The following is a 72089-nucleotide window of genomic DNA, read 5'->3' on the forward strand; positions in this document are numbered from 1 at the left end:
TTCACAAAGTCTCTCATTGTCTGTCAGAAAATATTTTGAGCTCTCCCTCATATTTGAAGGACAGCTTTGCTGGATACAGGATTCTTGGTTGGTGGTTTTTCTCTTTCAGTATCTTAAATATATCACACCACTTCCTTCTTGACTCCATGGTTTCTGCTGAGAGATCCGCACATAGTCTTATGAAGCTTCCTTTGTATGTAATGGATCGCTTTTCTCTTGCTGCTTTCAGGATTCTCTCTTTGTCTTTGACATTTGATAATCTGATTATTAAGTGTCTTGGCGTAGGTCTATTCGTATCTCTTCTGTTTGGAGTACGCTGCGCTTCTTGGATGTGTAATTTTATGTCTTTCATAAGAGATGGGAAATTTTCATTAATTATTTCCTCTATTATTGCTTCTGCCCCTTTTCCCTTCTCTTCTCCTTCTGGGACACCAGTGATACGTACATTATTGTACTTTGTTTCATCCTTGAGTTTCTGGAGACGTTGCTCATATTTTTTCATTCTTTTCTCCATCTGCTCCTTTGCGTGTAGGCTTTCAGGCGTTTTGTTCTCCAGTTCCTGAGTGTTTTCTTCTGCCTCTTGAGATCTGCTGTTGTATGTTTCCATTGTGTCTTTCATCTCGTGTTGTGCCTTTCATTTCCATAGATTCTACTAGTTGTTTTTTTGAACTTTTGATTTCTGCCATATACATGTCCAGTGCTTCCTTTACAGCCTCTATCTCTTTTGCAATATCTTCTCTAAACTTTTTGAATTGATTTAGCATTAGTTGTTTAAATTCCTGTATCTCAGTTGAAGTGTACGTTTGTTCCTTTGACTGGGCCATAACTTTGTTTTTCTTAGTGTAGGTTGTAATTTTCTGTTGTCTAGGCATGGTTTCCTTGGTTATCCAAATCAGGTTTTCACAGACCAGAACAGGCTCAGGTCCCAGAGGGAAGAAATATTCAGTATCTGGTTTCCCTGAGGGTGTGTCTTAGAAAATTGCTCCACCCTTTGATGCCTCAGGTCACTGTGCTTTTCTGCCCAGCAGGTGACGCCTGTTAGCCTATAATTCTTGACTGGTGTGAGGAGGTATGGCCGTGTTCCCCCAGGCTCTGGGGTCTGGTTCTGAATGGAAAGGGCCCCACCCCTTTCCTCCTAGAGAAGACAGAGCCCCCAGGTGGAGGTCATTAGCATTTCAATGGTCTCGCTCTCTGCTTGTGCTGTCTCCACCCTTCTCTGCTTCACAGCCCTGGAAACTGAAAATGACTGGGGCTTTCTCCACTGAGCCAAAAAAGAAACAGATAGTCCCCTTCAGACCCAGTCCAAGGCGACCCTCCGGCTCTCCCAGGTCAGTCGTCACCCATAGCCTCTGTCTGTTTTTTGGGGATGCGTACCTGTAGTGAGCAGTTCACACTCGCTACTTAAAACCCCAGTTGGAGCTCAGCTGAGCTATATTCGCTTGCTGGGAGAGAGCTTCTCTCTGGCACCATGAGGCTTTGCAGCTTGGGCTATGGGGGAGGGGGTCTCACGACTTGGATCCGCAGGTTTTACTTACAGATTTTATGCTGTGTTCTTGGGCATTCCTCCCAATTCAGGTTGGTGTATGATGAGTGGATGGTCTCGTTTGTCCCCCCACAGTTACAGTTATTCTGGATTATTTACTAGTTGTTTCTGGTTTTTTGTAGTTGTTCCAGGGGGACTACTTAGCTTCCACTCCTCTCTATGCCGCCATCTTGCCCTTCCTCCTCCAGTCCCTTTCAAATCTGCTTATCTTAGGGTGTAAGCTGTCTGGCCAGTACTTGCCCTAGCTCATTTCTTTCTTATAATGCAATATTTCATTTAATCAAAACATCAATTATAAGACACATTCCAGGAGTGATGTCATCAATATGGCAATGTAAACAGCTACTGAAAACTCCTCTCCAGAGATTCAATTAAAAAAAGGACAATTCTGGAGGAGGATATAGACTGGAGAAGGACTCTGCAGATGCTGAACTAAAAAAAGAGAAGAAACATCAGGTAAGAATCTTCTGTCCCATATCAGCCGATCCTCTCCCCTCACCCTCACTCAGGCTTAGTGTGGGAAAGGCACAGAATCAGCAGACAGGACCCCTCCCACCAGGGACACAGATTTTAAAATCTCTCACAGCAGTGAAAAATACCCTCATTGTTTGAAGACCCAGGGACAAGAGAGGACACTTCAAGAGAAACATGGACAGAGACTGTGTTTCCAGCCCTGGGTCTGAAAATCCTTCCCCCTCCCATGAGGGAAGCAGCATCCAGTAGCTGTTTCCTTGCCTTGGGGATGGCTGGAGTACTGGGTCAGCTGAGGGAATACTGCCACACAAAGAGCCAGATTTTGGCCGGCAAAGTGAGGGCATTGGAATCCTGCAGTTTCAGCTCACCTGTGTAGATGCAGCCTGTTCTCAGAGGCAAAGTAGCCTCTGAGGACAATTAAGTTACTGAACAGCGCCATCTGCTGGACAGTCTGGAAAGTGCAAGGGAATAAAACACTTGAAAAGATGCTCCAGACCCTTTATTAGGACTACAGGAGCTGGTCTATAAACCCTGCACAGAAATCCAGCCTGGTTTGGGCTGAGAAATATGGACAACCCAACTGTCAAAGCAGGGGTCTAAAACAAAGCCAGGTCTTACTGACCAGTGGAAAACAGAGCACCACTGGAAGCAAGCATATCTATATTACCACACACAGTGAACTTGCCGGGGTGCCCAGTGCCTACCTCCCATCCCTGTGGCAGGCCACAGTGGGTGCCTGATTTTGGGAGAAGACTGTGGGGGACAGCCAATGTGACAACTGGTCAATGAGAGAAACAAAGAAATATAGAGATCAAATAAAACCAATAAGAAAATCCAAGGCACAAGAGAGAAAACAACCTCCAGAATAAACTAATCAAGAAAATCAGATGCCTAGACAGCAAAAAATCATGCACCACATCAGGAAACACAAAGATATGGCCTAGTCGGTGGAACAAACTAATACCTTAACTGAGATTCAAAAGTTGAAACAACTAATTAAAGATGTTCCAACAAATCTTCTAAATCAAATCAACAAATTGAAAGAAAATGTGTTGAAAGAGATGAAGGATATAAAGAAGACACTGGGTGACCATAAGGAAGAATATGTAAGCTTGAAAAAACAAATGGCAGAACTTATGGGAAGGAAAGACACATTCAAATTTTGAAGATGTTAAAATGTACAAAAAATTACTGATGGCAATTGTAAGACACCATTTAGAGTAAGATGTGCCATTGTCTTGCTATGGCAGAAACTCACCTCTAAATATTAGGTAAGGCAAAAAGCTAAGATGCTGTAAAGAACTAGAGACCAAATGAAACAGTGGCTTGATGAACAAAAAAGTATATTTCTCTCTCACTAACGGTTGTAAGGTGAACATGTAGGTTAATAAAGCAGCTTTCCTACATGCTAAATTCAAGAACTCAGTTCCTTCTGTCCTGTTACTCTGCCATTCACTAAGGTGTAATATTTGGGACATACTAAAAAAGTACTCATTGTTTATCTGAAATTCAAATTTAACTGGGCATCCCATGCTTATCTGGCAATTCTACACTAGGGCATTGTTTATATAGTCTGCAACCATCAGAGCTGGGTTCCTGCAGGTTATGCTGGTGGAAAGGAGAAAGTGAAGTCAAGGAACACAGCTGCTTTCCTAAGGCCTAGGTCCAGAAATGGCATATTCCATTTCTGTTCATTTTACACTTGGAAGAAAGTAGGTCATGTAATTTCACCTAACTGCTAGGGAGGCTAGAAAATGTAGTTTAACTAAGTGCCCAGAAATGGGCAGGTTTTGGAGTACAACTAACAATCTCAATCGTAAGAACCTCCTGTATGCCCTTTATCTCTTCTCTCATATTTTATATCTTTGTATTTTTACTCTGCATTCTGGGGACTTTATTTTTATCTTCCAAATGTCCCTTGAATATCTTATTTTAGTTACCATATGTTTCATTTCCAAAGCTATTTTTTATTCTCTATTTGTTCCTTTCTTTTGGCAACCATTCTTGTTTTATAGATGTATTAATATCTTCCAGGAGATATTTCTGAGGAAACAATCAGATTTTTAAAAGACCCTACTGTTCCATGATAACTTTTTGTTGTTCAGTGTCACTTCTTTTGTTTATTCTAAATTATTCTGTTCATCTTTTCATTCTCTTTCATACTGCTGGCTGCTTTTATAATTCTGGTTCCCTGCTTATGGAATGACAGACCAGGTTGATCAATCTCTGTAATTGAGTTGGTTTCCTCTGTTGCTATGTTATTAAGACTGTTTCCCTGAGAGACCATCCTCCCGAGGAAGAAGGTTGAGTGGGGTCTTTTGTCAGCCTTCACTACAGGGGGAGCAGGTGGGTCATTGCTGAGGAGGGTGGAAATTTATAAAGGTTTTACTCTGGGATATCAACACCACACTAAACACAGACACACTAGTTTTCTCCTGGAGATTTATTGGACTCATATGGAATGAGCCTTTTGAGTTTTTATGTTTTTTCTTTTTTCTTTTGGCCTGGCAGTTTAAGTGCAAGTCACTCTCCATGCCGGGTGTAAGAGGGGTCAACTGGTGCAGCAGCTACACCAACACATCTACAAACCTCCTTGTTTTGGACCCTCTTTTCATGTCTGTCCTGGGTACTTGCCAGTTTTGAACCCAGAGCCTCTTTATTTTAAAATTCATTTTATTGAGATATTTTCATATACCATGCAGTCATACAAAACAAAGCGTACATTCAATTGTTCACAGTACCGCCACATAGTTGTGCGTTCATCACCAAAATCAATCCGACACCTTCATTACCACACACAAAAATAACAATAATAATAATTAAAGTGAAAAAGAGCAATTAAAGTAAAAAAGAACACTAGGTGCCTTTGTTTGTTTATTTGTTTTCCTTCCCCCATTTTTCTACTCATCCATCCATAAATGAGATAAAGGGGAGTGTGGTCCATATGGCTTTCCCAATTACACTGTCACCCCTCATAAGCTGCATTTTTATACAATTGCCTTCAAGATTCATGGGTTCTGGGTTGTAGTTTGATAGTTTCAGGTATTTACTGCTAGCTACTCCAATTCACTAGAACCTAAAAAGGGTTGTCTATATTATGCGTAAGAGTGCCCACCAGAGTGACCTCTTGGCTCCTTTTGGAATCTGCCACTGACCCAGAGCCTCTTGAGGGTTTTGCCAGGAAGAATGGCTCTCATTTCCCCTATGTTCTGAGCTGTGGCTTCCTCCATTCTGCTGAGCCTTCAGTGTGTGCTGCCTACTTCTAGAAATTTGTAGAGGTCTCTGGTCTGCTAATGACAGCCTGCCAGCCCCCTTCTGTGCCATTCTCTTTGCTATTACATGTTTATATTCCTTTTCTGTTATTTTAACAGGGTCTCAGAAGGAAGAAGAAACAATCATTTGTGCTTAGACTGCTATTTTACCTTCAATATCTTACATGATTTGTGAATCTCCAAGGGGGGTGGGTTGCTTGTTTTTGCAATTTACAACCTCAGCTGGACGGATGCTGTTAAAGTGTGAAGTCTTTGTTCTGCTGAGCAACTTGATGGTTTAGAGTATGCAAATTGGCAGCAGGGGCGGAGAAAACCTACAGTTTTTTTAATAATAAAGAAAAACAATCTGGAGTTTCCAGCGGCAATTCAGGAGGAAGGAAGGAAAGGCAGAGACCAGAGACGGGAGAGGAGAGGAAGCTAGTGACAGGCCATGTTGCGACCCTTTCCCAAGACTACCAATCTCTAGAAGGGATTTTAAACTTACAGAATCCTCAGTGTGACAGAATTTCTTGTGGAAACTGATGAAGATGCTAAGTTGTGTGTTAGGGCTAATGGGGACACAGCAGAGAAGGCTTGTACAAACCACAGGAACCTCAGGCAAGAGACCAGGAGGACATAATTCCCAGGAATCTGCAGAAATTGTTTGAGGGTTTGGACTTCCCTGTTCTGTGAAACTGGCAAAGCTCTGAGGCAATCACACATCTCTGTGGGTCAGGAGGGCCCCAACTGATACCTGGCTTATACATGCAACTTACCTGATCCCTTTTTGTTCATCCAACACACTAACCAGTGTCTCCTTTCTAAAGGGTGAACGTGATCATGCCACCCCCTGCTTTAAAATTCTCTATTGTCTCTCTATTTAAAATGTCTATTGCCTCTATAAGTCCAAATTCTGTATCCTGGCATCCAAGACCCTTTATGATCTGGACCATCTATCTTACCAGCCTCATCTCCTTACACAGGACACACTCCAACTACATCAAATGGTTCACTGTTCCCTAAAACACTAAGCCTTCACTTCCATCTGAAATAACTTTCCCCCTTTCTTCACCTAATAAACACCTACTCATTCTTCAAGACCAAATCCAAATGTCATCTCAGCCTTCCCTTGCAACGAGTTAGCCTGTGTTACCCCAGCATCTTGTTCTAGGGGATGCTGTTACCCCACCATCTTGTTCCTCTATAAGCTCTTTGCAGGAAAGACCATATCTCATTCACTGCTGGGCCCCAGTGCCCAGTAGAGGTTAAGGTCCTCCCCTGGGATCCTATAGTACCCTAGGTACAACTGTGATGATGTTTACCATCCTGCTTTGTAACTCTCAGTTTATATGCCAGTCTCCTGCACTCAGAGAACACAGCGGGCACATCTTCTTCACATCGGTATCCCTATTACTAAAGAAAGGAAGGGAGAGAGTAAGGAAGGTAGGAAGAAAGATAGTGAATAAATGGACTAGTCAGGACTCAAAAGCCTGGACCAACACAGAAACCCTAGCTTATGACCTTGGTCAAAAACAGGCAAATAAGGCTGGCTAGGGAGTCATATGCTAAGATTAAAGCAGATGTCTGGTATACTGGTCCTGGGTCTGACTGGCAGCAGAGACCCCCAAGTCACAGCAGTTGTGACTAAGGTTCCAGGCCTGGAGGGATAATGCTATCAAGCTCCCCAGGCTGAGGGGACCAGTAGACCTGGTGTGACAGTGGGGATAATGAAAAGAGCTTGGGTTTGGAATCAGACACACTTAATTTGAATCCCTGCTCTTTCATTTGGTCAGGTCATTTAAACACTCTGAATTTTTTTATCTTAAAAATGGGGTAATACTACCTTGCAGGATAGTTGTTGCGCCAGAGACGTGTTTATAGTAACTGCACTCAATAGGTGTTTGATAGATGGTGACTTCTACTATAAGGAGGGATAGTGTGCCAACCCACATGTGCGGTTTGGGTGACTATATGTTCCAAATATTTTGTGTAGATATTTTCAAGTGACAGGAAAATGTATATGACATAAAGTTCTTTATAAACTGTAATGTGCCATGCAAATGTAGGGGAATCCTATGAGAAGTTCTCTTTTACAGTTGAAAAGGCGCAGGCTTTGGATTTGGACAGAAGTAGGTTCAGTTCCTGGCTCTGTTATTTACTTGCTAGGTAACCTTGGGAAGTCATTTCCTCTGTCAGCCTGTTTCTCCATCTGTCAAACGGGGATAATTCTTACCCCACAGGTTTTATTGTGAGCATTCAAAAGGCTGGTGAGGGTAAAGCTCCTGGCATATCCCTGCCTGGGTAGGGGGTTCTCTCTGACAGGTCAGGTCATGGGTGGTGTCAGTTCCAAGCCTGGTACCAGAATCACAATCTGTCATTTGGCTACAAATGAAGAAGGTCCCTCACTTGGGAAGAGCAGGGTTCCAGGTTGGCAAGAGAGGTAGAGTGGGGTCTTTTGTTATTTCTTGGAGGAGAGCTGGGTAACACTAAACGTCTATGTAGAAAACGTTGAAATAAACTATATGGAGCCAGGCTAGGGCCAAAAGAGCAAGAAGCCAAGCATGACCCTTGCCAAGCTGTCCCAGCCTTGGAAACTGAACTATTCCTACTAAGGGCAGAGATTCCTGTCATGGGTCTTCAGATTTCTGTCATCTTATCCCATCCTTCATCTCCTTACTCCCTGCCACTGCCATTTTTCCTAGGCACTGAGCAAGAGTTCAACCAATAATCTAAAGTTGAATAGATCCTAATGCTTGGCATTGACTTCCCACAGAGCTAATGGTCCAGGGCCCTATCAAGAGGCTCCCCTCTCAGGGAACCACTTGGTCCAAGGCCAGCCCTTGGTGTCTCCTCCTTCTGAAGCAAACAGGGTGAATGTACTGAAAAGAGCATCTGCTTGGAGTCAGGGAAGTCTGAGTTTGAATTCTTGCTCTACCACACACCTGCTGAGTGACTTCACAGCAAGTGACTTCACCTTTCCTCACTTCTGTTTCCTCATCTTATTCTCCAGGGTTGTTGTGAAAACTAAATGGGATGATGAATATGAATGTGACTGGTAGAATCTATACATAGTGGAAGCTCAATTAATGTTAGTTCCTTCCCTTCTTTCTCAAAGGCGCCAGAGACTCAGCCTGCTTTCCTTTGCTTTTCAGAGCAGCCATCCCGTCTTGTCTTTTTTGGAGCTCAATTCCCTCCCAGAGTGGTTGCAGTTGAGACAATCTCCACAGCTCCCCACTTCTTTGATGCCCCCAAAGAAGTACAAAGGACATTTTCATTGACAGGTTTTACTGCTAGTAACACTGGAGAAAAAGATACAGGTTGGGGTGGGGAGTAACAAGTAACAAACATGGGGGAGTAGGAACGTCCCTGGTTCATGGCCCCTGAGAGCTTCCCTTTAATTCCTAAGGCAGGACCTCAGATCTCTTCTCGAGGTCAGGGAAGCCCCTTCCATTGGAAAGGCCCCTCCTCCCAGCCCAGAGACCTAGAGGCAAAGTTGGGGACACAGAGACTGGGAACTAGCAGGCCACTTCAGTCCATATACAATTTGGAGGACCTTCAGACATGAATGCCCATCTCACAGGCATTTTCTCAAAGGCCAGGAGACCGGTGCTTAATGACATGAGCATATTCTCAGCCTGCCCTATTTCTCTTTCCCCCAAGAAGGTAAAACCAAGACTGGGTCCTCTGGCCTTTCCAAGGCAAGAAAGGAGCCTGGAAAGAGGTAAGGACTTTTACTCAGAGTTCCTTTTCAGGTCTTCCTGGAGATTCTGGCTTCACAGACAAAAGGAAACCATTTTCCAAAGTGGGATGAAGGGCTTGAAGTTAAGGGAACAGCAACAGATCCTAAGGATTTTTTCCCTACACTAGGCTGGGGTCTCTTCTGTTCTCTCCCTTACTCTGAATGGGTCTCTCCTTCAGCTGTAATCTTTCCCAGCCTGCTGCCCCACGTGAGTTTTCTGGTGTCGGATAAGATTTGAGCTCCGGGAGAAGTGTTTCCCACATAGAGTGCACCTGTAGGGTTTCTCCCCTCTGTGGGTCCTCTGATGTGCTCCAAAGTTGGAGATATCGCTGAAGGTCCGCCCACACTCAGTGCACTCATAAGGCCTCTCGCCCGTGTGGGTGCGATGGTGCACGCCAAAGCTGGAACTGTTGCTGAAGCTCTTGCCGCACTCACAGCAGATATAGGGTGCTGGCTCAAGGTGGGTCCGGTGATGCACAGCCAGCGTGGCACTCTGGCTGAAGCTCTTGCCACAGATGTCACAGCGGTATGGCCTCTTGCCCAGATGATCTTGCTGGTGTGTGGTGAGGTCTGAGCGGCGCCGAAAGCTCTCCTGACATTTGGGACATTTGTAGTGCTTCTCCTCCAGGTGGATCCGTTCATGCCGGATGCGGTTGGAGCTTCTAGAGAAACTCTTGCCACATTCAGAACACTTGTAAGGTTTCTCGCCAGTGTGGATCCTCTGGTGCGTTCTCAGGTTGGAGGTATTATTGAAGGTTTTGCCACACTGGGCACAAATAAAGGGCTTCTCGTCTGCCTCCAGTCTTGCATGAGCATTGGGGTCTCCTGGCTCTCTAGCTGGGACGGTGACTTTCTCCCATGGCTTTTGTGGATGGGTTCCTTGTGGTCCCTCAGACAGGCTCCCCTGCTCATGCTCCTTTTCCCTTCCTGGGATCCGAAAAACACCCAAGTCATCTACTCTCCAAGGCTTACCCAATTCCCCTTCCTCAGGCAGCTGCTGTTCTGGATTCTGCTCCTTCTCACTGCCCATCTCTGAACCCTGAAAATGAAGATAAATGGCCAACACCTTTATTGTTTGGAAAGAGTAAGAACACAGGGAATCTTCTGTTCAGGTTGAAGGGGTGTGTACACTGTCCCCATGGAACCATCCATCAGAAATAATGTCATTAACTGGAATATTTAGCTAGAATACCTTCACTTAATAACTTTCAAGTGACAAACTTTCACAGATTTTAAATCTACCCACCAGGGGGAGGGATTGAGGGGGGCACCAGTTTTGTGCACCACTAACAGGTATATGTTCAATTTGAAAAACTTCACTTTTCTTAATACCACTAACCAATGACAATCTAGACTCTAATTCATGTGCAAATGAAGGAGCGTCCATATTGGGATGGGTTCAATATTCTGCCTAATTATAGGTTAACTCAAATTCCCTTTACGTTTAATCTTTCTTAAAAAAAAAACCTTCCTTAGAAGTATTCATCTATTTTGCTTGTGTTCAAAATGAACATAATAGAACCTCTAATACTTAAGGCCCTCGTGGTGCCCTGAGTTAATCTTTCTGAAAGTTACTTTTGAACCAGGTCCAGCTTTGAACCTTTCTAACTGTTTTGCCACCCACCCCTCCCCAGGCCTCCCATAATCTAGCAAGTAAAGATTTAATATCTGGTATAGCTGGGGGCATTGGCTGGTGTCTGCTCTTGTTGGTCAGTGCCCACCTCCACCACACTCAAACACCACACACACACACTACACACACATACTAATACCACACACACAGCCACACAGCTATACACTTACACACACATACAACCACAATCTCACACTATACACATCACACAAAGACACACAACACCCTCACATCACACACAGACACACAAACACAGACACACACACACACAGTTTCATACACCCAGTTACCAGCACAAGGCCTGCCTTATGAAAACATCAATAAATGCTTGCTAAGCTGCATACTTTTGATTCCTACATCCAAAGACAGGGAATTAGGGAAAGAAGAAAGTACTTCAGATAAGAAGAGAATGATGGCCTTTCTAGGCCCTGTAGAATATTAATATTTCAAAAGGCAGAGTGGGCTGGTGGAGATGGCTGTCCAGAGTGACATGAACAAAGGGATGGGGAAGGGAAGCACAGACTACAATAGAGCATTGATGACGGAAAATGAAAAACTGATAATTCCTTCAAACTAGCAAGTATTTTTGGAAACCGCATCATAAAGTACCAGAAAGGACACTAAGACAGATTTAGGGTTGAATTTCAATGGTGACATACACTATCCCAAATTATTTAACCATTCTGAGCCTCAATTCCTTCATCACTAACATTCTGATACCTCCCTGCCCTGCAGGACTTTGTATGAGAGAACGCCTGTAACATGCTCAGCATTGCGTGTGGCTTGTACTAGTCATTCAACAAATAACAGCTTCTATTACAATTATTGAACTCACTATGTCTTAGCCCTCTGAAGAATTCAAGAATGAAAAAGATACCTTACCCGATCTTGTTAAGAAAAGGAAAATTTTTTTTATTAAAAAATATTATAAAACTGTATATAATCTTCTGATACATGAAATATGGAGAGGCAATAGAGCCCCAGATCTTTAAGGAGCAGGGATTGGCAAACTTTTCCTATAAAGTGCCAGACTGTAAATATTTTAAGTTTTGCAAGCCACAAGATCTCTGTCACAATTACTCAACTTGGCCACAACTATTCAATTCTGTTCAGTTCTGCCACTGTATTGTGAAAGCAGCCATAGACAATACATAAACAAATGAGTATAGCTGTGTGCCAATAAAACTTTATTTTAAAAAACAGGAACTAGACTGTAGTTTACTAAACCCTGTTAGTGTTTCTTGAAGAATAAGCAGTGTGGAAAATAATAGGCTTCTTTCACTTTCAAAAATGCAAGCATCATCCCCACCTCAATGGTTGCTGATGTGCTCACAGACATAGGGACTGGTGGTTTGATGGGCTGAGCCCTCTACCACAGGACTAACTTGCCCTTGGGAAGACTGTTGCTGCAAAGCAGAGACTAGGCCTCCCTATAATTGTGCCTAAGAGCCTCCTCCTAAATGCCTCTTTGTTGCTCAAATGTGGCCCTCTCTTTCTAGCTAAGCCAACTTGGCAGGTGAAATCACTGCCTTCCCCCCTACATGGGATCTGATACCCAAGGGAGTGTATCTCCTTGGCAACATGGAATATGACTCCCAGGGAGGAATCTAGACCCAGCATCGTGGGATGGAGAACATCTTCTTGGCCAAAAGGGGGATGTGAAAGGAAATGAAATAAGCTTCAGTGGCAGAGAGATTCCAAAAGGAGCCGAGAGGTCACTCTGGTGGGCACTCTTATGCACAGAACAGACAACCCTTTTTAGGTTCTAATGAATTGGAATAGCTAGCAGTAAATACCTGAAACTATCAAACTACAACCCAGAACCCATGAATCTTGAAGATGATTGTATAAAAATGCAGCTTCTGAGAGGTGACAATGTGATTGGGAAAGCCATATGGACCACACTCCCCTTTGTCTCATTTATGGATGGATGAGTAGAAAAACGGGGGAAGAAAAAAAAGTCACCCAGTGTTCTTTTTTACTTTAATTGTTCTTTTTCACTTTAATTTTTATTCTTATTATTTGCGTGTGTATGGTAATGAAAACGTCAAAAATTAATTTTGGTAATGAACACACAACTATATAATGGTACTGTGAACAACTGAATGCACAATTTGTTTTGTATGACTGCATGGTATGTGAATATATCTCAATAAAAATGAATTAAAAAAAATGCAAGCATCAGAATCAATGCATTCCTTGATACTTAAACTCACTGTTCCCTGACCATCATTTTAAAAATTATACCCCTCAACTCCCAGTCCCCCTGCCCCAAAGCACTTCTCATATTCTAACATTCTATTTATTTATTATGTCTATTATTTATTGTCCACCTTCCCCTGCTAAAAGATAAGTTTCATGAAGGCTTGGATCTTTGTTTTATTTTATTTGCTAATATAATCAAAACTCCTAGAGTCATGGCAGGTGTATACAGTAGATGCTTAATAAATATTTGTCAAATGAGTTGAATAAATGATGGCCAGGTCTCTGTCTCCAAAATCTATCCCATGCTTACCTGTGGCTATTGTGATCTACGTTCCTCAGCAATCTCCTGATTTCTGCCCACTTCCTTCTCTTTTGTGCATCCACAGAATCTTGTGCTTGCTTTTACAGTGATTTACAATTGCCTGCTTACATGTCTGTATGTGCTAATAATCTATAAGAAACTTGAGAGCAGGGACTGGATCTTAGTCATCTCTTTCCCCAGCATATCTGGCACAAATGTTTCTTGAATGAGTGAATGTCATCTTAATTTTTACCCTTACTCCACTCAGGTATCTAGTATCTCTCTTTATGTAATGAACTATATGGCCCCCACTCACTTCCAATCCTGCTATTCTGAGAATTCGTAATTTATCAAGCTCTGACTCCACCCAGGGCTGAAAGCTGGGTCAAAATAAGAGCAAAAAGATCTAGAATTATAATCCCCACCCTCAAACAGAGCAGTGAGATAGACCATGAACTCCAGAGATTTCCTATAGTGTAGAAGGTTAAGTTCTAGGAGGACAGGGACTGTGCCTTAGTCTGAGTCACCTTTGTACCAGCTCCTCAATGCCTAGCACAGTGCCTGGCACATCATACAGGCACCAATATAATAACAGTTTACATTTTTTCAAGCTCATACCAAGTGCTTAACCCTGGAATAAGCACTTATATAGAAACCATTTCATTTCGTTTTCACAACTATCATCCTTATTTTAAAGATGAGGAAACCGGGGCTCAGAGAAATTAAGTGACTTGCCCAGGAGCACACAGAAGGTAAATGACAGACACGGGACCTATGCTTTTATCCACTACACTAGTGTTGGAGGGAGAAAGAAGGAGAAGAAGGGAAGGGGGGTGGGTAGGGAGGGATGAAGAGTAGGGAAAGAGAGAAGGAAAGAAATAAAACCAGTGCCCTGGGAGTTCAGATGACATGGGCATATCTCCCTGAAGAGATCACAGTGGGTAGCTTCACGGAAGAGGTGGTATTTGAGCTGAAACTTGTAGGATGGGTGAGCAAGATTGGGATTTGCAGAGATGGGAAGCCCCATATGTAGTGAGAGGACCGTGATACTTCAGAGGTTTGGGGAAGAAAGGGATCCATTGGGCTTGTCTTCCTAGGAGGCTCAGAGGTACAAGGAGGAGCAAGGGTGGAAGGGACTGAGGCAGTGGAGAAGGGGCCAGGTTTAAGTAAGAACCAAGATGGGAAAGATGGTCACAGATTATGAAGTTCAGAGCCTGGGTTAGAGGAAAGGGACTTTCCAAGAGGCCAAAATAGAATGGGATCAGAGGTGCCAAAGCTCAGGGTCTTTGGGGCCAAGTCAAGAGTTGGGGGGTAAGGTGAGGGGTGGGGCTGAGGGTTTGGGCAGAGAGACGGGACCTGAAGAGGCCAGAGGCAAGGTGTTGAGAACAGGGAAATGTTCTGGGGAGCTGAATGACGGGTCAGGGATAGAGAAGGACTAAAGAAGTCAGAGAGTCTGAGCAAGAGGGTCAGGGGTCCGGGGGCAAAGGCTGCAATCAGAGGTCTCAGGACCCAAGAGTCTGGGTTGTGTGTTGCGGGACGGGGAGAAGCCAATGGCGGAGTCCAACGGAATAAGCGTTCTAGAGGACAGGAGGTGGGTCAGAGATGCTGGAGGGCTTGGGGCTGCAGCAAAGGGAAAACAGGAGGGGCGGACCCCAAAAGTTTGAGTAGTGGCAGGGAGGCCGGAGTACTAAAAGGTCAACAGGAGAAGGGCCGCAGGTTAGGGGCCGGGGGACATCAACCGGACCACGCGAGCCCAGGGCGAGGGACAGGGGTCGGGGCGGAGGGATCACAGGGCCCCATTTGCCCCCATTGAGTCTGGGGAGCACAGAAAACGCCTTCACCTCCTCGGTGAGAGGGAAGGAGCTGTGCCCACAGAATTCCTCGCGAAATCGTGTCCGCCTCTCCCCTGCGACCTCCGGCAGAACCCAGACCCACCTCACTCCAGTCGCTCGGTCAGGGACAGCTCCACCTCTTTCTTCTCGGGAAGGGCCGGAGCCGGAACCCAGGTGGGATCCGCCCTATTTCCCTAGGATTGGTTTTCTGGAATCACTCTTCCTTCCCATTGGCTGTAGTGAGCGGCCACAACGCGAGAGGCCCAGGCGGGACTGCCAACCAGCTCTGGCCTCTGGCGTGGCATTCTGGGAGTTGTAGTCCTAGGGAAAGTGGTGGGCTCTGAGAAGAAATTGGAAAGTTTTGAACCGGGCAGTAGAGCATGGTTTCCCTTCTGAGGTCGATGGATTTCCTTCTGCTCTTCAGCGTTCGACCCGAAGGTGCGAGGCCACCCGCGTGGAAAGTTGTAGACTATGTAGAACTAACCTACAAGACCTGCAAGTGCTCATGAACTCAAGTTTCTTCTTTGCTTTGCGTTGGCGACCCTTAATGGTCCTATACGGGGAAGCCTACAATCTGGCGCCCACTCGAGGCTTATACTTTAAAATCAAAGAATTGTAGAAGTGGAAGGGAGTTTGAAGATAAACTAACCCACTCCCCTTCTTTAGAGAAGCTAAACATGCCTGGTTCAAGAACTGCCTCCAGGTCTCCCAACGCTGCTGCACAGGGATTTTTCCGAGTCTTATGTACATCCCTAGTTAAACTTGACAGTCGTTAGTAAAGGCCACTAAAATATAGCCAGGATTAGGATGTTTTTCAGGTTTTTGAAAGAAAGAGGGGGTGGGGGGGCTGGGGAGAGAGAAAGGCTAATTTGAATATGTAGGTTGAAATTCGACAGGATTTTCAAATCTGTCTGGTATTTCAGTGCAAAGAGCAAAGAGTGTTGCCCTCAGAGCTAGAAAGACCAGGTTTATAATCCTAGCTCTACCACCTAGCCATCTGGAGGTCATTTTCCTCCCCCTATAAAGCCGCTGGCAGAATTGTTGTAGGGATTAAATGAGTTAACATGTATAAAACATATTTATATAAAGCTCCACAAATGTCAGTTCTCTTTCCTGCTGGTGAGCTCTCTCATTCTGTGGGAAGAGTGCTAACAATGAGAATTAGTTCTAAGATTGGGCTATTCAGGAAAGTACGTTTGAAACCGAATATGGATGAGTGAAATAGACATAGCTTACATACATTAGCTTATACATTTATATAAAGATAATACTGAAAAGGCAGAAGCAGGAATAAAACTGTGGTTTTATTATTAACTGTGGTTAAAGCTTGCTTGAGTGAGCTCAAGGTTGTTTGGAAACCAATTACATGTTGTGTTTTTCTCTTACAAGTCCAAAGCCTTTCCCACAGCTTCTCAATCACAATGAACATAGCATTCCAAACAATGAAATATCAAACTTTTATTTAAGAACTGTACGAAAGCAAACAAAAATTCCACTCAGGCACTAACAGAGAGAACATCTGACAGGCAGAAAGATCTCAATTCTATTTGGTACAACTGTGCTCCCTTCTGCAAACTGATAGCCAATAGCTCCACAAGCAGGCCAGATCATAGTTGTGGTGTGACTTTAAAGTAGCGAGGCTTCTTTCTGGAAGCCACACCAAAAACCAGGCTCATTAGTTTATCCTCACACATGGTCTACTATCAGCTTCTTATTTGAAATCAATACCATCTGACCTGAGAGGTTGTGTGCTACACAAATAGTTAAGTCTTCCTGTAAATGGTCTTAGGGAAATACCTCCTATATTGGTGGCTCAATCTGTCACTTTTTCTAGCTGGGCCTCTCTGAATCTCAGGAGGCCCAAAGCCTTTGTTCAAAAGGGCCAGCACACCAGCCTGACTCTGCTAGTGCCTTTTCAAGGCCATACACAGCTGAGCTGCTCTGTTTGAAGCTGTCCTTCCCAGCTCCCTGATTGTGCTCCTGAGGCTGTCCAGATTATAGTGCCCACGTTTAAAGTCCCCGAACCTGGTTATTATTAGCTTTTGAAAACATGTATACTGGTTTTGGTTTCATCAAACGATGCTGTAAGCAGCATCAAGAAAATTGAAAAGGATGGCATGTTTCACCTTCCCCCAGTTCCTGAAGAAAGAAGGGAGGGTATGTGAGCCAAAACATGTTTATTTAAAAAAAAAAAAATGACTCTGGGGGCTAAAGTCCTGAAGTGAGAGAGAAAGAGAGAAAAGCGATCCCTGAAAGATAAGTAAGAAGCAAGAATTCAGTCAACTGGGGTCCATAATTTCATCACTAAAACTCAGAGTAGAGGATGAGGTAGAGAGAAAGTATCTCCTGAAGTAGAGAACCCTTTCTGCTGAACTTGTACTGTCCCACCCATTCAGCATCTCCCCCTAAACCTAAACTGATTGTTTATTTGGTTTTCAGGATTTCTTCTTCCAGATCAGTGGGAACTTCAAGTCCCCAAAAGCAAGGCACGGTTCATAACCAAGCCCTGGGGAACAGGTGGCACAAATAAAGGGTCTGGATTTGGGGTAAGGAGATGAGACATTCCAGAATCATGTGTTGGGCCAGGAGACTCAAACACAGGTGCTGGGCTGGACAATCAGGGGAACAGGTGAGGAGACACATCCCTAAAGGGAAGGAGCCTTGAGTCCCTGTAGGGCTGGGCCTAGGTCAGAGGGCCTGGACAAAATCATAGCACTGTGTGGGAAAAGCTCTGGTACCTGAGGGGGGTGTAAGGAAGGGTCCACCCTCAGGGACACATCTCCATTAGCACGGCCTTTCCCTTTTGGCTCAGGGACAGTTGATTCTTCGAGTTTCTGGAGTTCTGAACAAATAATTAGAGGTGCTATGTTTTTCCCTCCATCGTGAAGGCAGGTTCAAAGAAGGGGCGAAGAGGGCCAGAAGAAACAGTGGGTGAAAAGTGAAGATGTGGGATTTGTCAGTCACATTGTAGAAGGAGATAACTCCCCGCTTCATAGTCCAGGAAAATTCCCACACACCGAGGGGGCTCTTTCAGGCGGAAGGAGGTCTGTGGGGATGTGAGCGCTTCATACTCATTCCCATAACTCTGTCGCAGAAGCCAGTGTCCGTTGGAAGGTGAGGCCGTGACCTTCCCCTTCCTGCTCACTGACTCACTGCACACCCCAAGGATCCATTTGGTCTTGTCTCCCACATACACCTCCCAGTAGTGACAGCCAGCCGTGAAGCACTCGAGCCCAGGACACTGACACAAAATCAAATCTCTCTGGGTTTGTCAGGCACAGGCTGCTTTCTGTCTCCAAGCCTCACGCATCTCCGGTCCTCAGACAGGATAAGTTTGGGATGTGCTGTGTCCAGGATCCAAGGTCACAGCCACTGCAGAGAATCACAGAGGGGTGGAGTTTGGGAAGGCTAAGTCTTAAGGGATCTTTGAGTAGCTTGGAGGAAAAAATAATCTTTAGTCTATAACCAACCGTCATTGGCCTGTTTTAGTTCTTGGGTCCCACCCACATATGTACCAAATAAAAAAATAGTGTCCTTTCAGTCTTCCAGGCTTCCTGGTAAAGTATGAAGGAAAAGAGGAAAAGGAAGTTCTTCATCTGTCTGTGAAGCTTTCTTAATTCTTAGGAAATGCTACCTTTGTGTTCAATTTTCCAAAGGAATCTAACAGCAATAGTAAACACTGGCTTTAACATTCGACCTGGGTTTCAGTTCCAGCTCTGCCGCACAGCAGTTTCGTGACTGTGGGCATGTTATCCTCCTCTGAACCTTGGTTTCCTCACTTGTAAAATGGGAACGATACTAGCACCCATGTTGTAGAGCTGTTGTGCAGATTTGATGGGCTGATATATGAGATAGTGCTTGGTCCATACAGTGAGTTTGTGATGCTTATTTGGGTTGCTAAAACTATTGATTGTAATTATCATTTTAAAATGTTGATATATAGAGAAGGATTTTTCCTTAAGATGGTAGATTATGGAGGTTACCGCGAGACTTCCCCCAAATCTGGGAAACTGGCTCATCTTGGAGAGTTGTATCTGTGAAATCTATACTCGGTAGAGCTGATGGGAGTAAAGCAGACTGTGACTGTGAGACAGAGGGTTTATGAGTTCCTAAATGCCAACCAAGGTGACTTGAGCTCTCTCGAGGGGATGACTAATCAATTCTAGCATACCCTGTCTGAAGGAAGACAGTGTGTACAGGACAGGGATGGGCAGCCTGGAAAACTGATAAGGACCACACAGAGTGAAAATAACAGATCCCATGCAAACAGCCGCAAAACACCATAAACTGTTCAGGAATACATTGAAAGAAAGATGTGCAAGTCTTTTAGAATAAAACTACAAAACCCTTTTGTAATCTACATTGTTGAGGTGTCTGCTCAACCCATTCCCTTCTTTTCTGAAAATCCTTACCACCATCCCCCAAGAAAACCGGTCTGCAAAGAAAGAAGAATGTGGCAGATGTGTAGAAAGAGCCAGGAACAGAGTGGCTATTTATCCTACTGTGGGATAGAAAGGACTGCCTAAACATTAAAGGGACCACACGGGAAACAATAAATTTGGCTACATAAAAATAAACACTTCAGGCATCAAAAATACTATAAAATTAAAATGCAAATGAAAACTTGGGAAATTATTTGTTACAAATATGAAAATGACAAAGTTAATATACTTTATATAGAAAGAATCCTACAAATCAAAAAGTATTCTGTCTGGATATCTGGTGGTGGTAGGTGGGGGGGGGTGAGGAGGGTGGGGATAAAGGTATGTTGGAGTTCTCTGTATGGGTTTTGTGTTATTTTTGTTACTGTCCTGTAGTTTGAAATTATTTCAGAATAAAAATTTCACACACACAAAAAGGTATCTTGAATAAGATGGAAGCAGACAATTCAAAAAGAAGAAATAAAATAACCAGTATACTTAAGATGAATCTCAAAAATCAAGTCATAGAAAAAACCATAGGGAGATCAACTGAAACATTTAGCTGTGCTCTAAAAGAGGAGGGAGTTTCTAAATCCAAATGTGATCCCTCAAAACATCACAGAGGGAGATGGCTACAGATTTGATAAAAACAAAAAGTTACAGTCTGTGTTCCAAAGGAACAGAACAAGAATTTAGACTATGGAGCCTTAAGGAGGATGGGCTCTGAAATGTGGATCAGTGTGATTCGTGTAACTTACCAAAGTGCAGCCGGGCCCTTCTCCAGCCTGGAAAACATAAATGGGGATTGGTAAAGCAATGGAGAAATTTGAGAACTCCCAGAGAGTGGGGGGTCAAGCACAGGAGAAAGTGCATCTCACCTGAGTTTGCTGCAGCTCTTTTCAACTCTATAAAAGAAGAAAAAGGGAATGAGCTATCACTGGAAATACACTTCAGCAGGTGATAAGTTGGTATGGAAGTTCAAGAACACTTACTCAGTTCACTCCGGAGTTTCTCTAAAAAAATAAAAACAGTTTAAGAAATCAGAATGAGGACTTCTAATTTCCCATAATATGATAGTCCTATCCCAACCACAGTCCCAGACCAGATCCTCACTAGTAATACCCTGGAACTTCCCCGTAGCAGTGTTTGCAATGGCAATGGCTCCCAACTGTGGGTCTTGTGTCCACAGAGATACTGCAGAGGGTCAGCAAATACCTGTCTGCAGCCAAACCTTGCCTGCAGACCGAATAAATAATACGTCTCACACATGTTGGTAATAACCACATAAATGTATACAGAAGCTGTGGGAAAGAATATTTAAAACAATCTCTGAATTCCTATTAGGTTGTGTTATGATGTATATTTTCTTAATGTAAAGTCAAATAGACATGTCACTTTTTTTTTTTTAATGTTAAAAAGAGGTTCTCATACACGAAATGGTAGAGAAGCCCTATCCCAGCATATTCAGTTAAGTAAGGATCCAGCCACCTTGGGCCCCATGTAAAGGAATGCCATGCCTGGGCGATAAAAGGGACTTCCAGGTGGCCTTATCTATGGGAGGGTCATCTCTTTCCCTGGTAAACCATTTCCTGCTTAGAGACTAGATAACTGTTGTGCAGGAAAGAGGAGCAGGGAATACTTGACAAGAGGGACCTTTGAAAGCCCCCTCCCTTCTACCCAAGGAATTGGAACTGAGACACTGGTCCTGAGGCAGAGATGTCAGCAGAAGGCGGTTTGTGCCTTTGATGAGGAGAGAACTTACTGATGGCTTTGTGGAGTCTTCCTACAAAATAGAGAGGCATGCGTGAGGAGATCTTGCTGCTATATCCCAGGAAACCCAGAAGATGCATCACTCCATCCCACCATGACTGAAAGGATGACGACGTTTCAATCAAATCTTGTCCAGTCACATTTCCCAGGGATAAGACCTCATGCCACTTTCCCAATGACTCAGTTTGCCCAGGACTTTGGTCCCTCCTTCCTCTTCCCTTCCTTTTTGTCTGTCTGGTTTCACTTCTCTGCTTTCCGTGTGAGTGTGTTTGTAGCTATGTGGTCAGGAGCATGTGCCTTACAGCCTTTTTCTAATCTACAGTTAATAATAACAATTGTTGCTATTAAAAAAATGGTCACCATTCATCAAACATTTACTCCTGCCAGGCATTGTGCTTGGTACTTACATTTACTATTCTGAACTTTCAAACATTTTCTTCTCCCACGAACCTTAACAATGAGCATGAATGTGTTGGGCGGAGGGTAAGGAGGTGGAATCTAGGAGGATAGCATGGCCACACAGGGAAATACACAGTCTTTATAATCTTGTTTTATCTTAAAAAGTCATGCATGCAGATTTAAAATTCCGTTCCATAACATACTGTTGTTTGCTTTTCTATAAAAACAATAAACAACCCCCCCCAAAAAAATTCTCAAATAAATCTTCTCTGAGAAGATGTGGCATCTGTATACCCTGACACCCTCTGCAGAAACACAGATTTGTAATAGGTTTCAAGCCTGCAGTGAAAGGGACTCCTATCTAGCTTCAGGTCGGGAATTGACTTGTTAGCCTGGCTTTATTATTCTCTACAGTAACTCCACTGAAGTCCTGTGGCACAAGTCACAAATTTGGAGATTCTAGAAGGTTTAGGGACATAATGTATGCTTTGTATGCTTCAGGAGAGTACTTATGGCTTTTTTGGAGAGCCACAATCTGGCCAACATTTTCCCTTGCATTGGCCCTGCCAGAGAATTAAGGTTAAACATTTGATTCCACTGCCCTGTGCTTAGGGCTTTATCATGGCTGGGTGTGTTCTAGGCATTAGGCAATGGAGCAATGAAATTGAATAGGACATAGCCCCTGGGGAGCTGATGGTTTATTTTTATCATTGCCACCACTAACAGTCTCCATTTAGTGTGCGCTATTCTTATAATGAGCTAGGCTCCGAATCCTCTCAACAATGTGAGGTGTGTATAATTATTGCTCCCATTTTACAAAGAGGGAGTCTGAGACTCAACGGGGCATGGAATTTGGCCCCAGGCTGTCCAGTTAGTAATGGGATGAAGACACCCTCACCGCTACACCACATTGTTTCCTTCTGCTCTTGAACAGAACAGCCACAGTGTCCCTGAGGACACAGTGCAGCCCTACATTCACCAGCTCGGAGGAGACTTAAGGGAGGAAACACCAAAATCCTTGCACATGGAGCCATGTGTCTTCCTGGCTAGACTTCAAAGAGCTGAGCCTGTCAGTTTCTTGGTACCCTTGGTGTCTAACTTTGTACTCCCAGTAGCCCAGAGTAAACATTCTATTAATGAAGATGAATTGGCAAAAAGGGAAAGGAGCCCCTCTATGTTCCAGGCACTGTGATTGGAGTTTTTTAAAGGTTGTCTCTTTTAATAGTTAAAACAATTATCTGAGAGGATTTATTATCCTCATTTCACAGAAGAGGAAACCAAGGCCCAGAGCAGAGAAGTGACTCATCCCAGGCTAGTAAGTGGTAGGCCAGTGATTTGAGCCAGCGGTCATTGACTCCAGAGCTGTGAACCTTCCCTTACATCATACTGCCTCTCTCAATCCTTGAGGTTTGACCACATTAATATATTTTTAAATAGACCCTTTTTTAGAAGATTGGTGAAAAGGCTGATGAGAACTCACGATAACCCAGATCTATGAATTTCGACAATGGGCACTCTCCCAACCCTCAATGCCACCAACCCTAGAGCCCCTTGACATTGGAAACTAAATTCTGACAGCATTAATGGAGTATTTACATGTATGTGTAAAGATAGACTGTCAGCATTTATATAGAAGGAGAAAGAATATGTTATATGTTCCCTACTCCTTACTCTTGTACAGATAATTACCTTTTTCTTTTGCGTGGTCTGAGAGAAGATTTTCTAGAAGGAAAGGGAAAGAAAAATGAGATTCTGTGCCATTGTTTTGAGGGTCCATAATTCCTACTGATTATACCTGCTATTGAACCTATCCACCTCTGTCTTTCTCCACCTCCACCTCCCTGACCCAGGCCCTCATCATCTCTCACCTGAATGACAAAAATAGCACCCCACATTATTTCCCACAGCTTAACTTGCTCCCTCGGGTCTCTTCTCAACACTGCAGACAGACAGAACTTCTCAAATCACAATTCTGACCAGGAAATTCCATTCCCTTCTTTAGCACTGCTCTTAGGGTAAAATCGAAAATCTCTGAAAAGATCTACAAGGCCTCACACGGCCTAGGCCCTGCCTAACTCCTCACTCTCAAATCCCCTGTCCCCTTTCACCTCACTTCTGTACCTTTTCAGTTCCTCAGATGAACTCTGCTCCCTCCTGACCATGTTTCTTTCCTCAACTTTGCTTTCTGCTGTGGTTGGTTTTCCAATCCCTCCTCATTCATGCCTGCTTATTCTACAAATCAAACATCACTGACTCTAGGGAGTCTTCTCTAGTCCCTCAAATTTAATTGGTCCTCCTGGTCATAGTCTTCACAGCACTGAATTTTTGTTTGTGCCATTCATCATATGTGCAGTATTGCATTTGATGGGTAATTAATTCATGTATACCTCCCTGACTTGACTGAAAGCCCCAGCAGGGAAAGACTATGTCTGCTTTTTCTTTTCTTTTCTTTCTTAGTTGTTTAACATTATTTAATGCAAAGTTTCCTGAAGATATTTGGGCATGTTTTTTTTTTTTTTTTAATTCAGTTTTATTGAGATATATTCACATACCATACAATCAACCATGGTGTATAATCAACTGTGACTGTGTCTGCTTTTACTCACCATTGTATCCCCAGCACCTAGTAGAGTCCTGGGCAGTTAGTATACAATTATCAATTATTTGCAAAATGAATAAAAGCTTCCTTTGCTTTAGACCTACATAGCTCTCAGAATAATGTCAAGCAATTAGTTCATAGACAAAAATCACCAAACATGCTGGAAGACAGGCTATTACAAGTGAGAATCAGCAAAAACTGGAAACAGATTTAGTCCCCCACTGCCACCAAGAATGTTGGGATTTTCAGGTACAGAATTTAGATCAGTGGGCACTGGGGATACAGACAGGAACAAAACAGAGAAACATCCCCACCCAGCCGAGGACACTTACCTACCTCCATCACCTGTTCATAAAGTAGGCTCTCTAGAAGGAAGAGGGGGAGACAGATTTCAGCTCAGCTTAAGGAAGGCTTTTTCTAAAAGTTGCCCAAAGATGGCCTAAGCTACCTGAATTGCACTTTTCTCCTTGTCACTGGGGGTTTGTGACCATCTGAAAGAATTAGAAGGTCCTCCAACCAATCAGATAAGGGGAAGAACATTGGATTATGTGACTTTAAAGATCCTTTCCAACCCTGAGATCCTGTGACATTCAACCATCTTTATGAAAGTTGTGATGTGATTGGGCTTCTTAATTAATTCAGGGTGATTGGGTGTCTTAATTAATTAGAAGACTGCCATGGTAGGAAATTTTATTTTCTAATTTCTCAAAAGATGAGAATTCACAGCTCTGCCCAGAGGCACAGTTTATGTGATCCCCTCTGCAACACGAGTCAGCAGGGCATGGAACCACCAGCAGTTTGAGAGTTCTCTAACCTATGGAGAAGCAGCATGGCTACCTCTTCTTCCTTCCCGGTTTCTCCCAGAGAAATGGCAGTGCCACCTCCTGTCAGGCTGGGTTCCCTTACCACTTTGTTACCTTTTGATCTTCTTTGCTTCCAGAGGAGGCAAATACCCACGATGATGAGAAGCCCCAAGACGGGCAGGATCACAGCAAGAGCCACTGCTGAGGGGGAGAGGCTCCTTGAAGATGGGGCTGGAAGAGAAACCACCCATGACCACCCTCAGGGATATGTCTGAGATCTTCTCCCACACCAAGGGCTCCACCTCAGGTGGCAGATGGCTCAGGCACATCCTAACTGAGACCATCACATCTTCAGATAACACCTCTGGCCAAGATTGGTGAGGTTCTTTGCTTCTCTCAGTAACTCAAACCCTGGATGACCCGTGGATGACTTTAAAGATAAATGAGATGTTCGTCTCTTAGGAATGGATTAGATGGTCCTGCCTGAAAACAGTGGGTTGAATGCAGCTTCTCAACCACAACCTCATCCTGCCCTATAATTCAATGGAAAAAATAAGTCCAGGGACTTCTAAGAACTGGAGGTGCTCTCCTCCGTAATCTCCCACAGTCTTCCTCACGAGCACCCCTGCTTCCACCTTCAAATCCTCACTCTGCCCTGGAACAGCAGTCAGCAACTTCTGTCCCGAGCACCATTAACAGGGGCAAAACCATTTCTATGGTGCTGTAGAAGCAGGCCTAAAGCCTAGGCAGGAGAGAAAGGAGAAAGGAAATAAGAAATACAAAAGAAAACATAGCAGAAATGGTGTTATGACAAAGCAGCCGAGAGCCTAAGCTGACTGTTAGTCCTAGATGGTAGCTGGACAAGGGAATCGAGCCTCTGCAAGCCTGCTTTGCTTTGTCTGTAAAATGGGGATGATAATAGTCCTATACCACTGTGTTGTTGGGAGATTTAGTGATCAGGCATGTAAGGCACTTAGCACTCCGTGAGCAGCAGTGCCACCAGTAGGAAAACAGGAAAGGAGAACAGACAGAGAAAAGAAGGAAGAGATTAGCAGAGGTCTATGACCCTCCCCACCCCTGGACTCCAGGCCACAGTCTTTCTATTTTGTCTCTAAAACCACCCCTCTCTGCCATATGGCTCTATGTTTCAAGGGTCTTTAAAAGGTTCATACTGTTGACCCATTAATTCCACTTTTAGAAGCACATTCTAAGAAAATAATCAGAACTGCTTTCCAAAATATGTGCAAAGATGTTCACTGCACACTTAGCTATAATATGAGGAAAAACTTGAAGTCATTGAAGCATCCACAAGTAGGACATTAATTAATTTTATTATGGTATAGCCATGCATCTCATAAAAATCAAGTTGTGGAGAATTACTTGAGCAAACGCTCATGACATTGTAAGTGGAGGAAAAAACACAAGAATACATACATGTAAATGTATACACAGAGAGATACATACATCCAAGAAAGATCTGAAGGAAAGGCACCAAAATGTCAGTAGCGGTTCTCTCCCATTGATGAGATTACTGGCCATTTTTAATTTTCTTTAAAGATTTTCTGTATTTTTCTACCATAAACATGTTATTCTTAAAATTTAAGAAATTAAGAAAATTCTTTCTAAAGTAGGTGTTTACTCTGGGACCACCAGCTGCATCAAACCTATTTTCTGCCTCAACTTTTACCTGTTATGAGCATGGCCGTGGTCTTCTCTTGGCCAAGGGCCACGTTGCGAACAGTGCAGGACACATTCCCCAGAGTGCTGTCCCTGACTTTGCTGGTCACCACTGTTCGGAAGAGCCCAGATTCGTCCAGGGAGTGGGTCTCTGACAGGAACAGCAGCAGCCTGCCTTGAGGGTCCCTCCACTCGGTCCAAGGCTTTGGGAACCATCCTGCTGAGCCGCACACCAGGTGGATCCATCCAGCGTCATAGACATTCACATGGATATAAGGGTCGGAGCCTAGAACTGGAGAGGAGAGACTGCCTGGCTGAACCAGCCCTGAAGTAGATTGACGGGGCCTTCACCTCCACCCCAGCCAGAACCTCCCCTTCCTCTGACAACCTCCTTTGATGAACAGGGTGACTGTTAATGTAACATCAATATTTGCCTCCCTCTCCTCCATCCTCCTCACAATGGGATAAAACAATCTCTAGCGTCATCTTAGTACCTTTTAAAATCTACCAATACTATTTACTGCATCATATGATTTTGATTCTTCTGTGCATCCCAGGCCCCTTTTAACAATTACTCTTCCCCTCAAAGGACTCCATGTTTGGGAAGAGTCTGTCTGCCAACCACTGGGTGTTTTTAAATCATTGATTCAGCCCCCTTTTTTAGTGTGCAACTCTGAGTTATGACCGAGCATCTGTGTGACCATATGGAGCTACTATCATTCCAAGCAAGTGCAAACGTACACTTTGTGTTTTCTTTTGATTTTTATGTATATATTTATACAGACTGAAGTTTTTCGAAAATATTGGAGCTTGTTGGAGAAACCCCATGTGTACCTTCTTAGAACTTTAAGTGCTCAGGAAATTCAGATAGGGCTCAATAAGCAAATCCTTGTCCCAGCTCAGGATTCTGGTCCTTGAGGGCATCTCCTTACAGCCATGGTTATAAATTCCCAGATAAGGGAACAAAGAAAGATAACCCAGAGATGGAAGAGCTATTGGTCGAGTCATTGCTCAAATAATCAGGATCTGCACTATACTATATTTGCCAAAGCCCAGGTTCCTTCCTTATCAGAAACACCTGGACCAGTGTCACAGCTTCAAATGAGATAAATGGACCCTGACCGGTAAAGCTGATCCTTCCTGGCAGAACTTGCAGATGAAAGAAAATTCTATATATGGAATTTGGGGACAAAATTATAGAGGGACAAAGTAGACCCTAACTAAACTCACCCAACTGACCCAATGACCCCAGGCACCTCAAACCCATCCTAACCTGCAACCTGCAGGGTCACGCTGTCCTCTCGACTGAGGTTGCCGATCTGGACCTGACATCGATACTGCCCTCGGTCCTCCAGCCGGACCCCGCGGATCTCCAGAGTGACACTTCCCTCTTGTGCATCTCTCAACAGTGCCGTCCTCCCCTTATATTCTGGCATCAGATCTTCATCCCAGTCTTTCCCATTCCGGAACACGTGAACAACCTGGGAGCGCTGGGGGTGTGGAGACCGCAGCCACCTCACCTCAGTGGGCACCGTGACTGGCCAGAGGGAAAGGGGGCAGGGCAGCCGGGCTGTGCCCCCTAGCGGGGCCAGGTGAACCTTGCTGGCATCCCCTGTGCAGCGCGGACATGAAAAAAAAAACAGATAATGCGATCTGGGAGAGATGGGAGAGGGAGAACCTGGGAAGGGATAAGGAAGGAGATACCTGCAGGAACGATAGGGCCTGGGAAGGGCATTAGAAAGAATTGGGGGAAGAACAGAACCCAAGAAAAAATAAAGCCCCAGGCCAGGTTCCCAATTCTTGGGACTCAATCGTTAGATATCCCAGACAGAGGAAGAGATTCAGAAACTCCTACCTGACCCATGAGTGGGCAGCTGGAGGAAAACAAACATAATAAGGCAGCCAGGAAGCCAGGAGCCAGAGGCACTTGCCATCTCCATCCAAACTAGGAAGACAGGGACAGGGAGATGTGGGAAATGGTTAGTGACCTTGATATGAGAGTGGGCACGACCTAAGAGGCAGGGTGGTGATGGAGGCTGTAGAGCATGAGCTCTGGGATCAGACTTCACAGGCAGTCTAGGGTTCGAAACCCAGCTCTGTTACTTATCTCTTTGTGACTTTGCAACTTAACCTCTCTGAGACTCTGTTTCTTCGTCTTTGAAATGGGTATAATAATGGTGCCTCTTGCAGGATTATTGAGTAGATAAGTACTCAATGCAGTTGCAGGCACCACTGCTAAATCTCTAGAAATGCTATGGATGAGGATCCAAGAGTGAGACACTGAATGGGACTTGGAAGACATAAGGAGTAATTGAGAAGAACGAGAACTTGTACCCAGAACTATCCAGGTAAATGCCAGAGTACTGGCCTCGTTTCACAACTAGAGTGTCCAAGGCCAGGTTTTGGAAGTGCATATTTCAAGCCATTCCCAGACCCATAGTGTCCTGGAGCTCTTCCATGACAGCACTTCCACTTTTACTCTTGAGAAATAACAAACCAGGCAGTAAGGTCTCCCCATTCCATCTTTTTCCCTCTCCTTCCCCCAAACCCCTGACAACCACTAACCTATTCTGTTTCTATGGATTTTCTGGTCATTTTATATAGATATATGCCCTTCTGTGTCTGACTTCTTTCACTTGGCATGTTTTCAATGTCCATACATGCAGTAGCATGTATCAGTACTTCATTCCTTTTTATAAACAAATAATATTTCATTGAATGAATATATCATATTTTGTTTATCCATTCATCTGTTGATGTACATTGAGTTGTTTTCACTTTTTGCCTATGAATTATGCCACTATGAACATTCATATGCAAGTTTTTGTGTGGACACATGTTCTAATTCTCTTGGGTAAATACCTTGGAATAAAGTTGCTGGGTCATGTAGTAATTCCTTCCATTTCATCCTGAAGGCATTAATCCTACAAACAATGTCTGGAGTTAGGAAAACCTGAATTCATGTCTTAGCCCCACCCATTTACTAGCTCTGTGCCCCCGGGAAGGTTACACAGTAACTCTGGACCTCAGGTTCTTAATCTATAAAGGGGAGACCTTTCTTACAGGGTGAATGTGAGGAGATAATGCATGCAAAGTACTTGCCACAAATGCCTGGCAGAACAATGCTCAATAAATGTGTTACCGTTATTATTAAACTAAATGAGGACACTTCTCCCTGGTAGGTATAGGCCACTGTGTGCATCAATGACAGGGACACTCTCAAGGAGTCCCTACTGAAAATTTCTTTCCCCACCTACTTGCTACAGCCTGAAATTCCTTCAGTAGGAAACAGAATTTCTCACATCACGACTGGGGATAAACCTTAAACTGTAAACACCCCGGGAAAAGATAACACATCTCTTAATCTCTCTCCAAGGTTTCACATCTTTCCCAAAGAAAAGGTCTTAGAATAGGGCAAAGATGGGCCATGGGGTGGGGCAGGGGCATCAAAGGGAGATTGGGAAATTGAAGATTAACTTTAGCTTTGAACACATTTCCAATTCTGTTTTTCTCATGGCAAAGAGTACACTGGTTTAGTTTCTTGTTTGTTTGTCTTTTTAATCATGATGCATGCAACACACCCCTTTAATCCTCCAATATTGCAAATGGCAACCTGGCACTAGGACATAGTGGGGTTAGGATTACAGTTAGGACATATTTCTTTGCCTTTCTCACACCCACCCTCCTACAGCTTACCAGCTACTCAGGAACTGATCAAGAGAAGTTATATAAATGAGAATGCTTCTCTATTTTATCAGTTATGGTTGAAGATGGAAGTAGGTAGGACCCAGGATCCCTTGGCGTTACCTCCAACCCCAAAGACCCTCAACTAGAAAATGATTTTTAAAGACAAGTCCAGAGTGATACAGTGCTACCTGAAATTTAAAAAAGAGGAGACCTCCAAAGCCCCAATTTCCTAGATTCAGACAGTTTATGATGTAGTTTAAGGAGTGGGCTCTAGAGTCAGCCAGGAGTCATGCCTTGGCTATGCCATCGTCTATCTCTGGACCTTAGGTTAGTTTAATTCTCAAGCCTCCTTCTGCCAACACATGAAATAAAGTTAATAATAGTACCTACCTCATCAATAGGGCTACAGTGAGGATTCATAGAAAATACTTGTGAAATGATTTTCACAGGTGGGAATGAAATGCTGGGAATGAAAAAAAGCAAATGAAGTCCTTCCATCAGATTGAAACTCTGTGTAATGAGGGCGATTGACGTGACATCAATGGGAAGCAGCCGTAGGAGCAGACTAGCCTAGGAGAGGATGACATTAGAAACAGGACATTCACTTTCTAGTAATCAGACAAATGTACATTAAGATCACAGTGAGATATAATTTGTCTACCTTCAAGTTATCCAAGATTGGGGGAAAAGTAACACCCTATGCCATCACAGATATGAGTAAACTATCTTGTTCATTGCTGAGCAACTTTCACAAGGACAATTTAACAATAAGTATCAGGAGAGGGCTGATGGACTGACTGATGGGAGAGATGGGAGGCAAGCAAGGTGGTGCTGATTCAGGATACCAGGAGGAAAGTCTGTTACTACTACGACGGGGATGTTGGAAATTACTATTATGGACAAGGTCACCCAGTGAAGCCCCATTGAATCCGCATGACTCACAATTTGCTGCTCAACTATGTTCTATTCAGGAAGATGGAAATCTATTGTCTTCATAAAGCCAATGCTGAGGAGATGACCAAGTACCACAGTGATGACTACATTTAATTCTTGTGCTCCATCCACCCAGATAACATGTCTGAGTACAGCAAGCAGATGCAGAGATTCAACGTTGGTGAGGACTGTCCAGTATTTGATGGTCTGTTTGAGTTCTGTCAGTTATCTACTGGTGGTTCTGTGGCAAGTGCTGTGAAACTTAATAAGCAGCAGATGGACATCGCTGTGAATTGGGCTGGGGGCCTGCACCATGCAAAGAAGTCTGAGGCATCTGGCTTCTGTTATGTCAATGATATCGTCTTGGCCATCCTGGAACTGCTAAAGTATCACCAGAGGGTAAGCTGTATATTGACATTGATATTCACCACAGTGATGGTGTGGAAGAGGCCTTCTACACCATAGACCAGGTCATGGCTATGTCCTTTCATAAATAGGAAGAGTACTTCCCAGGAACAAGGGGATCTATGGGATATCGGCACTGGCAAAGGCAAATATTATGCTGTTAACTACCCGCTCTGAGATGGGATTGATGGTGAGTCCTACGAGGCTGTTTTCAAGCCGGTCATGTCCAAAGTAATGGAGATGTTCCAGCCTAGTGCAGTCGTGTTACAGTGTGGTTCTGACTCCCTAATTGGGGATCGGTTGCTTCAATCTGACCATCAGAGGGCATGCCAAGTGTGTGGAATGTGTGAAGAGCTTCAACCTGCCTATACTGATGCTGGGAGGAGGTGGTTACACCATTCGTAATGTAGCCCGGTGCTGGACGTATGAAACAGCTGTGGCCCTGAACACAGAGATCCCAAATGAGCTTCCATACAATGACTACTTTGAATATTTGGACCAGATTTCAAACTTCACATCAGTCCTTCCAATACGACCAACCAGAACACTAATGAGTACTTGGAGAAGATCAAGCAGCAACTATTTGAGAACCTAAGAATGCTGCCCCATGTGCCTGGGGTCCAAAGGCAGGCGATCCTTGAGGATGACATCCCAGAGGAGAGTGCCCATGGGGATGAAGAGGACCCTGACAAGCGTATCTCAATCTGTTCCTCTGACAAACGAATTGCCTGTGAGGAAGAGTTCTCCGACTCTGATGAGGAGGGAGAGGGCGGCCGCAAGAACTCTTCCAACTTCAAAAAAGCCAAGAGAGTCAAAACAGAGGATGAAAAAGAGAAAGACCCAGAAGAAAAGAAAGAAGTCACAGAAGAAGAGAAAACCAAGGAGGAGAAGCCTGAAGCCAAAGGGGTCAAGGAGGAGATCAAATTATCCTGAGCAGACTCTCCAGATTTTGCTTCTTGCTTAGTTCCCCTACCCTTCTCCCCCAACCCTCAAGAGTTTATATTTGCTATTTCTGTGTATTTATATAAAAATATATTAAATATAAATATTCCTAGGGACCAGACAGGAACCAGGACCCTAAGCCCAGGGTGGCTTTGCTGTCTTGCCATCCCTCCACCCCTCCCTCCCCAACTCTTTAATTTTGAACCATAAAGAATACCAGGTCTGGGTGGAAGGGATGCTTTAAGCACAGAACAAAATCCTAAAGTGCCAAGTGCTTGCTTAGTATAGTGGCTTTGGAAAGATGCCCTTACTATTCTAGAAGGGATGCTGGGCCTTCGGGGACCCCTTGTTCTTTTCAGGTTCCTTAAAGTAACATCAGTTGTTTTTAGATTGGTTCCTTTCTCATACCTTCCCACTGTTGCAGCCTGGTTCCAAGTGAGCCAAGAAACTCACGCTGCCTGTCTTTTCTCTGCCCTTCCTCAGTTCTGCAGGTGGAGGTTGAGTTTCCTTTTTGAGATGCTATTTTCATTTTTGTGAGAATCTTTGTAATAAAATGGTAATTTCTATTTAAAAAACAATAAGTATCAAACAGTTTACAAATATACATGTGTTAGAAATTGTAGGAAGGTGTAATGTATGGATCAAACCAACATGAACCATAAGCAGATAGCTGCCCTGTATGTCAGCAGGTGCCGGCCTGTCTAGAAGGGAATGCGGACCAAAGATATGTATAACAAAGGAAGTCACTGAAGCCTAACAAGTTTACCCGGGAGTTTCGATAATAGTTAGTAGATCACCTGTGTGCCGAGGGGTAGGCTCCCCCTCTGCCGGATGTGCTGGTAAAATTAAGATAAGGAAGTCTTTGTGATCTTCCTAAGGAATTAGCCCTTCCTTGAGACGTGCAGCAAGTCACTTCTACTCCTGGACAAACTGCCATAAATACCAGCCCGAGTCCCAGGAAAAGTTGGAGTTCTCATCCAGGGGGGGACGCTCTGTCTGGGACCGTGTGGAAACCAGAACTCTGATCGGCTGAAGACCCAGGACATCCCCAGCCAGTAGTATCACATGTGGGGGCTTTCCCCAGTTTGGTGAGTTTTTCTTTTCCTTTTCTTTGTCTGTTGGACAGACCACTTTACTTTCAACTATCGTATCATTAATGATAAATGGTTGTAGTCTTGCAATTCAATAAATTCTCTTCTGTAAAGTTATACTGTATCAGTTTGTGTCTCTTCCCTCCTCCCATGATTCACCTTGCACAACAATCCAAAAGCTTTAATACAGTAATTGTACTTCCAGAAAAGAATTCTAAGGAAATAAATAGGTTGGGCACAAGGATTTGATGGTGAGGATGTTCATCACATAGTTATTTATAAAACGGAAAAATCGAAACAAACTAAAAAGTCCATTAAAATGGGAATGGTTAACTATGGTACATTCTTAAAATGGAATACTATTCAGCATTTCATAATCATATGATAGACCAAGGTTTAATAGCATTGAGAAATGTTTGCTATAAATCAAAGAGTTAAAAAAAAAAACAAACTATGTACAGCATGATACCCTTCCTAGGAGGGAAAGTGCTTAGAAAAAAGGTGAGAATTTAGATATCAAAATATTAACAGTGGCTACTTTGGAGGGTGGTAGTATGGTTTTCCTGTGTTTTTCTGTATTTTTCAAATTTTCTACCTTGAACATGTATAGTTCTGGCAATCAGAAAACAAATAGATTAAAAGGAGGAGGATGAGGAAGAAGAGGAGCTGGAAGTCCCCATGGGTACTATCAAACAGAAGCTGCAGCTACCGCCAGTCTCCCTCAGAGCTTTGAGATGAAAATTAAGAAGTGCTGTCAGGTTTTTATTTCATAAGAATCATCTGGTCACCATACTGATCTCCAGGATTTAGTCTTCTGATACAACTGGCAAGGATGGCCCCTTTCTCTATCATGTTCTCAGCTAATATATATCAAATTTTGATAACTTTATATATATTAATATATGATTGAATTAACACAATCACCAATATATTTTAAATTGTTAATATTGTCTACATTAACAGTAGTGCCACTTTATTACATACGTAGGTACTCTGCATACATTGTCTTCCATACTGACAATAACCGTGAAAAGTAGGTGTTGCTGTCCTCATTTCACCCTTAGAACAGGAAAGGCAATCATGCACATAGCAAAGTATCATGCAAGCAAACCGGCAGGACCCTTTCTGGAAGTAGGTAGAATGTAAAACATTGATAAATAGGTGAATGAATGAACAAATGCATAGCTCCATGTCATGAGTTACAAAATGTGCAAATGACTTCTTTACCTTACAGAGTGATTATGGAATGTCTTTATGAAGAAAGTTCCCCAACTAAATATAAAATATGATTTCACTTCCTCAAGTTCAATGTACATGCCACAATTTAGGGACAATTGACACTTTGACAATATTGAATCTTCTACCCAATAGACATGATGTATCTTTCCACTTATTTAGATCTCCTTTAATTTATCTCATAAAAATTTAAAAATTTTTAGTTTTCAATGTATAGGTCTTGCACATTTTTTGTTATATTTATTCCTAAGTATTTAATAGTTGGATGCTATTGTAAATGGTATTAATTTATTAATTTCAATTTCTGATTTTTTTTTTGCTAGCATATAAAAATACAATTGACATTTGTATTTGTCTTATGTCCTGTAACCTAGCTAAACTCAATTAGTTCTAGTATCATTTCAGTAGATACCATAGGACTTTCTACATAGATAATCACATTATCTTTGAGCAAAGACAGTCTTCCTTCTTCCTCTTTAATCTGGAGTCTTTGATTTCTTAATTTTGCATTATTGTACTGGATAGTATCTTCTTTCCTTGTTCCTGAACTTAGGGGAAGACAGTCTGTCTTTCACCAGTGGATATAACATTAGCTGTAGGATTTTCTTAGAGGCTGTTTATCAAGTTGAGGAATTTCCCATCTATTCTTAGTTTTCTGATAGTTTTTATCAGGAATGGATGTTGAATTTTGTCAAATGTTCTTTCTGCATCTATTGAGATGATTACATGGCTTTTATTTTTTAGTTTGTTAATACAGGGAATCAAATTTGTTGACTTTTGAATGTTATACCAACCTTGTATTCTGGGAATAAACCCCAGTCAATCAGGTATCTTTGGATACAATTTGTTAAAATTCTGTTAAGAATTTTACCTCTAAGTTCACAAAGGATATGGGTCAGTACTTTTCTTTTCCTGCAATATATTTTTCTGGTTTTCGTAATTAGGTAATAAATATAGGGTTATTCAGATTATCTATCTCTTTTGAGTAAGATTTGGTAGTTTGTGTCTTTTAAGGAATTTTTTCAATTAAGTGGCATAAATCTGTTCACAATATTCCCTTATTATCCTTTTAATATCTGTAGAATTTCTAGTGATGTCACCTATCTCGTTCCTGATATTGGTCTCTTTTCATCGATCGGTATAGCTAGAGGTTTATCGATTTTACTGATTTTCTCAAAGAACCAGCTTTTGGTTTCATTAATTTCCTCTTATGTTTTTCTGTTTTCAATGTTATTGACTTCTTTTTTTTTTTTTTTTTTTTTTTTTTTTTTTTCATTTTTATTGAGATTGTTCAGATACCATACAATTATCCAAAGATCCAAAGTGTACAATCACTTGCCCCTGGGTACCCTCATACAGCTGTGCATCCATCACACTTAATTTTTGTTCAATTTTTAGAAACTTTTCATTACTCCAGACAAGAAATAAAGTGAAAGATGAAAAAAGAAAGAAAGAAAAGGAAACTCTAAACCTCCCCTATCCCTAACCAACCCCCCTCAATTGTTGACTCCTAGTATTGATATAGTACGCTTGTTACTGTTTATGAAAAAATGTTGAAATACTAGTAACTGCAGTATATAGTTTGTAATAGGTATATAGTTCTTCCCTATATGCCCCTCTATTATTAATTTCTAATTGTATTGTCATACATTTGTTCTGGTTCATGAAGTGATTTCTAGTATTTGTACAGTTGATCATGGACATTGCCCACCATAGGATTCAGTTTTATACATTTCCATCTTTTGACCTCCAACTTTTCTTCTGGTGACATATATGACTCTGAGCTTCCCCTTTCCACCTCATTCACACACCATTCGGCGCTGTAGTTATTCTCACATCTTGCTACCAACACCCCTGTTCATTTCCAAACATTTAAGTTCATCCTGATTGAACATCCTGCTCATACTAAGCAAGCGCATCTACATTTCTTCCACAAGGCAGGAGGGAGAGTCAAAGAAGGTAGAGAGGCAAAAGAAAGAGGAAGCAAAAAAATGACAGCTAGGAAGCAGCAAAAGGAAAAATAACTTTAAATCAAAGTAAAATAAAGAATCAGACAATACCACCAATGTCAAGTGTCTAACATGCCTCCCCTATCCCCCCTCTTATCTGCATTCACCTTGGTATATCACCTTTGTTACATTAAAGGAAGCATAATACAATGATTCTATTAGTTACAGTCTCTAGTTTATGCTGATTGCATCCCTCCCTCAATGCCTCCCCATTTTTAACACCTTGCAAGGTTGACATTTGCTTGTTCTCCCTCGTAAAAGAACATATTTGTACATTTTATCACAATTGTTGAATACTCTACATTTCACCAAGTTACACAGTCCCAGTCTTTATCTTTCCTCCTTTCTTGTGGTGTCTCACATGCTCCCCATCTTCCTCTCTCAACCGTATTCATAGTTACCTTTGTTCAGTGTACTTACATTGTTGTGCTACCATCTCCCAAAATTGTGTTCCAAACCACACACTCCTGTCTTCTATCACCCTGTAGTGCTCCCTTTAGTATTTCCTGTAGGGCAGGTGTCTTGTTCACATAGTCTCTCATTGTCTGTTTGTCAGAGAATATTTTGAGCTCTCCCTCATATTTGAAGGACAGCTTTGCTGGATGCAGGATTCTTGGTTGGTGGTTTTTCTCTTTCAGTATCTTAAATATATCACACCATTTCCTTCTTGCCTCCATGGTTTCTGCTGAGAGATCCGCACATAGTCTTATTAAGCTTCCTTTGTATGTAATGGATTGTTTTTCTCTCGCTGCTTTCAGGATTCTCTCTTTGTCTTTGACATTTGATAATCTGATTATTAAGTGTCTTGGCGTAGGCCTATTCATATCTCTTCTGTTTGGAGTACGCTGCGCTTCTTGGATCTGTAATTTTATGTCTTTCATAAGAGATGGGAAATTTTCATTAATTATTTCCTCTATTATTGCTTCTGCCCCCTTTCCCTTCTCTTCTCCTTCTGGGACACCAATGATACGTACATTATTGTACTTTGTTTCATCCTTGAGTTCCCGGAGACGTTGCTCATATTTTTTCATTCTTTTCTCCATCTGCTCCTTTGCGTGTAGGCTTTCAGGTGTTTTGTTCTCCAGTTCCTGAGTGTTTTCTTCTGCCTCTTGAGATCTGCTGTTGTATGTTTCCATTATGTCTTTCATCTCTTGTGTTGTGCCTTTCATTTCCATAGATTCTACTAGTAGGTTTTTTGAACTTTTGATTTCTGCCGTATACATGTCCAGTGCTTCCTTTACAGCCTCTATCTCTTTTGCAATATCTTCTCTAAACTTTTTGAATTGATTTAGCATTAGTTGTTTAAATTCCTGTATCTCTGTTGAAGTGTACGTTTGTTCCTTTGACTGGGCCATAACTTTGTTTTTCTTAGTGTAGGTTGTAATTTTCTGTTGTCTAGGCATGGTTTCCTTGGTTATCCAAATCAGGTTTTCCCAGACCAGAACAGGCTCAGGTCCCAGAGGGAAGAAATATTCAGAATCTGGTTTCTCTGCGGGTGTGTCTTAGAAAATTGCTCCACCCTTTGATGCCTCGGGTCACTGTGCTTTTCTGCCCAGCAGGTGACGCCTGTTACCCTATAATTCTTGACTGGTGTGAGGAGGTATGGCCGTGTTCCCCCAGGCTCTGGGGTCTGGTTCTGAATGGAAAGGGCCCCACCCCTTTTCTCCTAGAGAAGACAGACCTCTCAGGTGGAGGTCATTAGCATTTCAATGGTCTCGCTCTCTGCTTGTGGTGTCTCCACCCTTCCCCGAGTCACAGCCCTGGAAACTGAAAATGACTGAGGCTTTCTCCACTGAGCCAAAAAAGAAACAGATAGTTCCCTTCAGACGGAGTCCAAGGCGACCCTCCGACTCTCCCAGGTCAGTCGTCACCCAAAGCCTCTGTCTGTTTTTTGGGGCTGCGTACCTGTAGTGAGCAGTTCACACTCACTACTTAAAACCCCAGTTGGAGCTCAGCTGAGCTGTATTTGCTTGCTGGGAGAGAGCTTCTCTCTGGCACCACGAGGCTTTGCAGTTCGGGCTATGGGGGAGGGGGTCTCCCGACCTGGTTCCGCAGGTTTTACTTACAGATTTTATGCTGTGTTCTCGGGCATTCCTCCCAATACAGGTTGGTGTATGATGAATGGACGGTCTCGTTTGTCCCCCCGCAGTTATTCTGGGTTATTTACTAGTTGTTTCTGGTTTTTTGTAGTTGTTCCAGGGGGACTACTTAGCTTCCACTCCTCTCTATGCTGCCATCTTGTCGCGAGTCTCAATGTTATTGACTTCTGCTCTGATCTTTATTACTTCCTTTCTTCTGCTGACTTTGGGTTTAATTTGTTCTTTTTCTAATTGCTGAAAGTAGAAGCTGAGGTGGTTGATTTAAGAGCTTTCTTCTTTTCTAGTAGAGTCATTTAGGAGCTATAAATTTCTCTCTAGCTACTACTTTAGTGGCATCCTACAAATTCTGATATGTAGCATTTTCATTTTCATTTAGTTCAACATATTTTCTAATTCCCTTTTTGATTTATTCTTTGATCTATGGATTATCTAGAAGTGTGACATCTAGTTCCCAATATTTAGGAATTTTCCAGATAACTTTGTTATTGTTTTCCCAATTAATTCGATACTGGTCAGAAAACATATTTTGTATGATTTGAGCCCTCATTTATTGAGAAATGTTTACTGTCCCAGCATATGTCTGTTTTGGTAAATGTTTCATATACTCTTGAAAAAAAATGTATATTCTGTTATTGTTGGGTAGGGTGTCTTATAAACGTCAATTAGGTCAAGATGATAGTGTTATTCTAATGTTCTGTATTACTTGTTCTATCAAATATTGAGGGAAGAGCAATAAAATTTCTAATTGTAATTGTTGATTGGTCTAGTTCTCTTAGCTGTTTTATCAGTTTTTGCTGCATGTATTTTAAAGTGCTGTTATTATGTACATAAATACTTAGGATTTTTATATCCTCTTGATAAATTGACTCCTTTATCATTATAAAATGTCCTTCTTTATCCCTGGTAATATTCTTTGCTCTGAAATTTGTTTTGTCTGGTATTAATATAGCTACACCAGATTTCTTTTGATTAGAATTAACATGGTATATTTCTTCTATCCTTTTACTTTTGATTTATTTGTGCCTTTATATTTAACACTGGTATCTTATAAGCAACATATAGGTGGATCCTGCTTTTTCATACAGTCTGACAATCTCTGCATTTTAATTAGAGTACTTAGGCCACTTACATTTAATGTGATTATTGATTTTCTTAGGTTTAAAATTAACCTGCTTTCTTGTTTGCTTTCTATTTGTCCCATATGTTCTTTGTTTCCTTTCTCCCTCACTTTCTGTCTTTTTTTGGGTTGAGTTTTTTAATTCCATTTTATCTCCTTTTTTTTTTTTTACCTATTAGCTTTAATTCTTTCCTTTGGTATTTTAGTGGTTGCTTGAGAGCTAATAGTATACATCTTTAACTTATCACAGTCAACCTTCTTGTAATATTATGCCTCTTCATGTATAATGTAAGAACTTGGTAAAGTAATTTTAAAATCCAATTTATTTCATATAATACTGTACAAATATTTTTCAGATACGAATTTTACATATAAACTATAATTGCTGAATGCAAAAATGTTAACGGATCCTTAATTTCTTGAATGTTTAGTTTGACGGGTTATTACAGATTGTTCTTCCTTAATTGTTAATCAAACCCTGAAAATTCATATAGTTCTAACATCTATCCAATAAGAAGCATAGAAATCACATCTGTTACTGCAACCTCCAAACTACTGGAGTACAGAATTATGAGATAACTGTTTTTTTCAGGCTACAATGTAATCTTAACCATTAACTGAACAGAAATAAACAAAATACACAAGAAATTCTTAAAATTAGGTATCTTGATGACTCCTAAAGGGTATTTGATAACTTCCTACCATTTTAAGAAAAATTTGATACGAATATACATTTTTTTCATTAAAGAAAGCATGGTTTTCATATTCTTACAGGGGTCTAAAACAAAAATAATTTAAGAACCACTGATTGGGATAGGAGAGGGAAGATGGCAGCATAGAGAGGAGTGGAAGCTAAGTAGTCCCCCTGGAACAACTGAAGAAAACCCAAAACAATAATGAATGATCCAGAATAACTGCAGGGGGGCAAATGAGACTGTCCACTCATCATACACCAACCTGAATTGGGAGGAATGCCCAAGATCACAGCATAAAATCTGTAAGTAAAACCTGTGGATCCAAGTCATGAGACCCCCTCCCCCAGCAACCGAATATAGCTCAGCTGAGCTCCAACTGGGGTTTTAAGTAGCAAGTGTGAACTGCTCACCACAGGTATGAATTCCCAAAAAACAGACTGAGGCTTTGGGTGACGACTGACCTTGGAGAGCTGGAGGGTCGCCTTGGACTAGGTCTGAAGGGGGTTATCAGTTTCTTTTTTGGCTCAGTGGAGAAAGCCCCAGCCATTTTCAGTTCCCAGTGCTGTGACTCAGAGAAGGGTGGAGATAGCACAAGCAGAGAGAGAGACCATTGAAATGCTAATAGCCTCCCCCTAGGGGGTCTATCTTCTCCAAGAGGAAAGGGGTGGGGCCCTTTCCATTCAGAACCAGATCCCAGAGCCTGGGGGAACACGGCCATATCTCCTCATACCAGTCAAGAATTATAGGCTAAAAAGGAGGAAAAAATGCACGACTTCCAGCCATCTCCCCGGTGGGCGGGGGCAATCCTGCCCGGGGCTGAACCCACAGCACAGAGCTGCACCAAGAAACTCAGTGTGACAGGGAGTCTTTCCTGCAGCACCGCTCACATGCCACAATATCAGCCGTGGACAGTGGCCTTGAATACACCATAGCTGTTAGTCCCAGAGCTGGGAGGGCAGAGCTGTGTGGAAGGGGAAGTTAATATGTCCCATTCAACCATCTTTGAAGTGGGCTGGGAATGCCCCTGCACAGCCCAGCATCCCAGGGCTTCCCTGGAGGCTGGTGCACACTTGTGATGTGGCACGGCCCTTCCCCCCACAGCAGAGTCCTGGAAGAGCACAGCAGGGAAGGTGGAACCACTCGGAAATCCCAGGGAGCCTATGCCAGTACCAAGGATTTTTGGGTCATTGGCAGAGAACAGCCTTAAATCTCCAGGAACACCTGGGAGGTTTGATTATTAAAGCTGCCCTTCCTCCCTAACCACTCAGATGCATGCCCCTTATTTGGGGCGGATGGCACCTACCAACAACACACCCAAATTAAGTGCACCAAGTGGACCCCATGGGGGTCAGATCCCCACACACCACAAAGACAGGGTTGGGGAGAGCTGACTTGAGGGGAATTGGTGACTCACAGGTGCCATCTGCTGGTTGGTTGGAGAGAGTGTACACCACCAAGCTGCAATTCTGACAAAAATTAAAGACCAAGTAAAGCAAACGCCAAGAGGCCAAAGACAACAGAAAATCTTAAAGCTTATGATAAAACCAGATGATATGGAGAACCCAAACCTAAACACCCAAATCAAAAGATCAGAAGACACACAGTACTTGGCACAATTAATCAAAAAACTACAGACAGGCAGTGACAGCATGACACAGGATATAAACAACATGAAGAAGAGCATGGCACAGGATATAAAAGACATAAAGAAAACCCTAGAAGACCATAAAGAAGATATTGCAAGAGTAAATAAAAAAATAGAAGATCTTATGGAAATTAAAGAAACTGTAGGCCAAATTAAAAAGACTCTGGATACTCATAATACAAGATTAGAGGAAGCTGAACAACAACTCAGCCTCCTTGAGGACCACAGAACAGAAGATGAAAGAACAGAAGAAAGAATGGGGAAAAAAATCAAAAAAATTGAAATGGATCTCAGGGATGTGATAGATAAAATGTCCAAATTTAAGACTCATTGGTGTCCCAGAAGGAGAAGAGAAGGGTAAAGGTCTAGAAAGAGTATTCAAAGAAATTGTTGGGGAAAACTTCCCAAACCTTCTACTCAATATAAATACACAAAGCATAAATGCCCAGCGAACTCCAAATAGGATAAATCCAAATAAACCCACTCCAAGACATATTACAATCAGACTATCAAATACTGAAGAGAAGGAGCAAGTTCTGAAAGCAGCAAGAGAAAAGCAATTCACCACATACAAAGGAAACAACATAAGACTAAGTAGTGACTACTCAGCGGCCACTATGGAGGCGAGAAGACAGTGGCATGACATATTTAAAATTCTGAGAGAGAAAAATTTCCAACCAAGAATACTTTATCCAGCAAAACTCTCCTTCAAATTTGAGGGAAAGCTTAAATTTTTCACAGACAAAGGCTGAGAGATTTTGCTAATAAAAGACCTGCCCTACTTCAGATACTAAAGGGAGCCCTACTGACAGAGAAACAAAGAAAGGAGACAGAGATATAGAGAATTTTAACAGACATGTATAGAATATTACATCCCAGGTCACTGGAACATACATTCTTCTCTGGTGATCATGGATCTTTCTCCAGAATGGACCATATGCTGGGACATAAAAACAAGCCTCAATTAAAAAAAAATGAATTTGTTCAAAGCACATTCTTTGACCACAATGGAATAAAAATGGAAGTCAATGACCATCAGAGACTTGGAGAATTCACAAACACCTGGAGGATAAAAATGAGGGGGAGATGAAAACATTCCCAGATAATCAAAAGCTGAGGGACTTCACAACCAGTAATCAGTCCTATAAGAAATGCTAAAGGGAGTTGAGCAGGCTGAAAGGAAGGGACACTAAACAATTGACTGAAACTACATGAAGAAATAAAGATTTCCAGTGAAGATCACATGGTAAATATAAATACCAATACTACTGTATTTTTGACTTATAACTCCACTATTTACTTCCTACTGGATCTAAAATAGATAAACTATAATGATAAATCAGTGGTTTTGGACTCAATGAAAAATAGGTAATTTTTGACAAGAACTACGTAAAGGTGGGGGAATGATGGCGTATAGGAACATAGTTTATGTGTCATATTGAAGTTAAGTTGGTATCAAAGAAAAACAAGCTTGTTATAGACTTAAGATGTTAAATTTAAGCCCCACGGTAAACACAAAGAAAGTATCAGAGAATACGGCCATAGAGATGAAAAGTAGAGTAGGGGTTCCGAGAAGTGGGGGAAGGGGCAATGGGGAGTTAAGAAATGAGAGTAGGGTTTCTGTTTGGGGTGAAGGGAAACTTCTAGAAATGGATGGTGGGAAGGTGATAGCAATGCAATATTCTAAATGTGATTAATCCCACTAATGGAATGCTAGGGAGGGGGTGGAATGGGAAGATTTAGGCTATATATATGTTTCCACAATTGAAAAAAAAAAAAAAGACAGTCTAAATAGATGACAATTAAATGCCAAGGATGATCCTGGATGGGATCTGAGGATGGAGGACAGGAGATTCAAAGGGACACAGATGGGACACAAGGAAAAAAAAAAAAAGGAAATACAGAATGTAAGCTTTATATCAATGTTGAATTTCTTGAACTTCTTAGCTGCGCTTAATGAGATTGCATAAAAGAATGTGCTTGTTCATGGGAAAGGTATATGTGAATTATATTGATTTTTCAAAGATATGTGCAGCTTGCTCTCATATGTTCAGAGGACAGAGCAATAGATGATGGATGATAGATAGGGAGGGAGGGAGGGAGGGAGGGAGAGAGGGAGGGAAAGAAAGAAATGATGGTGTGAGAGGATGTTAAAGGTGGTGGGTCAGGGTATCAGGGGAGGGGGGTCGGGGTATGATGGAGTTCTATGTATGGAGTTTGTATTGTTTTTGCAACTGTTCCTGTAAGATTGAATTTATTTCAGAATAAAATTTATTAAATTAAAAAAAAATTAAAAAAAAGAACCACTGATTTACACAATCACCTGTTAGTCCACAAAGGAGATCATAATTTCTGCTTCGCAACAGTTCGGAATACTACCTAATTTCCCTTTTGATTTCTTCTTTGATCTATAGGTTATTTAAAAGTGTATCTAGTTTCAAAATATTTGGGAATTTTCCAAATGCCTTTCTGTTATTGAATTCTAATTTAACACCATTGTGCTTAAAAAACATACTTTGTGTGATTAGAATCCTTTTAAATTTATTGAGACTTGTTTTATGTTCCAATATGTGGTCTATTTTAGTAAAGGTTTCATGTGCTCTTTGGAAAAAAAATATGTTTTCTGCTGTTGGTAGAGTGTGACTAGTGTGATATGATATCTTAGCTTTTTTGTTAAAGCTGTTAACTGCAGTCATAATCCTATCTGAAAAGAACAAAGAAAGAGCTTATGGGAAAATTCCCCCCCAAATCTAGGCTAAATAAAACCAAATGCTGAAAGAAAGGCTTGTATCCCTAGCGGATTGAGTGCCAGAGTCAGAAGGTTTGGTCCCAGTGTTGGGTTGGTTCCTAATGAACTGTATGACTTTGTAACTTGGAACAGGTCACTTAAACTCTTAGGACCTAAGTTTCCCATCCTTAAAATGGAGGAATCACTTACATTGCTGAGTTCATTATAAAGAGGGAAGCAATAAGAGGTAAGGAAATGTTCTTGCTTTATGAGCCAGTAAAAAAAATATCCTGGAAATCAACCCTAAGAAAAGAAAGTGAAATATAAAAAGTTCCATTATCTTAGTAGCATTTTTATAATAGTGAAAAACTGCACCCTCAACAGGTATATTAGTAAGGAAATGACTAAGTAAATTATGAATCATCAAATCTATGTTTCAAATGAAAACTACTAATGATGTGTTAAAAGCAAAATGTAAAACAATATATTTACAATTATTATAACTATATTAAAGAATGCACTAGAAAAGAACTAAAAGGAAGTCCTATAAAATATGAATAGTTGTTAATAGTTAAGATGGTGGAAATATAGGCAATTTTTTTTCTCATGTCTATTTTCCAAATTATTAATGAAATATAATATCAGCATGGAAACATATAACACGAAACTAAATATAGCAAAAGCAAAATCATTTAATTGAGAAATTTAGATGTGATGGAGCTTTAAGTTCCTTTCCAGGTTCAATATATTATAATTCTGCTTCATGAAAAGGAAAAATATCTTTAAATTTCAAGAGTGTTACTCTAACTTTCAGTTCTCTGCTAGAAATAACTTAATTTGGAAACTTGATGCTTAAGATTACAAAACTATTGTGTTAAGAGCAGGGTTAGTCAGATTCTATTTCTGAGAGCTTTCAGAGGTTAGAGCAGTGGTGAAGGAGAACCATAGTAATCAACAGAAGCTTCCAAATCAGATGGGGAGAAGAAGCCAAAGGACAGAAGAGGAAATTGAGGATAGCAAGTGGGGAAACAAGGGAGAAAGGAAAGGCTGAGAAAATAAAAGGGTGAACAGAAGGAGAGTCTTCATTAGCAGCTGCCTAAGTGCCACCTTTGCTGTGACTCACCTGCAGTACACCAGGGCCCCCAATATATATTGTTACATGTAAATATATATTTGTTTATTTCTATAATTAGAATTGTAATTCTAATTTGTACCAATCCAACCTCAAGAAGCAAAAAGCCCTCTCTTCTCACTATCTCCCAGGGTCTTTATCCTCCAATTCTGTCAGATTCCATCAGTCCCTCACATTGCATGGGCTCTCCCTGCCCTGACAGTCACCCATCAGTCATCCAGGATAAGGCCCCATGGCATTTCAGCTAATTTACAGTTTTTATTAAATAAAATTTATTATTCTCTAGCCTACTTAAAAAAGAAATACAGACTTGTTAAAGAAAATCCTGAAACCATAAAAAAGGACAAAGATTAAGTCATCTGTAATTCCACTACCCAGAGATAATATTTTTCTTCAAATATTTTTTCTATGCATATATAGATGACTTTAAAAAAATAAGCCCCATACTGTATATGTTTGGATACTTGATGTTTTAACCAAGCACTTCATTGTATGCCTTCTACCATGCCATCAAATATCCTTTCAATAATTTCACAGTATTTCATCATATGGATGTATGAGAATCTAAAAACTAATTCTATATTGTAGGCTATTAGGTTGTTTTCCAATACATCACCATTATAAAGATTGCTGAAATTGATACTGGATTAAGGGCCAGAGTTGGAAGATTTGGTCCTAATCTTGACTTGGTCCCTACCTAGCTATGTGACTTTGTAGCTTGGAGCAAGTCACTTAATCTCTTAGGCCCTGAATTCCCAATCTTTAACCTGGGAAGACTTAATTTGCACTGCCAAATTGACCTTCAGAAAGGTCATATCAGTTTACAGAAATGTATGAAATTGCTGGTTCCTCCACAACTTTGCCATCACTGGGTATTATCATTTTAAAAATCTTTGTCAATTTGATGAGCAACAAAATGGTAACTTGTTTTAAAAAATAAGTGATATGGTTTCATTTTAATTTATATTTCTTTGATTGCTCATGTGTTACTTGGACTTCCGTCAATTAACTGTCTATGTACTTTGTCCATTTTTCTATTGGAGCATTTGTGAGTGTGTGTGTGTTTTTTAATGTTTGTACAATTCTTCATATAGTAACAAATGATTTTTTTCTGCTACACATTTTGAATTTTTTCCCCTGGGCAGCATTTACATTTTCAACTTGAAGCAGTTTGATTTCAAAAACTTCTATATCAGAAAAAGCATCATAACAAAAGTCCCCTTGATAGCCACAAATGGCTTAAGAAGACCCTGCAAATCTACAAATGATCAGTCTGAAAGCACATAGCACAGGACTTGGCAAATAGAAATGGTTAAATAAATGTCAGCTATAACAACTAACAATGATGACAATAATAATTAAATGAGAGTCTTTAGACAAAACCGTCCAGCCTCCTTGTCACTTATCCCCTTTTGTGCTTCTCAAGTGATGGCTGTTGCCCTGTTTCATCCTTTAAAATGTTCTTGTGAGTAAGGAGAAAGGTGATTGTTCTCTGAGGGTCCTGGGAAAGTTAAAGGACTAAAACGATGAAGAAAGAGGAAACAGGGTAGTACTCACCACCTATGGACGCTGGAGCCATTGGTCCCTCGGGGGTCGAGCTGAGAACTCAGCCTACCCCACACAGGGGCGTCAGTATTCAGGAAGGAGCATCAGGAAGGGCTCAGAGGTGGGGCCGGGAAAATTCATATTTTACTCCACAGCATGAAGCCTTCAGTGGGAGGCTCCTGCTGCCACACAGACACCCCTCTATCTGTCCCTGTAAACCAACAAGCCTCGCCCTGCCTGTCTGCCCCTGATAAAGGAACGAGCAAAGAGTCAAGGGAACCACTGAGAGCCACAGAGGTAAGAGACTTTTGCCCCTCAGCTACCTTTCCCTTCAGTGCTAACTGTATCCCTGTGATACATTTTGATCCTAGCTCATATTTTTTGAAAAGCTTTCTCCCCTTTACTTTACTTTTTTTTAGGGGGGAGGTTATAAAGTGGGGTTTTTTTTTGGCTTTTATAAAAGGGTTTTTTTGGCTTTTATAAAAGGGGTTTTCCTTGTTTGGTTGGTCTTTTTTTTTTTTTTTTGGCTTTTATAAAAGGGGTTTTTATTTTTTGCTTCCCTTTACTTTTTTTTTTCAGTTTGCATTGATTGTATTTTTCCCACAATACCACCCCATTTTTTAACACCTTGCAATGTTGACATTCATGTGTTCTACCTCATGTAAAAACACATTTGTACATTTTATCACAATTGTTGAGCACTCTTAGGTTTCACTGAGTTATACAGTCCCACTCTTTACCTTTCCGCTTTCCTTCTGGTGTCCCACATGCTCCTAACCTTCTTCTTTCAATCATGCTCACAGTCATCTTTGTTCAGTGTACTTACATTGCTGTGCTACCACCACCCAAAATTGTGTTCCAAGCCTCTCATTCCTGTCTTTTCTTTTCTGTCTGTAGTGCTCCCTTTAGTATTTCCTGTAGAGCAGGTATCTTGTTCACAAACTCTCTCATTGTCTGTTTGCCAGAGAATATTTTAAACTCCCCCTCATATTTGAAGGAGAGTTTTGCCGGATATAGGATTCTTGGTTGGCAGTTTTTCTCTTTCAGTATCTTAAATATATCACACCACTTCCTTCTTGCCTCCATGGTTTCTACTGAGAAATCCACACATCGTCTTATTAAGCTTCCTTTGTATGTGATGGATTGCTTTTCTCTTACTGCTTTCAGGATTCTCTTTTTGTCTTTGACATTTGAAAATCTGATCATTAAGTGTCTTGGCATAGGTCTATTCAGATTTATTCTGTTTGGGGTATGCTGTGCTTCTTGGATCTGTAATTTTATGTCTTTCATAAGATACGGGAAATTTTCATTGATTATTTCCTCTACTATTGCTTCTGCCTCCTTTCCCTTCTCTTCTTCTGGGACACCCATGACATGTATATTGGTGTGTTTCATGTTGTCATTCAATTCCCTGAGACATTGCTCATATTTTTCCATTCTTTTCCCTATCTGTTCTTTTGTGTGTAGGATTTCAGGTGTCTTGTTCTCCATCTCCTGAGTGTTTTCTTTTGCCTCTTGAGATCTGCTTTTGTAAGTCTCCATTGTGTTTTTCATCTCTTGTGTTGTGCCTTTCATTTCCATAGATTCTGCCAGTAGTTTTTTCACACTTTTGATTTCTACCTTATGTTCACTCAGTGTTTTCTTTATATCCTTCATCTCTTTTGCCATATCTTCCCTGAACTTATAGATTTGGTTTTTTAGTTGATTTAGCATGTTTCTTTGAAAATCTTTAATTGATTTTTTCATTAAAGTGAAACAGTATCTCAATTGTATCTTAATTGAGGTGTAAGTTTGTTCCTTTGACTGGGCCATATCTTTGTTTTTCCTATTGTAATTTGTACTTTTCTGTTGTCTAGGCACCTGTTTTCCTTGGCTACCCCAATCAGATTTTCCCAGACCAGAATGGATTCAGGTCTCAGAATGAGGTTATATTCAGGGCGTATCTTACAAGAATGACAGATTCTCCTGTGAGACCTCTAGCCACTGTGCTTTTCCTAACCTGCCCAGCAGGTGGTGCCTGTCCCAATTGGTACAAGGAGGTGTGGCCCCTTTAGTTTCTGTTTTCGCTGTTCCTCCAGGGTCTGGGGTCTGAGTTCTGAAGGGAAGGCCGGTCCTAGAGCTGGGGCCTCACCTCCTTCTTCTTAGGGAAGATACACCCCCTAGGGAGTTATCATCTGCATTTGAATTGGTGCTTCTGTTATCTCTACCCCTCTGGATCAGAGCGCTGCAAACTAAAATGGCTGAGGCTCTCTCCACTGAACCACTCAGGGTGACAAAGAGCGAAAAGGAAAGAAAGCCCTTTTAAGAGTCAGTTCATGGCCCCCCAGTTTCACCCGTAGGTCAGAGAGAGCCCCTGGTCTTTCTGGCTCTGTAAGGTCAGTCGTCTCTAAAAGCCTCTGTCTGCTTATTAGGGGTTTTGTCTATGTTTGTAGCCTGTATTCAGCAGTCCACATTTGCTAATTAAAACCCTAGTTGGAGCTGAGCTGAGCTGAGCCATATTTGCTGGCTCTGGGAATACTGGTTTCTCCTACAGCAAGGTTTTACAGCTCAGCCTGCTGTTGGGGGAGGGGTCTCCCAGCACAGTTCCACAGTTTTTACTTACAGATTTTATGCTGTGATCTTAGCCATTCCACCCAATCCAGGTTAGTGTACAATGTGTGGACAGTCATGGTTGTCCCCCCAGCAGTTGTTCCAGATTATTTACTAGTTGTTCCTGGTTGTTTATTTATTTATTTATTTTTCTTAATTAACTCTTTTTTTTTAATTAACTATACAAAAAATTTTTTTAAAAAAGATATACAATAAAAAAAAAACATTTCAAACAAACCATAACAAGGGAATAAGAAAAAGACAACTAACCTAAAATAACTACTTTACTTCCAACATGTTCCTACTCTACCCCAAGAAAATAACATAATATAGCAACATTTCTGTGAACTTGTTCCTACCACACCAATCAGAAATTAACAAACCATAGTCATTCCTGGGCTTTCCCAAAACGTTAAATTTACCCACAATAGCTTATCTGTTCTTACTGTGTTATTGTTCCCACTTCATTAATTGCTCTCTATTGCTAGTTCCCCTCCATGCTACATTATAAACCATTTATTTTAGGAGTGTGTTGTTTAACATCCAGATTTTTGTGAATTTTCTAAGTCTCTGATGGTTATTGACTTCTAATTTTATTCCATTGTGGTCAGAGAATGTGCTTTGAATAATTTCAATCTTTTTAAATTTATTGAGGCTGGTTTTATGTCCCAGAATATGGTCTATTCTGGAGAAAGTTCCGTGATCACTAGAGAAGAAAGTGTATCCTGGTGATTTGGGATGTGATGTTCTGTATATGACTGTTAAATCAAATTCATTTATCAGATTGTTTAGGTTTTCAATTTCCTTATTGGTCTTCTGTCTGGTTGATCTATCTATAGGAGAGAGTGATGTGCTGAAGTCTCCCACAATTATTGTGGAAACATCCATTGTATCCTTTAGTTTTGCCAGTGTTTGTCTCATATATTTTGTGGCACCATGATTGGGTGCATAAACATTTATGATTGTTATTTCTTCTTGTTAAATTGCCCCTATTATTAGTATGTAGTGGCCTTCTTTGTCTCTCCCAACATTCTTGCATCTAAAGTGTATTTTATCTGAGATTAATATTGCTACTCCTGCTTTCTTTTGGCTGTAGCTGGCATGAAATATTTTTTCCATCCTGTGCCAGTTTGAATGTATTATGTCCCCCAGAAAAAGCCATATCCTTTGATACAATCTTGTGGGGCAGACGTTTTAGTGCTGATTGGATTGGAATCTTTTGGGTGTTTCCATGCAAATGCACCCCACTCAGCTGTAGGTAATAACTCTGATGAGATAATTTCCATGGAGGCATGGCCCCACCCATTCAGGGTGGGCCTTGATCAGTGGAGCCATATAAATGAGCTGACAAGCAGAAGGGACTCAGTGCAGCTGTGAGTGATGTTTTGAAGAGGAGCTACAGCTAAGAGGGACACTTTGAAGAAAGCACAGGAGCTGCAGATGAGAGACAGTTTGAAGATGGCCGTTGAAAGCAGACTCTTGCTCTGGAGAAGCGAAGAGAGGACAAATACCCCAAGTGCAACTAAGAGTGACATTTTTGAGGAACTGCAGCCCAGAGAGGAACGTCCTGGGAGAAACCCATTTTGAAACCAAAACTTGGAGCAGATGCCAGCCACCTGCCTTCCCAGCTAACAGAGGTTTTCCGGACAACATTGGCCATCCTCCAGTGAAGATACCCAATTGTTAATGACTTACCTTGGACACTTTATGGCCTTGAGACTGTAACTTTGTAACCAAATAAACCCCTTTTATAAAAGCTGATCCATTTCTGGTGTTTTGCATTGTGGCAGCATTAGCAAACTAGAACACATCCTTTCACTTTCAATTTCTTTGTGTCCCTGTGTCTAAGATGAGTCTCTTGTATGCAACATATTGATGGTTCATATTTTTTTTATCCATTCTGCCAATCTATATCTTTTAATTGGGGATTTTAATCCATTTACATTCAATGCTATTACTGTGAAGGCATTTCTTGAATCAGTCATCCTATCCTTTGGTTTATGTTTGTCAGATATATTTTTCCCTCTCTCTCTTACTGTCCTTTAATGAACCAATATGGATCTCTTTAGTACTGAACCTTTCTCCATATCTCTCCTTTCTTTGTTTCTCTGTTGGTAGGGCTCCCTTTAGTATCTGAAGCAGGGCAGGACTTTTATTAGCAAAATCTCTCAGTATTTGTTTGTTTGTGAAAAATTTAAGCTCTCCCTCAAATCTGAAGGAGAGTTTTGCTGGATAAAGTATTATTGGTTGGAAATTTTTCTCTCTCAGAGTTTTAAGTATGTCATGCCACTGCCTTCTCACCTCCATGGTGGCCGCTGAATATCAGTGTTTAGTCTTATGTTGTTTCCTTTGTATGTGCTGAAATGCTTTTCTCTTGCTGCTTTCAGAACATGCTCCTTCTCTTCAGTATGTGACAGTCTGATCTGAATATGTCTTGGAGTGGGTTTATTTGGATTTATTCTATTTGGAGTTTGCTGGGCATTTATGCTTTGTGTGTTTATATTGTGTAAAATGTTTGGGAAGTTTTCCCCAACAATTTCTTTGAATACTCTTTCTAGACCTTTACCCTTCTCTTCCCCTTCTGGGACACCAATGAGTCTTATATTTGGATGTTTTATTTTATCTATCATATCCCTGAGGTCCATTTCAATTTTTTTGATTTTTTTCCCCATTCTTTCTTTTGTTCTTTCATTTTTTGTTCTGTGGTCCTTGAGGTCACTGATTCATTGTTCAGCTTCTACTAGTCTTGTACTATGAGTATCCAGAATCTTTTTAATTTGGTGAACAGTTTCTTTTATTTCCATAAGATCATCTATTTTCTTTATTTACTCTTGCAATTTCTTCTTTATGCTCTTCTAGGGTCTTCTTCATGTCCTTTATATCCTGTGCCATGCTCTCATTGTTTGTCTTTAGTTCTTTGATTAATTGCTCCAAGTACTGTGTCTCTTCTGATCTTTTGATTTGGATATTTGGGTTTGGGTTATCCATATCATCTTGTTTTCTCATATGCTTTAAAATTTTCTGTTGTTTTTGGCCTCTTGGCATTTGGTTTGCTTGATAAGTTTCTTTTAGGATATGTAGGATTATTCAAAGATGAATTTCTAATTTGTCAAATCTACAGCTTGGTGGCATACACTTTCTCTAAACAACCAGCAGATGGCATCTGCAAGTCACCTATTCCCCTCAAGTCAGTTCTCCCCAACTTTGACTTTGTGGTGTGTGGGGGTCTGATTCTTGTGGGGCCCAACTGATGCACCAAGTTTGGGTGTGTTGTTGGTGCTGTCTGCCCTGAATGTGGGGTGTGTGTCTGAGTGATTAGGGAGGGAGTGCAGCTTTAGTAATAAAACCTCCCAGGTGTTCCTGGAGATTTAAGGCTGTTGCAAGAGTCTAAACCTTCATTTCAGTCTTGCCACATACTGTCTCTGCCGCTGACCCACAGGTCTTTGGTATTGGAGTATGGTCCCTGGGATTTCTGAGGGGGTCCCTCTTCCAAACCGTGCCCTTCTAGGGCCTCTGCTAAGGGAAGGTTGTGCTATGTCACAAGTGCACACCATCCCTCCAGGGAAGTTCTGGGCTGCTGGGACATGTAGGTGTGTTCCCAGCCTGCTGTAAGGATGGCTGCATGGGGCATGCCAATCTCCCCCCTTTTGCACATCTCTGTCTTCCCAGCTCCAGGACAGCCAGCTGTGGGTGTGCAAAAGGCTACTGTCCACGCCTGACACCGTGGCACATGCAGTTGAAGGTGTAAACACTTCCTGTCACGCTGGGTTTTTTGGCGCGGCTCTGGGCTGTGGCTCCAGTGCCGGGCAGGAGCATTCCCAGCCCACCAGGAAGATGGCTGCAAGGGGTATGGTTTTTTTTCCCCTTTTGGCTAACCTCTGCCTGCCTTGCTCCGAGACAATTAGCAGTGGGTGCACGAAAGGCTATCTTCCATGCCAGATATTGAGGCATTCACACAACCCATTCCTGCCATGCTTCACTGTGCAGTCCTCACTGCCATATCTGCAGCCGCTTTTGGGTTTTTTTTAAAAAGAACTAGTTTGCCTCCAAACGCCAACCCTTGGTTTCCCCACATCACAGCCTGGCTGCTGGATATTCAATGGCTTACTCACTCATTTCTGAACACAGGCTCCAGGTTTCACCAAGTGCACGGTCACTGTGGATTTAGCAGCCCTTGTCTAGCTGGTGCATCCCTGGAACTGGTGTTCTGGGTCACTTTCTGGCTTTTATCTAGTATTTTTCCTGGAAGTGTTTTTTTGCCCTGTCTTTTCTAGCCACCATCTTAGGTTCTCCCCCCGGTTGTTTATTAGTTGTTCCAGGAGACTAACTAAATTCCACTCTTCATTATGCCAGCATCTTCCCCTCTTCCTCCCCTTTACTTTTAAAATCAAAGTAAATTAGAAGATTGTTTTCACGATCATCCATCAGTTAACCCCCTTCTTTAACTCACTGCCTTTATCTCCCACTACAGCCTGACTTGTGCTTTCCACCAAGCAAACCTGCTTACTATCCCCCAATGTGTGAAAAATCCCTTGGTGCTTTTCTTGCTTTTCATAATATCCTTAATTGTATTTTCATAATATCCATTAATTGTATTCTTAACAGTGCAGTATATACAGTTAAAGTGTTTTGAAATTTATAAAGATGGCAGCACATTGTACGTAACTCTCCGTGACTTCCTTTTTTTTTTCACTCAGATGGAAAGTTGTCTGAGTCTAGCCATCATCTGTGGTGGAAAACACCATGTCCCCTCAGCTCACCTTCAGCACAGCTGAAGTGGACACTTGCAGGCAAGCAGCCGGCATGTCACCTCAAAGACCATAGCATTTCTTCACTTATGTATCTCAGAGCTCTCTACAAAGTCTAGGAAATTTATTCATTCAGCCCATGTGCTGGCATAGTACAGGAGTTCAGGAAAGTTGAGACCCAAGGGACATCATCCAATGGTGATGGAAATCTGAGGAAAGTACTCCTGCCCTGCCTCACCTCTTTCAGAGGAATACTTCTGAGCCATATGCTACATGATTCCCCAGAGAACTCCCAGCGGCACTGAGCCCAATTGCCAACTAGGTTAGTATCTCAATAATGCTTTTTGTCCTTTTGCCTTAACTCTCCATTTCCTGCTCCTGCTTCCTGGGATCACCACCTAAGTAAATTCTTGCACCAAAGTGCCTTTCTCATACTCTGTTTGGGGGAGAGTACAAATTAAGACACTGAAATTCATCCAGGTTGATTCACTGAGTACATTCATTTACTGCCGTATAGTAGACCGTTGTATGAAGAGACCAACAGTTTGCCAGCCACTTGTTGCAAGAAATTTCTAAAGTGATTGTATTGATTTATAACTTGTTATTATTAATAATTTACTGCTTCCTCAAGAAGGATTCTATCTTCATCAGATAAACTAAATCACATTATATAATGGGTTTTGTGATGGTTAGGTTCATGTGTCAACTTGGCCAGGTGATGGTACCCAGGTGTCTAGTCAAGCAAGCACTGGCCTAACCATTACTGCAAGGACACCTGTGGCTAGTTAATAAACCAGAAGGCTGGTTTATTAAATCATCAGTCAATTGGCTACAGCTGTGACTGATTACATCAACGAAGGACATGTCTTTCACAATGAGAGAATGCAATCAGCTGGATTTAATCCAATCAGTTGAAGACTTTTAAGCGAGACGGATAGAGGACCTTCACTTCTTCTTTGGCTAACCAACAAAGTGTTTCCTGAGGAGTTCATTGAAGTTGCCAGTTTGTTTCCTGAGAAGTTCATCAAACATCTTCATTGTAGCTGCCAGTTTGCTGCCTGCCGTACGGAATTTGGACTCGTGCATACCCACAGTTACATGAGACGCTTTTATAAAATCTTATATTTATAGATATCTCTTGTTGATTCTGTTTCCCTAGAGAGCCCTAACTAACACAGGTTCCTTCTCTGAAATTTTTTTTGGACCTCAAATACCACTAGTTAGATTGATACAGATATCACTCATAATCCCAGAATCTAGTGATAACCTCTATTAAGATTGAAAATTGGAATAGGTATATTCCCTCAAATATAGTGATTTTTCCCAATATAATATTTTCCCAAATAATGTTTTCCAAACATAAAGTGAATAAAATATTATATATATATATTTCAATCTCAGTGATTATTGTTGATTTTGGTCTTAGAGTTTTGGATTTACTTTTGGAGGACATCTGTAATCCCTTATTCATTAACCATAAGGTCAATCAGCATGGTTGTGTGAACCAATTCCTATAATAAACCTCTTAATATTTACATATGTGTGTATATATATATGTATACACATATATACACACACACACATATCCTGTTGGTTCTGTTTCTCTGGAGAACCCTGATTAATACAGATTTTGGTACCATGAGTGGTTCTTGAGAAACAGAATCTTAAGGATGAAATTTCTGAGTTGGTTCTGGAGTGTGGGGAATTGGTTCTCTAATCTAATTAGGTTCAAAGCCACCAATGACTCTATTTCCAATGATCAAGATGGTACTAAAGTCCATGATGTGACTTGGCAATAGAGATACACAAAAATCTCACCATTGGATATTGCCACTCAGATGCTCATAAGAAGCAAGGCTCTGGGTGACAGTGTATTTGAAACCCTAACAGTTTTGTGGAGGTAAAAAGTGTAATGATATTGGCTGGTTGTTCCTAAATATGCTGGATACAGTTGCTTAAGAAAGGGATGAGCTCAAGGCTTCAAATTCCCAGTTCAAGTGCCACATAAAGGACATGAAAATTTCTATGTGTGCCTGAAAAGAACTCATTTCTTGTAACCACAGACTTGAGATTTCTAAACTCAGAGTCTTATTGTGTAAATGGCTGACTTACAATATAAATTGAATTCTCAACACTGCACAGTGTCTGCTGTTAAAGTGAGGGCATTGAGTGGGAAGGAACTGGCTCCTGAAAATTGGAATAGGTATATATGGGCTAATCATGATGGAGGGGACACTGAACTCCTAAATTCTGCTGTCTTCTTTACCAGATAAACCTGTAACAGTCTGCCCTCAGAATCAGCCTCTTGGCCTCCAGTCTGTCTTGAGGGATCAGCCACCCTACCTTCACCTGAAAACATTGATCCTACTGTGCCTGATAAACCTATAACTGCCTCCCCTGAGGAAACAATCCTCATTCCTCCCTCTGAAGAGAGTAACCCATGTTCACCAGGTGAAACTATAATGAATGCCCTGAGGTAGTTTGCTTGCAAGACACTGCCAGTTCCTCTCATGACCCACCCACACCACCCTCTTTTCTCATACCCATAACTAGACTGAAGTCCCAATAGGCCCCAAAAGGTGAGGTACAAAGTGTGACCCATGAGGAGTCCACTGTACTCCAAAAGAACTACATGATTTTTCCAATTTATAAAGACAGAAATCAGGGGAATATGTGTGATAGATATTAAGGGTATGGGATAATGGTGGAAGGAACTTATAGTTGGATCAGGCTGCATTTATTGATATGGGCCCACTAAGCAGAGATTCTGGATTCAGTGCTATAGCTCGAGGTATTAGAAAGGACTCTAGTAGTTTCTTCAGGTGGTCGGTGGAAGCACAGAGTAAATGGTGGCCTGTATTACTTGAAGTTGAAATGTCAGGACTGCCCTAGTTTAATACAGATGAGGAGAACCAAAGGCTTAGAGAGATTGGAATGTTAGAGTGGATTTATCACATAAAACCTGCTCACCCATCCCCAGAATGTCCAGAGGACACATCTTTCATCAGAACTGTGCAGAATAAATCTGTGAGAGCAGCTCCATTATCCCTGAAGTTCTCTGTTGTTGCCCTTCCCTGTAGGTCAGATATTACTGAGAGAACTGCTGCCAATAAATGTGGATCCTTAAACACAATGGGGATGATTGGATCCTGGAGCCAAGTGGCAGCACTTGATTGCCAAAGACCAAGTGGTTGTGGCTACAGTAATGGATAGCAGAGTAAAGCAGTAATCAGAATAGTCTGTCTTGCAGAGACCTATGTTGTTTCAGTTTGCTAATGCTGCTGGAATGCAAAACACCAGAGACGGACTGGCTTTTATAAAAGGGGGTTTATTTGATTACACAGTTACAGTCTTAAGGCCATAAAGTATCCAAGGTAACACATCAGCAATTGGGTACCTTCACTGGAGGATGGCCAGTGATGTCCAGAAAACCTGTTAGCTGGGAAGGCACGTGGCTGGCGTCTGCTCCAAAGTTCTGGTTTCAAAATGGCTTTCTCCCAGGACGTTCTTCTCTAGGCTGCAGTTCCTCAAAAATGTCACTCTTAGTTGCACTTGGGATATTTGTCCTCTCTCAGCTTCTCTGGAGCAAGAGTCTTTCAATGGCCGTCTTCAAACTGTCTCATCTGCAGCTCCTGTGCTTTCTCCAAAGTGTCCCTCTTGGCTGTAGCTCCTCTTCAAAACATCACTCTCAGCTGCACTGAGTTCCTTTTGTTATGTCAGCTCATTTATATGGCTCCACTGATCAACTTAGACCCACCCCAAATGGGCGGAGCAGCACCTCCATGGAAATTATCCAATCAGAGTCATCACCCACAGCTAGGTGGGGCACATTCCAAAGAAACACTCAAAGAATTACAATCTAATCAACACTGATAATGTCTGCCCACACAAGATTACATCAAAGATAATGGTGTTTGGGGGACACAATATATTCAAATGGGCACATATGCATTGGCTAGTTAATCATGGAGAACCTAGAAGTAAAATATACAGGTCATGTGATGGTTTGAAGCTGTATATACTCCAGAAAAACATGTTCTTAATTTTAATCCATTTATGTGGGTATGAACCCATTGTAAGTAGGACCTTTTGATAAGGTTACTTCAGGTAAAGTGTAACACAAATCAATCAGGATGGGTCTTAATTCCATTACTGGAGTCCTTTATAAGAGAATGAAAGTCAGATAAAGAGAGAGAAAGCCACAGGAAACAAGAAGCTAAAATGGAACCCAGAAGAGAAGGAAGAGACCAGTAGACACCGCCATGTGCCAGATTTGCCATATGACAGAGGAACCATGGATCACTGACCCAGAATGCCAGAGTTTTCAGGGAGAAAGCATCACCTTGATATCTTGATTTAGACATTTTCCCAGCCTCAAAATCATGAATGAATAAATTCCCATTGTTTAAGCCAACCTATTTCATGGCATTTGCTTAAGCAGTCTAGGAAACTAAAACAGGTGTTCTACTAAATTCTCATTTGATCTGTATAAGCAGAAGAGTTCTAGGTCAAGTGAACAAAAGTCTAGATTGAATCACAAAAAATAGAGTCACAGCCCCTCAATCAATTCCCAGACTTGAGACAGTTTATAGACTCAGAACCCCTTGAATGAAGGAAAAGCTGTATTCCCTTGGGGAAGGACTTTGCTACAGTGACAAAAATTATACTGTTAACCTTCCAGCCTTCCCCAAAGGGGCCTACACTCATTTACCAGGGTGACTGTGTATGGGAGAAAAGGAAATTATCAGACATTTGGGGGATTATTAGATATTAGCTCTGAACTGACATTAATTCCAGGTAACCCAGAACTGACAGGTAACCCATTCAGAGATCAGGTCACCAATGGAGTTTTAGCTCAGATCTATCTCACAGTGGGTTTAGTGGGTCGCTAAACTCATTCTGTGGTAATTTACCCATTTCCAGAATGCACAATTGGGATAGACAGGCTCAGCGACTGGAAGAATTCCCACACTGGTTCCCTGACTAGTGGAGTGAGGGCTATTTTGAAAGGCCAAGTGGAAGCTGCTATAATTGCCTCTACCAAGCAAAATAATAAATCAAAAGCAATGCCCATTCCTGAAGGGATTTCAGAAATTGGTGTCACCAACAACTTGAAGGATGCAGGGATGGTGATTCACACCACATCCCCATTCAACTCTCCTATTTGACCTGTACAGAAAACAGATGGATCTTGGAAGATGACAATGGATCATTGTAAACTTAACCAGGTGATGATTCCATTTGTAGCTGCTGGTCCAGACATGGTATCATTGCTTGAGTAAATTAGCACCTCCCTTGCTACCTAGTATGCAGCTATTGATTTGGGAAATGCTTTTTTTTCAATTTCTATTGGTACACAGCACCAAAAACATTTTGCTTTCAACTGGAAAGGCCAACAATATATACCTTCACTGTCCTACCTCAGGGGTATATCAACTCTTCAGCCATATGAGAGAATCCAATACGCAGGGACCTTGATCATCTTTCCATTCCACAAGATATCACATTGGTCCATTATACTGATGACATTATGCTGATTGGACCTAGTGAGCAAGAATTAGCAACAACTCTAGTCTTATTGGTAAGGTATTAGTTTCCACAATCACACAGTCACACTGTGTAAGCTACATAGTTATACAATCGTCTTGAAGAATCAAGGTTACTGGGTTGCAGTTCAACAGTTTCAGGTATTTCCTTGTAGCTATTCTAATACACTAAAAACTAAAAGGGATATCTATATAATGCATAAGAATACCCTCCAGTATCTCTCAGCCACTGAAACTTTATTTTGTTTCATTTCTCTTCCCCCTTTTGGTCCAGAAGGCTTTCTCAAACTTACCATGCTGGGTTCAGGCTCATCCCTGGGAGTCATGTCCCATGTTGCCAGGGGGATTTACAGCCCTGGGAGTCATATCCCACTTAGGTGTTGTGCTGGTTTGAATGTATTATGTCCCCCAAAACGCTATTATCTTTGATGTAATCTTGTGTGGGCAGATGTATTAGTGTTGATTAGGTTGTAATTCTTTGAGTGTTTCCATGGAGATGCGCCCACCCAACTGTGGGTGATGACTCTGATTGGATAGTTTCCATGGAGGTGTGGCCCCACTCATTCAGCATGGGTCTTGATTAGTTTACTGGAGCACTATATAAGCCCAGACAGAAGGAGAAAACTTGCTACAGTCAAGAGGGACACTTTGAAGAATGCACAGGAGCTGAGAGAGTAGCTGCAGATGAGAGACAGTTTGAAGACGGCCGTTGAAAGCAGACTCTTGCTCCAGAGAAGCTAAGAGAGGACAAATGCCCCAAGAGCAACTGAGAGTGAAATTTTGAAGAGGAGCTGTGGCCTAGAGAAGAGTGTCCTGGGAGAAAGCCAATCTGAAACCAGAACTTGGAGCAGATGCCAGCCACATGCCTTCCCAGCTAACAGAGGTTTTCCAGACACCATTGGCCATCCTCCATTGAAGGTACCCAATTGTGATGACTTACCTTGGACACTGTATGGGCTTAAGACTGTAACTTTGTAACCAAATAAACCCCCTTTATAAAAGCCAATCCATTTCTTGTGTTTTGCATTGCGGCAGCATTAGCAAACCAGAACAGGTGTTTTACTGTTTTTAAAAACACAAATATTACACATAGAAAAGAAAGCAGATGAAAACATAACAAAATGTTAATTTAGGCTCCTTTAAGACTAGGGGTTATTATTTGTCGTCTTTGTGCTTCTCTGTATTTTCCAAAATTTCTACAATGAACAAAGTACAAGTGTTACATTCTAATTGCTATACAAAAGTTAATTGGATTATTATTAATAAAAGTAAGCAAGCCAAGGTGAGTTCAGAAATTTTGACATAATTGTGGTATTTTACATTTGTGTCACATTGCACAGTTTATAAAAATATATCATATAAACTCTGAACTAGATTACAGATGGAGACAGGACAGGGACCTTTAAAGGCTTTAAAAAGTAAGTTGAAACACACTGGATAGAGGGCATGAAGGAGTGAAAAATGTCAAACTGGGAGATTGGAAAAATAGTTGTACCAGATAAAATGGAGAAATTGTGATGAGTTGGCTTTGGAAGGGGTGAAGAAGAGAATGAACGAGGGATGTGTGTGTGAGAGAGACAGCGAGAGAGAGAGAGAGAGAGAGAGAGAGATTGGGAGAGAGAAGGAGAGAGAGAGTGTGCGCTAGTTTACAGTAAGAGTTTTGGTCACATCAAGTGATCCTTAGTGTCTTTTTTCTTGGAGATGGAGTCCCTCCTTAGGCCCATCTTCCTCACTCTAAACTGTCTTCGTGGCCTTGCTCAACAGCTGTTGCCCTAGAACTTCTCTAATGACATTCTGGGGATTCCTTTCTCTTCTCTCCTATGCGAAATCTCCTGGACCTTGTATCTCCAGGATCTTGCGTCCTTCCATTCTTGGCTTATTCTCTCACTTTGGAGAAACCATCCTCCACTAGCTTCCTCAGAAGGGGCTCATGGGAGGTGCATTTTTGAGACCTTGCTTGTTTAAAAGTGATTTTATTTTACTCTCACATTTGATTGATGGTTTAGGGAATATTATTGGGGATCATTCTGGAATAAAGAAATTAAGAAATTTCTTAATTTAATTTAAGAAATTTCTTAATTTAATTTAATTTAATTTAATTTCTTAATTTAAGAAATTTCTTAATTCTGGAATAAAGAAATTAAGAAATTTACAACAAAATACAAGGCGTAGACCTTGTTTGGATTCTGATTTGAAAAATGAACTGTAAAAAGGCATGTTTGACAGCAATGAAAACTTGTGAATATTGACTAGATATCAAAGAATGATTAATTTGGGTACTATTAGTTAGAGATACATTCTAAAGTATGCACAATTTCAATTATGGTTGGAATTTGCTTTAAAATATTCCAGGAAAAAAAGGTTGGAAGGGATATTAGTAAACAGAACCTACAGGATATATACATATATATAAAAATATATGTAATATAAATATATAATACTTATAAATATCATATATAAATATATAAGATAAATGTATATTTATATATTATATATAAATATATAAATATTAAGAAATTTATTATAGGAATTGACTCACGACAACTGTGTCATGTGGGGATTGGCAAGTCCAATTTCCATAGGGCATGCCACAGGATAGGAGCACTGTGAATTCCGTGGGAAAAACAGGCTGGCTAAAATAGATATAAAAATTTTTTCTGCCTGCTGAAATCACCAGTTTTCCCTTTAAGGCCTTCAACTGATTAGATGAGACTTCTCCCATTGCTGAAGGCAATCTGTTTTGTTGATTTTAGATGTAATCAACCACAATGCAATCAACTGACTGATGATTTAAACCAGCAAAATACCCTGACAATAACTATCAGGCCAATGCTTGCTTGACAAAGCACTGGACACCAGACCCTAGAGGGTGAGGAGGGTTATGGGATGGATGTTTTTGGGTGTTCTTTTTTACTTTTATTTTTATTCTTTGGAGTAATGAAAATGTTCAAAAATTGATTGTGGTGATGAATGCACAACTGTATGATGGTACTGTGAACAACTGTACATTTTGGATGACGGTATGGTATGTGAATGTATCTCAATAAAATTGCATAAAAACAGTAAGAAAAATACTGTGATTATAGTATAATTGCTTCTTATAGCTTTTTTACTTAACATACCTAGAACATTTTATCACGTTAACAAATATTCTTTATGACATTTTAATGGCTACATTGAATTCTGTTATAAATATCTTATTTATTTAATCAATCCTTCTAAGTATTTTGATTGTTCCAGTTTTTTACTCTTAGAAACAGTGTTATGGCCATCTATGATTATTTTCTCAGTAAAACCGCTTGGAAGTGGAGTTGCTGAGTCAAAGTTGATGAGTAACAAAGGTAGTGGGCCTGAACATGTTTTCCTTTTGACAGGCCATTGTCCTTTGAATCCTGGGTGAAACAGTTGCTCCAGCATTTATTGCCTGACCTTGGACAAGTCACTTACTTCTCAGTGCCTGTTTCCTTATCTGTAAAATGGATTTAATAATAGTATATACCTCATGCAGCTATTACGAGAAATGAGTGTCTTAATAAAGAACAGTGCCTACAAGGCCATATGACAATTATTATATTGAATAGGATTTCTATTGTCCCAAAGTTTATCATTTTCTTCCAACATTGCTAATCTAATAAATGAAAAATGGTAGCCAGTTATCTTAATTTACTTCACCTTGACTGTCAGTGGAACGTGAACGTTTGAATTAAGAAATTGGGTTTCAGAAAGTTTAAATTCTAGTCCGAGGCGCACAACTACGTGGTGGTACCGTGAACAATTGATGGTACGCTTTGTATGACTGCATGGTATGTGACTATATCTCAATAAAATTGAATTATTAAAAAAAAAAATTCTAGTCCGAGGTTTCAGATCTCACACTTCAAAGACTAGCAGCTGTCCAGGAAGTTCTGGCCGGTTAAAGCTTTTGTTAGAGGTAACCCTCCTAGCCCCCCCCCGACAAGGGCTCTCCAGAGATCCTCTCTGCGCACGCGCAGCCATTCCTGCGGCGGGGGGCGGAGCTGGGGTGGTGTGCTCAAAGCGCGACTGCTCATCTGCTCCTCCTACCAGGCATCCGGCCCACACCCGGTCCCGCCCAGTCCGGGGAGGGGCGGACTCCGAATACTAGGTCCAGAGGTAGGGCAAAGGCATAGATTTCCGAGCTCCCGATTGAAGATCCGGGTGCAGCCGCGTCTACGAAGCCGCGAAGGCCCCTCAATGCCGAGATTTGGCAGGGAAAGGCATAGATTCCAGAGCCCCTCGATCGGCGGCTACAGGCCGCCCGCCTCTTGCGCCATTTTGCTCCTGAAGAGGGCGGGAGGTGGGAGCTGGCCCCTGGGGCCGAGCGGCCGAGGGCGGGCCAGGGCGGGGTCAGAAGGCGAAAGGCGGGCTGGGGCGGGCCGGGGCTGCCTGTGGGACCAGCAAGGAGGCTCGGGGCGTGGGCAGCATCAGGGCGGAGTGCTGTGCGGGTAGAGTTGGGTCGGTAACTATCTGGACAGTGGTGGGAAAGTTCTGGCCCAAAGACGGGAGAGGGGATGCGAGGCTAGCGCCTGCCGGTTGAAAACTAGACCTCAGTGTTCTCTTAACAGCCCCTCACCGGGCACAGCGCTCTACTGTATATGAAATCCTTCCACGTCGCTTTTCTCCCTTGATGCTTACATAGCAGCTCTTGGAGAGAGGTCGGAGAAGGGACTGTTGTCCCATTTCGCCGATGGAGAAAACTGAGACTCAGAATGCAGGAAGGAATTGCCTAAGGCCACCCCTCAAAACCGTAGCCGTGCGACTCAGGTCTTACTCCTTCAAATCCAGCGCCCTTTCCACCAGCCTACTCTGTTTCTGCCTCATTTGTCAAAGGAAGGGGCTGAGCTAGGGGACGAGTTAGGTGAGTGACTGGCAGTTTTTTTTTGTTAAAGTTCAGCCTCTTTCTATACTATCCAGGTGAGAACTAACTAAGAAGTATTCAGAAGCCAAACCATGGATCCACCGGCACGTAAAGAAAAATCCAAAGTTAAAGAACCTGTCAGCAGAGTTGAGAAGGCCAAGCAGAAATCAGCCCAGCAGGAGCTGAAACAAAGACAAAGAGCAGAGGTGAGATTAAGGAGGGGGAAATCTGTGTATCTGTAGCCTGCTGGAGTAGAGAAATAGTAGAGAGAACTGTGATGAGAAGTCTTCCTTGCCTGCAGGCAAGACAGTTATTCTCCCAGGGTTAGGGCGATTAGTGGTGAGGCCTCCTACAGTCACGTGCCAAGTTAGTGTCAGAATCCCAACCGGGACCAGGTGTCCCCAGCCGAGCTTTTGTGGTAGGGACTTGAGGCAAAGAAGAAAGAAAAAGCGATTTGTAAGGCACGTGGGTTTTAGAGGGAGGAAGACAGCAAATGTCAGACATCCCCCAGCACGGATATTCTGGATTTGGCCTGAAAAGTAGCTGTTCATAACTAAGAACTAAAGGCCTAAATTCTAAACCCACCAAAGTGTTCCTTTGTTCTCTCAACACTTAAAATCAGTTAGGAGTAAAAAAAACTGTTACACTGCCTGTGTTAAACCACATTCAGATGTGTATTTTATTTTAGTATTTAATATCAGGAAAAAGCTTTCTGATTTCTTTTCCATTTTTCTGTTCTTTGAGAAATTTAAAAATACAGAAAAGTAGAATATTATAACCAACACTTGGGTACTCAACACCCCAGATTGGTAGTGGTTAGCATTTTATCATAATTGCTTGAAGTCTTTTTAAAATAAGATAAATAAAACATTACACATATATTTAAAGTCCCCTTTGTCTGTCTCTTGTCTTATACCTTTTCCCCCCTCTCCATGGGCAGCCATTGTTTTTTTAGTACTTTTACCTTCAAATGTATTAATAGATATCCTTGAACAATATACAGTATTCTTTTAAAATTTTACATTAATAAAATTTTGTATGTATTATTCTGCATTTTGCTTACTTTTTTTTTAGAACTATCCACGTTAATATTTAAGAATCTAGTTTATTCCTCTTAACTGTTTATAGTAGTTTATATCATGAATACACTTTATTTAATATATTTACCCATTCCTCCAGTGATGGGCTTTTAGGTTATTTATAGTTTTTTGTTTTGTTTTGCTATTACATATACTGTTGAAATGAAAATTTTTAGATGTCTTCTTTGGCATCTTTTACCAAATTGCACCTCCACTAGTGAGAGAGTTCTCAATCCTCATGTCCTTTCCAACACTTGATATGGTCAGACTTGAAACTTTTGTCAACTGGTTCCATTCATTAAACAGATGTTGAGCTGCTGCTTTTTTCCAGGCACTGTTTTAGAAACTTGAGATATTTGACGGCAAAGCAGACAAAAATCCCTGCCCTCATGGACCTTGCATTCTACATAGTTTATTGTCGAGGCAAACAATAAACATAATTAATAAGTAAATTTGATAGTATGTTAGAAGCTAATCTATATGCTGACATCCACATTTGGATCAAGGCAGACCGTGTGAGAGCTGTGGACCTGGTTTCTGACAGATTATCTCCCATTTCCTTCATAGTCCCAATCCCCACCTGACCCAGACCCCGGATGATTTTACTGAATTGTTTTAGTGAGCAGTTTGAGAGCTTCTGTAAGAAACAGCCCTATGAACCTGTCCTTTGTGCACATTGTTAAGGTGGATGTTTTTGAGGACATTGTTCATGTCCTTATTAATGCTCTCCCTGTGAGGTTCTACAGATTAAATTTATTTGGCTGACTTCAAATCCCAGCTCAGTCATAAATCCAAGTTCTGTCAGTGTGACCTTGCACAAGATGCTTAACTCTCTGAACCTCAGTTCCTCAATTCCTCCTTTGTAAAATGAGGCTGACACTATCTACCCCCACAAGATTGCTATAAGGAATAGAAATATTATATGTAAGGTACTTAGCATAGTGCCTGGCATGGAGAAAGCACTCCATAAATGGTAGCAATTGTCATCAAGAATCACTGTGCTTCCAAGTGGGTGGTTTGCCTTTATTTTTGGACTCTAAATTGAACTACTGATCATGTTTATACTGACTGGCAGAATTGAAATGTATCCTTATAAACCTTCTTAAATCCTTCCTCAAATAAGGTAGGGTATAGATAGTAAAATACATGATCCTGTGAGGTAGGAGTTATTATCCTCATTTTCTGGTGAAGTGACAGTGACAGAGAGTCCCATAGTTAAGAGAGGCAGAACTGAAACCTAAACGCGGATGTTCTGACCCTTATGTACTGCATTTTCCTTTGCCCTGCAGGTGCCTGGGGCTGTTTTCTTTATCTGTACTGCCTGGAATGTAATCTCCTAAAATAGGATTGTGACAAGACCCCTTGCACGGAGGAAGAGACACAGGTTCCATTCAGTTCTCAAAGATACTACATTCCAGAAAGTTAGATGTGAAGGATAGATGCGAGGAATGTATGGGAACTGAAGGCACATTTGACAGTTGAAGCAGCATTTGACACTGTTAGTGACCCTTTCTTTCTTAAAAGCCTTTCATTTCTTGGCTCAGACATTGTGACCCATTTTGAGTCTCTTCTTTTTCTGCCTATTTTATTTTTCCTCTTCTCCTACCATCCTGCCTTCTTGATCTGGATGTCTCCAAGAAACAATTTAATATCCCTCTCAGTCCCTAGCACAGTAATGTGCACAACACAAATGCTCATTGAATGAAGCAGAATTTTAAAAAAACATATATATGCTAAAAATATACATAATGTATATGTACAGCTTAAAGAAGAAGAATAAAATAAAGGTCCTTGTACTTACCAGTCAGCTAAAGAAATAGAGCATGTATCCACTCTGGTCATGTCTCTGACCCTTCCCACTAGAAGTAATCTCTTTCCTTCATTTGGTGCTAATTCTTCCCTTGCTGTTCTGTGTTAGTTTGTCACTTCTGTAGGTATCCCTAAATAATGAAACAATATATTATCTGGTTTTGCATGTTTTTGAACTTTATATATGTTACTATATTCTTTCTTCACTTAGCATTATGTTTTTTGAGAATTATTTATGTTGTTGTTTGTAACTATTTATTTTCAACCCTGTGTGGAATTCCATTTTCCCTAAAGATCATAGGATCATTCAAGCTTTCTACTTATTCTTGTCAGTTTTGATCATTTTACTTTTTCTAGGAATTTATTTCCTTTAAGTTTTCAAATTTATTGGCACAAGGTTCATAACGTCTTGTTTTAATCTCTGTTGCATCAGTAGTCATGTACTCTTTTTAATTACTAATGTTTGTTTGTGCCTATCCTCTTTTTATCTTAGTCAGTCATACCAGAGGTTTGTAGGGTTTTTAAAGTATTTTCAAGGAACCATCTTGCAGTTTGGGTGATCATCTCTATTGTGTTTGGTTCCTGTTTCATTAAATTTCTGCTCTGATTTTGTATTTTCTGTTTGTCCCACCTCTCAGTTTCCCTTTTCCCTTGTCTTGTTTTCTTTTCAATTAATTGAATTATCTCCCCCCAGCTTCATTTTTTTCTCCTACAAGTTGGGAAGTTTTATGATGTTTCTGTTCTTTGGTGGACAGGTTGATTACTACAAGGATAAAAAATGGGTGAGGGAAATATACATCTGAATATGATTAACGGGAGAAATGTTAGATTGTATATATGGTAATAGCTTAACAATTTTAAAAAAATCCATTACAATACACTATACAAACAGAGAACCCTAAGTTAAACCATGGACTTTAATTAATAGTACAATTATAAATAGTGCTATCATTAATTGTAACCAATGTTCCACATCAATGCAAGGTATTGGTGGTGGGGTGGTGTATGGGAATCCTGTATTCTATGCATGATTGTTCTATAAACCCACAACTTCTCTAGTAAATAAATAAAAATACATAGGTGAGGAATATGGTAGATACTCTGCCTTTCATCTTTCACCTTACCACCCTCATTGTCTGCCCTAGGACATATTCCCACCACCTCCTCTATAGACTATTGTAATAAATGCCTCCCAACTGGCCTATAATCTCTCTCCCCCAACTGTATTCCTTGCACTGCCTCCAGTTATCTTTCCCAAAGCACAGTTATAATCAAGTTGCACCTCTGCACACTTATCTTTGCTGACTTTCCATAGTCTGCTAGATAAAGTCCAGATTCCATAGCATGGAATTTAAGTCCCTAATATATTTTTCTTGCTTTTTCCAGTTTCCCAACCCCTACTCCATAAGATTCATATTAATATACTTGAAGTTTCTAGAACTGCTTTTTTACTTTTATATTACTGTATATTTATTTACTCATTATATTCTCCCCTATATCGCCCATCATGGCACATCCTCAGTCTCTACCTGTTCAAGTACTTCTGATCCTTTAAAGGCCAGGTCAAGGCACCTGCCTCACTGCTTCTTTCCTGATTCCTTAAATAGAATTAATATCTAGTGTTCCTATTCCATACCACTGTCCCTGCATTACTGGTGCAGTTCTGGAACTTTCAAATGACATAGCCTATTGTGTCTGAAGATATGTTAGGCACCTGCTTCCATTGTTAACATGTCTTTTTTTCCCATTCAGATCTATGCCCTCAACAGAGTCATGACAGAACTGGAGCAGCAGCAGTTTGATGAGTTCTGTAAACAGATGCAGCCTCCTGGAGAGTGAGCCACCCTGTGTTCAACCTAGGTGGGACCCTGGAGGCTTGCTTTGTGAGCCTTGTTACCAGTTTTAAGCTGAGGTGGCTTATTTGGAGCTTTACAGAACCAGACAAGAAGACATTTGTGTTTTTCTTAAAACTGGATCAATCTGAACTGATTTCCTGTAATAACTTCCACTTCACTGGTTCCTCCAATCTGAATTGGCCCAATGCTTACTGAAGAGACTTGTTTTCTTTTTCTAAGACAATAGATCCTTTTTTAAAAACATTTTTCTATTGCTTGAGAAAATCAGTGTTTCTTGTAAAATTGTGTTATCTTCTCCAAAAATGCAAATAAAATACTAGTAAAATGTTCATTTGCCCATGCTTTAGCTTAGGGGTGCCTATCTATAGAAAGAGGGGTCAAAAAGAAAAGTAATAGATAGAAAATTTGAGGTAAGCAGAGGAAATCTTTTCTTCAGAATGAAGGTGGGGAGAAGAGAAGTGAAAGAACATGGCTGCTTCCAGATTTCATTCTTCCTGGGGCTAAAACTCTGCAGCCCCTGCTGATCATAAGTTTTTAGCCACAAAGGTATAAATATTTGGCCCTTTACTCCCAGGTGAGCCACTAGTCAGGGTTAGAGCTTGAAGCTAGGATTCCTCTCACTCATGATTGCAGATAGCTGGTAACAGGCTTCCATCAACAGGAAGAGGGGATTGTAGGTCCTTCTCCCCCAACCCCTTGCTTTTGGGGCTACTATCAGGCCTAGAAATGAACTCATGATAGAAATATTCAGACTTATCCCTCAGGTACCAGATCCCCACCCATCCACTTGCCATTTTTTAGAAATGTAAAGTTGTTTCTGCTTCAGATATTTGTATCATAAGTGGTTGTTCATACCTGAACCTTACTAGTAGTTATTGTAATACTGAAGAGAAAGGAAGATTGTTTTTTCTGTATATTTCATTTTCAGATATTCCTTGGGGTAGGGGGAAGAAGGATTTCAGAGAGCTGAATAAATATAGAAATAAGGCAGATCACTCAGAGAGGACAAAAGAGTCAAACACTACCACCTCCTTGACCCTCTATGCTAGAAATGCCTGTATTTTCCCTACTGTGCTGGGAACATATCAAGTCATCCCCATCTCCTCTGTTTCCCTATTGCCTCTGAAGTCACTGTGAAAACAGTTCCCCTTGCTGTGGCTTGTTTATGAGCAAACTAGGGAGTTACTGGGGTATAAGGAACTTGCTCCTGCTGTGGAGAATGTGTTTTTGAGAGCCCAATTAAGGATAATCTCTAGATTATCTGCATAAGTGGTGCAATATACCAGAAATGGGTGGGCTTTTACAATGGGGATTTATTAACTTACAATTTACAGTTCTTAGGCCATGAAAGTGTCCAAATTAAGGCAACAAGATGATACCTGGACTCTGCAGAAAGGCTGCCAGCATCTGGGACACCTGTCACGTGGAAAGGCACATGGCCAGTGTTGGCTTGTCCTTTGCTCCCAGATTTTCTTGCTTTCAGCTTCTGGTTTCAGTGGCTTCCTCTCAGAGTTTCGGTGGGTCCTCTCTTAATTCTCTCAGCTTTTTCCGTTCTTTATCCTCTTATAAAGGACTCCAGTAAAAAGGTTAAGACCCACCTTGAATGGGCTGGGTCACATCTCAGTTGAAATAACCTAACCAAAAGTTCTTATCCACAATAGCTCTGCACCCACAG

The 72089-nt window shown here is 41.4% G+C and overlaps 3 protein-coding genes and 1 pseudogene across 6 annotated transcripts; 2 read left to right on the forward strand and 2 right to left on the reverse strand.

The window, feature by feature from the left end:
• Positions 1-8536: 8536 nt before the first annotated feature.
• Positions 8537-15126, reverse strand: ZNF691 (zinc finger protein 691). Its single transcript, XM_037817417.1, has 2 exons — positions 15082-15126; positions 8537-10046 (listed from the first exon to the last, which is right to left on the reverse strand). The coding sequence occupies exon 2, from the start codon at positions 10035-10037 to the stop codon at positions 9183-9185; it is 855 nt and encodes a 284-aa protein (XP_037673345.1). The 5' UTR covers positions 10038-10046; positions 15082-15126; the 3' UTR covers positions 8537-9182.
• A 1156-nt stretch (positions 15127-16282) lies between these two features.
• Positions 16283-48098, reverse strand: LOC119527457 (erythroblast membrane associated protein (Scianna blood group)). The gene is given in 19 exon segments (XM_037827505.1): positions 16283-17871; positions 17874-17898; positions 17901-17963; positions 17965-18203; positions 18206-18329; positions 18331-18350; positions 20158-20184; positions 20278-20304; positions 20392-20412; positions 21162-21182; positions 23258-23290; positions 24500-24532; positions 25085-25201; positions 26658-26939; positions 27921-28259; positions 28503-28592; positions 29510-29571; positions 30725-30904; positions 47924-48098. Coding segments are annotated over 18 exon segments (1776 nt in total). The 5' UTR covers positions 30730-30904; positions 47924-48098; the 3' UTR covers positions 16283-17623.
• Positions 31334-32605, forward strand: LOC119527458 (annotated as a pseudogene).
• Positions 48099-64904: 16806 nt separating the features above from the next.
• On the forward strand, positions 64905-70743 carry LOC119519648 (small vasohibin binding protein). 4 transcript variants are annotated; one of them, XM_037817450.1, is made up of 3 exons: positions 64905-64925; positions 65727-65876; positions 70311-70743. In XM_037817450.1, exons 2-3 carry the CDS (start codon positions 65763-65765, stop codon positions 70395-70397), a joined length of 201 nt encoding a protein of 66 aa, XP_037673378.1. In that variant the 5' UTR covers positions 64905-64925; positions 65727-65762; the 3' UTR covers positions 70398-70743. The 4 variants fall into 4 exon arrangements, with proteins under 4 accessions (XP_037673378.1, XP_037673359.1, XP_037673367.1 ...); XM_037817431.1 differs by lacking the exon at positions 64905-64925 and adding an exon at positions 64950-65109; XM_037817439.1 differs by lacking the exon at positions 64905-64925 and adding an exon at positions 65181-65267.
• The last annotated feature ends 1346 nt before the right edge of the window (positions 70744-72089 follow it).

Source organism: Choloepus didactylus, chromosome 2 (assembly GCF_015220235.1).
Source record: "Choloepus didactylus isolate mChoDid1 chromosome 2, mChoDid1.pri, whole genome shotgun sequence".
In the NCBI taxonomy this organism is placed as follows: domain Eukaryota; kingdom Metazoa; phylum Chordata; class Mammalia; order Pilosa; family Megalonychidae; genus Choloepus; species Choloepus didactylus.

Bases quoted from the DNA above. Each gene is read 5' to 3' on its own strand.
- LOC119519648 (XM_037817450.1), top strand. From the start codon at position 65,763: ATGGATCCACCGGCACGTAAAGAAAAATCCAAAGTTAAAGAACCTGTC. The intron at 65,877-70,310 runs GTGAGATTAAGG...TTTCCCATTCAG, and splicing joins AACAAAGACAAAGAGCAGAG to ATCTATGCCCTCAACAGAGT.
- ZNF691 (XM_037817417.1), bottom strand. From the start codon at position 10,037: ATGGGCAGTGAGAAGGAGCAGAATCCAGAACAGCAGCTGCCTGAGGAA.